Source organism: Ursus americanus, chromosome 19 (genome assembly GCF_024610735.1).
Source record: "Ursus americanus isolate L20-20 chromosome 19, mUrsAme1.1.p, whole genome shotgun sequence".
Lineage (NCBI taxonomy): Eukaryota > Metazoa > Chordata > Mammalia > Carnivora > Ursidae > Ursus > Ursus americanus.
The window spans coordinates 58,538,913-58,601,130 of NC_142145.1; the positions used below are offsets into that span (position 1 = coordinate 58,538,913).

General features: G+C 41.3%; 2 protein-coding genes and 3 pseudogenes across 2 annotated transcripts; 4 read left to right on the forward strand and 1 right to left on the reverse strand.

Moving 5' to 3' along the window:
* The first annotated feature begins 1,248 nt into the window (after positions 1-1,248).
* On the forward strand, positions 1,249-2,175 carry LOC123789941 (olfactory receptor 4E2). Its single transcript, XM_045793899.2, has one exon. It carries the CDS (start codon positions 1,249-1,251, stop codon positions 2,173-2,175), a length of 927 nt encoding a protein of 308 aa, XP_045649855.2.
* Positions 2,176-5,452: 3,277 nt separating this feature from the next.
* Positions 5,453-8,543, reverse strand: LOC123789934 (olfactory receptor 4E1-like). Its single transcript, XM_087869985.1, has 2 exons — positions 8,489-8,543; positions 5,453-6,249 (listed from the first exon to the last, which is right to left on the reverse strand). Exons 1-2 carry the CDS (start codon positions 8,541-8,543, stop codon positions 5,453-5,455), a joined length of 852 nt encoding a protein of 283 aa, XP_087726111.1.
* Positions 8,544-10,283: 1,740 nt separating this feature from the next.
* On the forward strand, positions 10,284-11,222 carry LOC123789935 (olfactory receptor 4K13-like; annotated as a pseudogene).
* A 17,949-nt stretch (positions 11,223-29,171) lies between these two features.
* On the forward strand, positions 29,172-30,096 carry LOC123789936 (olfactory receptor 4K14-like; annotated as a pseudogene).
* A 21,268-nt stretch (positions 30,097-51,364) lies between these two features.
* Positions 51,365-55,859, forward strand: LOC123789937 (rho guanine nucleotide exchange factor 11 pseudogene; annotated as a pseudogene).
* The last annotated feature ends 6,359 nt before the right edge of the window (positions 55,860-62,218 follow it).

A 62,218-nucleotide genomic window follows, 5' to 3' on the forward strand; every position in this document is an offset into this window, starting at 1 on the left:
TGTATTTCAGTTTGCACAGAACAGAAAACTGACACTCAGGGATGCTAAGTAATTTCTCCAAAGTCACCCAATCTTGGAGTTAAAATCTCAACCCACCTCTCCTAATTTATTTTATTTTATTTATTTGTTTAAAATATTTTTTATTTATTTATGAGATATATAGAGAGAGAACGTGAGCACAAGCAGGGGGAAGGACCAGAGGGAGGGTCAGAGGGAGAGGGAGAAGTAGAGTCCTCACTGAGCAGGAAGGCCCGATGCAGGGCTCCATTCCAGGACCCTGGGAACATGACCTGAGCCAAAGGCAGAAGCTTAAATGACTGGGCCACCCAGGTGTCCCTGTGGTTACTTTTTTTTTTTTTTAAGATTTTATTTATTTATTTGACAGAGACAGCCAGCAAGAAAGGGAACACAAGCAGGGGGAGTGGGAGAGGAAGAAGCAGGCTCCTAGCAGAGGAGCCTGATGTGGGACTTGATCCCAGAGCGCCGGGATCACGCCCTGAGCCAAAGGCAGGCGCTTAACGACTGTGCCACCCAGGCGCCCCCTGTAGTTGCTGCTTTTTAAGAAAATTTCAATTTAGTGGAAACAGAAAGAAAAGTCTTATTTTCTTTTATAGTTCAGTACCATAATATAGGTATGAAGAGAAGAGATAGGATTTGAATGTATCAGCAAAGTTTTCTTAAAGGTGGGGGTAACATGACAGAAACATAGTAAGCAACTTGCCTGGAGAGAAGAATACATAGGGGAAAAAGGAGGACTCCAGACTGGAAAAATAAACAGGTATTAGTCCGTTGCAGGCTTTGGATGTACATTTAATTTGACAGGAAGAGTGAAATGGTGAAAGACTTTAGTTGGGAGTCATATTTTGGAAGATTAATTTGGTGTTATCTGTGGGCTAGACCAAAATGAAAAGAGCCAGCTAACTAGTGGCTAAGAGTTTTGGCAACTTAACTTATTCTTGTCAGATTCATGTATCTCATCCACAAGCCAGGAATAATAATGCCTATGCTATGGTGCAGTTGTGGTTAATAGGAATGTGTATATAAAATGCTGGGAACAGCTCCTGGTACATAATGGGTGTATTGTAACAGTCGCTATTAGGTTGGTTTTCTATTTTATATGCCCTGATAATAAATAAGCAATTCATAATGGAATATAGAATCACTTCAATGAGTTCTAGTCCTGTAATATTAAAGCTAAATTACTTTCATGGTTCCCCCCCACAACAAGGTCCTTTGGAAATTCATTGGATGGATGCTCTAAATCAAACAAGAGTGATTGAATTTGCCTTCTTGGGACTCACTGAGAACTGGGTGCTGGAGATACTATTTTTTGTAGCATTCTCCATCACATATGTACTGACCCTTTTGGGGAACACTCTCATCATAGTTACTATAGTTTTTACCCCACGTCTCCATACCCCCATGTACTTCTTCCTGAGCAATCTGTCTTTTATTGACATCTGCCACTCATCTGTCACTGTGCCCAAGATGCTAGAGGGCTTGCTTTTGGAGAGAAAGACGATTTCCTTTGATAATTGCATCGCACAGCTGTTCTTTCTACATCTGTTTGCTTGTGCTGAGATCTTTCTGCTGACCATCATGGCTTATGATCGTTATGTAGCCATCTGTGCTCCATTGCACTATCCCAATGTGATGAACATCAGGGTCTGTGTACAGCTCGTGTTTGCTCTCTGGTTGGGGGCTGCTGTCCACTCTCTGGTGCAGACCGTCCTGACCATTCGTCTACCTTACTGCGGCCCCAACATTATTGATAGCTACTTCTGCGACGTGCCCCCTGTCATCAAGCTGGCGTGCACAGATACGTACCTCACGGGAATGCTCATTGTGTCTAACAGTGGAACCATCTCCCTCACCTGTTTCCTGGCTTTGGTCACCTCTTACACGGTCATCCTGGTTTCTCTTCGAAAACAGTCAGCTGAGGGGCGCCGGAAAGCCCTGTCTACCTGCTCAGCCCACTTCATGGTGGTTGGCTTCTTCTTCGGACCATGTATCTTCCTCTACACTCGGGCAGACACCAGCTTCTCCATGGACAAGGTGGTGTCCGTCTTCTACACGGTGGTCACCCCTTTGCTAAATCCCCTCATTTACACCTTGAGGAATGAGGAGGTAAAAAGTGCCATCAAGCATCTCAGACAGAAACAGGTTTTTTCATGAAGTCAGGCACACGATGGATTTGGAGTCACAAGTATAATTATGGCCATATCTTTAACGAGACAGTGGAAGAAAAAAAACAGAATCAGTAGATCAAATGGCACAGAGCAGAGCTTCTTTTTAAAGGGAAGGACTTATTAACTTTTACTTACAGAGAGGAAACGATCATGGTGGAACCTAAAGGAAAAAGATCTGGGGCTTCCTTGGTGGCTCACTCGGTTAAGTGTCTGCCTTCGGTTCAGGTCAGGATCCCGGAGTCCTAGGATGGAGCCTGGAGTGCAGCTCCCTGCTCAGAGGGGACTCTGCTTCTCCCTCTGCCCCTCACCCCGCTCGTGCTCTCTCACTCTCTCAAATAAATAAATAAAATCTGAAAAAAAAAAAAGAATCTGGAAAACTTTAAAGAAGGCTTCTGGTTTCACTAGTAAAAGATCACAATTTGGGGCATGGACTGAGTTTCAGGAACAGGTACACTTGTGAGAGAACTTATTTTCTTGATTTGTGGTTTCTGTGGGTTATTGCCTCTGGGAAGCGATATCACACTTAGGTTCTATAAATTAAAGTGGTTTTAATTTTGCCTTTCAATGTAGATTCAAGGTGTTTATTTAAGCCATCAATGATTTATAGTGAATTAAACTGTTACTTTGAACGTGATTCCTCATTCCTGCATCTATTTTGTATTTTTCATAATACTTTGATAAGATCAAGGTGGAAATGTATAAAGAACTTACTGTAAAATAAGGTTTATTGGTATAGAATTTAGTTTCATAAAATGCATGCATTTTAATTGGACAGTTTGAGAAATTTTGACAAAGGTATATATACACCCACGTAACCATGTCTCCAGTCAAGATATAGGGCATTTCCATCACCCAGAGAGTTTCTTCAGTCCCTTCCCAGCCAATCCCTCTATCTCCACCCAAGCATGCAAGCGTCTGATTTTTGTCGCTATGAATTAGACGTGTCTTTCCTAGAGCTTCATATCCATTGAATCATACAGTACGAACTTTTCTGTGCCTGAATTCTTTAGCTCTGCATGCTGCTTCTGAGATTAACCTATGTCTTTTGTGCGTATTAGCAGTTTGTTTCTTCTTATTGTTGAATAATATCTCATGGTATGGGTATGCCACAGTTGTTTATTCAGTCATTTACTGGTGGACATTTGGGTGTTTTCAGTTTTTGGCAGTTGTGAGTAAAGTAGATATAAATGTTTATTTACAGGTTATTTTGGCCACAGGTCTTCATTTCTCCTGGGTAAATACCTAGGAGTAGAATTCTTGGATCATATAGTAAGTGCATGTTCAGCTCATAAGAAACCAGAAGGCTGTTTTTCCAAGTGGTTGTATGACTTTTTGAAGTTGTTTATCTTTAAATAAACTCTACCCCTGCTGTGGGGCTCGAACTCCTGACCCTGAGATGAAGAGTCTCACGCTCCACTGACTGAGCCAGCCAGGTGCCCCCAAAGTGGTTGTATGATTTTAGGTTCTCATCAGAAGTCGAGGAGTTTAACATCCAATAACTGTTATTGTCAATATTTAATTTTAGGCCTGAAATTCCTGTGGTTTACTCTGCATTTTCCTAATTACTGATGATGCTGAGAATCTTTTCATCTGCTTATTATCCTTTCCTATATCTTGTGTTGTGATGTGTCTGTCCAAATATTTTACTCATTTATTATGATTAGTTTTTTCTTCTTGTCACTATGTTGTAAGAGTAAACAAAGTATTCTTTGTATATTCTGGATACAAGATCTTTGTTGGATATATGTCTTGGTAATATTTTTCTCATGCTGTGGCTTGCAGTTTTATTTTCTGAATGATATATTTTGAAGAGCAGAAGTTTACATTTGGGTTACGTCTTATTTATCATTCTTTAACTTTTAAGATTAATGTTATTGTGTCCTAAGAAATCTTCACCAGCCCTGAAGTCTCGAAGATTTTCTCCTGTTTTCTTTTAGAAATTTTACATTTCAGCTTTAAATTTTAGGTTTGTGATCCATCTTAAGTTTCCTTTGATACATGGTGTGAGATGAGGGTTGAGATTAATATTTCCCATCTACCTAGATGATCCAGTACTATTTAAAAAGACTTTCTTCCCCCTTGCCTTATCTTGGCACCTTTTTGAAAGTTGGTTGACCCTTGAGAGGGCGTGAAAGTATTATTTTGACCTCTTCACCATCATCTCTCACCATTCTCTGCCTTAGGGTCTAAGCTGTAACCACACTACTCTTTCTTTGCTTGGATCAAGCCAGGGTCTTTCCCAACACCTGCCATTACTCTGCCTAGAATGTTCATCACCTGTCTTTTTTCATGCAGGCCTCCTCTTCATCTTTCCGATCTTAGCTTCTATGTCATTTGTCAAAGAGACCCTCTTTGCTTCCCCACTCTGAAGACAGTCTTTTCTAAAACTCTCTATCAACATTCAGTGTGTATGTTTTTTTTTTAACAGGATTTGTTATGATCTGTAATTAAATGTATTTGTTTATATTTTTGTTTCCTATTTTCACTAGACTCTAAACTACATAAAGGAGGGACTACTGTGTGTGTGTGTGTGTGTGTATCTGTGTGTGTGTGTGTGTGTGTGTGTGTGTGTGTGTGTGTGTGTGTGTGTGTGATTGTAAGCCTGGTCCTTAGCACATAATAGGTGCTTGGTAAAAATTTGTCCAATGAATGAATAGTAAGATATCCCCATTTCATTGCTCTGATGGCAGATTTTTCCTGGCCACTTGAGGATATCAGTACCTTCAGTGACTCAAAGTCTTCTTTCTACATGACTGAAGTCATAAGCAAACTCACTTGGTCTGAGTCACCGGTGTTTGCTGAGCCATTTAGGCAAGCATCTGAGTGAATGATGTAGTCAAGTGCTTCCCAGAAATCTAAAGGTCCGTTTCAACATTAGTTACCACCCTAAGACAACAGCCCAGAGAGGCGACATGGTGTAGTGAAAATAGCATGAGTTTGTGCTGATGCACTTGGCTTAATACCTGCCTCCAGCATTTCCTAGCTGGGTGACCTTGGGCATGCTGTTGGCTCTCTCTGAGCTTTCGTTCCATCATTGTAAACAAGCATAAAACCTACCTCTCAAGTGGCTGTGGGCATGGAGTAAATATAGAGTGCCTAGATCAATTTCCAGCATATGGAAGATCCTGAAAATCACAGCTACTGGTATGATTGTCAGATATTGGACCGAAGAGAATTCATAAGTGGCAAAGCCCGATAAATGTTAGGTGACTTATTCTTTGCAAGGCATTTCTTGGATGTGGAGCACCAGGCCTCTTAAGAGCCTAGACGTTGTCATTTTTCCCTCTCTCCTCCAACCTCCCCATGAACTTGTTCAAGGCATTCTTCGTGTCTTCATTCCTGAGAGTATAGTTGATGGGGTTCTGCAGAGGGGTCACTGCAGTGAAGAACACAGACACCACCTTGTCCTCCGGGAGGCTGGTGGATGGATGGAAATAGATGAAGATGCAGTGTCCCAGGAAGAGTGTGACGATGGCAAGGTGTGCTGCACAGGTGGATAAGGCCTTCCGCCTGCCTTCGGAGATCTGCTGCCTCAGGCTCACCAGGATGACCGCATAGGACACCACGAGGACCACGAAACAGACCACTGAGATCAGCCCGCTGTTGGAGACGATGAGGATTTCAATGATGTGGGTGTCCGTGCAGGCCAGTTTGATCACCTGAGGCACATCCCAGAAGAAGCTGTCAATCTCATCAGGACCACAGTGGGGCAGCTTGATGGTGAGGGAGGTCAGAGATATGGAATGGATGGTGCCCCCCGTCCAGAGGGCCACAGCCAGCAGCACACATACTTTCCAGTTCATCACTGTCATGTACTGCAGGGGTTTGCAAACGGCCACGTACCGATCGTAGGCCATGACAGTGAGGAGAAAGATCTCAGTGCAGGCAAAGAGGTGCAGGAAAAACATCTGGGTGATGCAGGCCTCAAAGGAGATGAGCTTCTCTTCTGACCATGTATCTCTGAGCATCTTGGGGACAGTGACCATGGAGTGGCAGACATCAATAAAAGATAGGTTACTGAGGAAGAAATACATAGGGGTATGGAGCATGTGAAAAATCCCTCATCTCAGGGTTTCTGGAAGCCAGAGCCCCAGAAAAAGGGCACACAGCAAGAGAACATCTTTCACTATCGAATGTCTCCGGCCAAGTGAGCCCGATACGGGACTGCACTAGAATGTGGGTGCCTGGTGACCGGGGTTCCAAGTTCTGTTGGGGTCGGTTATCAGGGAAGTGACTTCACTTCCTGGGATCCCCTCCCTGAGTCCACACCTGGACTAGCACCTACACAAACAGTGCTCTGGGCTGCCAACTGCTCGTTCCCTTTCTGCATGCCATGCCACATGCGTACCCAGTGACACCAACACAACCCTCTCCACAGGCCCCAGGGAAGGTCTGGGTGCAGCCAGGGCCCCAGCTTAGAAACACCCCGGGCTCTGATGCAACTCTCCATCTACCCTGTTTTGGACCCCGGAGAAGCTGTTGTTCCTGTCAGGGATGGTCTGTGTCTTGCCTGTACGATAGGGATTATTCCAGCATGTACTTCCTGCAGAAGTCCACAGGCATAGGTGGGATGCCGTCTAAGAAATTGGGGGAGTGGTGTCGCACGTAAGGAATACCTGCCACCACATTTTCTTCCTTCCTCACCTTCTCTGAGTCTGTAGCTCCTCCGATCCCTCCCACAGTCCCTAATGGTGTGTGTGTGTCTGTGTGTGTATGTGTTTATGGTTTAGATTTTAAAACTTATATCTGAAAATGTGCTTTAAAGGAAAATTATATCGTGCCTAGGTGGCTCAGATGTTAAGCGACTGCCTTCGGCTCGGGTCATGATCCTGGGGTCCTGAGATGGAGTCCCACATCTGGCACCCCGTGCTCTGCCTCTGCCTGCCACTCACCCAGATTGTGCTCTCTCTGTCACAGAAATAAATAAAATCTTAAAAATAATAAAGGATAATTGTAGATTGTCCAAGTTATACTATCAAAATAGAAAAAAAAGTTGAAAAATTCTTTGATTTTCAATAAACCTACCTATTCCACAGTTATATATCGCTAGTACATTATTTCAAAAAGTTTTTCTTTTGAAATATCTGCCAGTTTTCACTCACTTCATCAGCATCTCTATTGTTGGCCTTCATAACATGTATTATGGAGAATAGAAGAGTAATTTGTCTATTTTCAAGGAGCCTAAAATGATCTGGGGAAAGAAGAATCACAGCACTAGACATGAGAGACCTCGGATTAGAACAGTTTTGTTCTCGGGGCGCCTGGGTGGCACAGCGGTTAAGCGTCTGCCTTCGGCTCAGGGCGTGATCCCGGCGTTATGGGATCGAGCCCCACATCAGGCTCCTCCGCTATGAGCCTGCTTCTTCCTCTCCCACTCCCCCTGCTTGTGTTCTCTCTCTCGTTGGCTGTCTCTATCTCTGTTGAATAAATAAATAAAAAAAAAAAACTTAAAAAAAAAAGAACAGTTTTGTTCTAGTAGTCCTTCAATTTCAGACTATTAATACCTAATGCACACGGTATACCTGGAGAATATGTAAATGGTAGAGCACATGAAATGGGCCTTAAGTACATTGGAAATCGTTACGGGTTTTGTACTAGGGAAAGTTTTATTATATAGAAGGGAGGTCTCAAGGTGTCCTGAAAAATACGATTATATGGACAGAGGAATTTGTCTGCCTAAAACAGGTGTGTAATTGTTTTTTTAAAGAAGACAATGATGGGATGAAAACAGAATTCTTATGAGTAATGTTCATTTCCTAAAAATAAACTGTATTTGTGGGGGAATTACATTATGCATCATCAAGAAAATGGAATTCGGTATAGCTATAAAAGGTAGGATTTTCATGTGCTCATAGGAATATATTTTTAACGTATTGACAAACCCAAGGAAAATAACTATGCATATGAATGCTATTCTCTCAATAAATAGTATTGAACATTATTGTCTTAATAAAAAGAATATAAATGAAAATATATACTTATACCCACACCACACACACGCACGCACACACACACACACACACACACACACACACAGAGAACACACATGCTGTGCTCATGTGTGTATTACTTTTCTCAAAGGCTATCCAGGAAACAGTGTTAAGAGTTATCCTTCTGCTATGTGTGGCATGTCTTCTTTTACATTCATGGAAGCTACCTTGATGCTTTTTAAAAGTAAATTAGGGGAAAATGCATACTCCTAACAATTTTATTAGAATGGTTGTTCTGTTTCTGTTTAAAAGTGCTTCAACATCCAGTTTGACACTTTTTTAAAAATGTGCTTAAAGTTCCTAACTTACATTGACTTTGCTTTAATATTGACTTGAATCCAGATCCTGAATATTCATTATACATTTCATTCATTCATTCACGCCTTCAATTGATTCTTGAGTAGTTGTGGAGTATTCCAGATGCTAGAATGTGTATAAACTACTTCACGTATATTTGAAGTCTGTACTGTTGTCTTCGTATGCAGTTTCAAAAATGAGGTTTCAAAAAGTATTAGTATGGATCATTAAAGAATTAGCCATAAAACTGAAAGGAGATAGAACGTTTCTAGACACAGAAAGGAATAACTTTACGTACTAAATAAGACTTAACACTTTGCATCAATCTAAGGTTCTCAGAGTAGAAAATCGGCTAGAGGATATGTGTACATGGGGAAAAATACATCTTCTGTTGGATCAATGTACCCATGGGATTGTCTCAGAGAAACAGAGTGTACAGCATCATGATGCCTCTTCCTTCTGTCTCTGATGATTGGGAACGTCAATTGCAGGAAATTGATGGGAGTATAGGATAAGGAGATGCAAGGCTATTCCTGGGATTCACATGAGGCACGTTCCCCTGAAAGTATTTTCTCCTCTCCGGTAAGTAATAATAGCACAAAAGGAAGGCTATACTTTATTTACTGAAGGAGCTTTATAAGAATCTAGATAATTGAGAAACCATTAATGATGAAAATAATTTTTTAGAGCAAAACCAGTAAAACCATTGTTGTTATAAGCACGGGCTGATGGGGAAGTTATAGCATAAATTTAGACGACTGTACTGAAAGAACTGTATAACCCACATAAATCAGTTACTTCAAGCCACATCAGTTTGTCATTTTGAAGCTTGTGATAACGATACACAAGTGCAGAAGCCAACCAGCAATCCTCTTTATAGCAATAAACAAGTGAATGAATGAATGAATACAAACTGAAAATGAAATAAATTCAGTTCCATTTGGCCGTGGACTTTCTGCATCCATGGTATTTCCTGCTTAAAATCCTAGAAGACACAGTTGATGTGAACGATGTTAAATGTTGAGTGAATAATTTATACATGGCTAATATGTATAATAATATATGGCATATATATAATTACATGGTTTAACTCTTACAAAATGTGTAATGACCATCACTGATACTAGCATGGGCTTTGAGGGTTTCGTGCAAGAATGGAACAGGGAGGAGAAGGGGTACATTTCTCAGGACTTAAAAGCTGACAAATAAGACGTTATTTCAGGTTTTAATTAATAGGTCTTTACCAGAATCTTTCAAAATATGGGTCGTTAGAATCCTTGCTGTATTTTCTACATTTATCATTTCCAGGATAAGAAACTCAGTAGTATCCTATGAATGTAGAACCCACCATGGTCATTTTCATATTTATGAACGTCTTTATAGCATAAAGAGGTATTCAATATCGTGTTGTCTGATTGTTTTTAGCTTATTTTACTGAGGAGGAAACTTAACCCTGGAAAGGAGATAGTTGTCCTATGTTGCCCCCAGTGAGTAGCTCGGCTAGGTGTTGTATTGAGGTCTTCGGGTTCCAAGTTCACAATACGATGGTGAATTCATGTGCTGTTTTTATTTTTGTTTTTTAGAAATGTATATTCTGAATTCTCCTTGCTATTGGTACACATCTCTGGGTCATTTCAGAAATCACTGACTAACAAAATCACCCCCCAAAACTGGGGAGTGCTTTAAGTTCAGGTACCCAGTCTAAGTATCAAAATTAGACACCAACATGAACCACCCTTTCTGTAACCACGTCTTTTCTGCCCACAAGTCTCACTCATTTTGATTATGATGGGATAAAGTTGACAACATGGAAAGGGCAAGCCATTCGGTGGTGTCTGAGTTCATTTTGCTGGGACTTTCCAAATCTCAGAATCTTCAGGTTCTCTTCTTCCTAGGATTCTCTGTAGTCTATGCCGGGATTGTGTTAGGAAACCTCCTCATCTTGGTCCCTGTGACCTTCTACTCACACCTTCACACACCAATGTATGTTCTGCTTATCGATCTCTCCTGTATTGATATGAGCCTGGCTTCTTTTACTGCCCCTAAGATGATTGTGGGTTTCCTCCGAAAACAGAAGACCATCTCTTGGTGGGGATGTTATTCTCAGATGTTCTTCATGCACCTCCTAGGTGGGAGTGAGATGATGTTGCTTGTAGCCATGGCAATAGACAGGTATGTTTCCGTATGCAAACCCCTCCATTACACGACCGTCAGGAGCCCACGAGTGCTCGTTCGGCTGCTGTTATCCTCCTATGCGGTTGGATTTGTGCACTCGTCTAGTCAGACGGCTTTCATGTTGAATTTGCCCTTCTGTGGTCCCAGTGTGGTGGACAGCTTTTTCTGTGACCTTCCCCTTGTGATCAAACTCGCCTGCAAGGACACCTACCTGCTACAGCTGCTGGTCGTTGCTGACAGTGGCCTCCTGTCCCTGGTCTGCTTCCTCCTCTTGCTTGTCTCCTACACGGTCATCATATACTCAGTCAGGCACCGTACGTACTGCCAGTGGTTCGGCCAAGGCCTTCTCCACTCCGTCAGCACACATCACTGTTGTGACTCTGTCCTTTGTCTCATGTGTCTTTATCTATGTATGGCCCTTCAGCCAATACTCTGTAGATAAAACTCTGTGTTTTATACGATTTTCACACCTGTCTTAAATCCTATTATTTATACATTAAGAAATCAAGAAGTAAAAGCAGCCATGAAGAAGATAAGGACTCGACATATAAATTCAAAACACACTTTGTAGAAGATGCTTCTGAAGAAATCATCTCTTGTGTGGACATTTTAAGGAGCAAACTTTGAAGCTATTTCACGTTCTGTAAAAGGAACCAGTAGGTGTTAACTGTTAAAGAGCAAACCCCTTTTCTTGTCACTGTCAGTGGTTAAACACATGACATGTACAGTCTGGAAGACATGCATTTAAATCCTCTCTTCACTAGTCCTTCTCATGCAAATTTGAAAAAAAATGAATAAATTCTCTTTATCTCTTTAATTACCTACAAAACTTCTTTATGTGTCTATTTTTTATTTTGGCATGTTTTTAATCTTTGCAATTATTATTACTACTTCTATGATGCTTATAGTTATTACTGCTTTTATTATAGTGGTAGTTATTATTGGAAATCTATAAAATGCACACAGGTGACTCTTCACGTAGGCCGTTTAGCTGAGTGTCTGGTCAAACTGGTGCTAGAAGAGTACATTTAGCAGGTAATCTCTAGTTAATGTGTATTAACTTTTAGTGACTTAGTTGCCCCAGACACAGTGCCTGCAAGTGTGCTTCACATATTTTGTGAGCCTGCAATGAGCCAGAAGATACATCCTTGGTTTAGGGAATTTTACAGCTCACTGATGGAGAGAGTGCACTAAGTTTGCAATCATGTTGTGGCATGGACAGTCGTATATTACATGGTCACAAGTCCAATAGAACTTTATCAGTGATAACGCTAATATTTGTCTCTTCCTTTTTTCTGAGTCCACTGATAAATTGATTCAGAACCTATAGGGAGAAAGGGGTGACTGGTATTACTGAAGTCTACATTCAATTCTTAGTACCAGTATCAAACTATTTTTTTTTTCATTTTTAAAATTCAGTTTACACATAGAAAAAAAAATCACTCTCATTAGTGTACAACGCTGTGAGTCTTGACAAATGCATAGTCGTGTAACCATAACAATGGGAATATAGGCGAATTTCATCAACCCTCACATTCCCCTCTGCCGCTTTGTGGTCCACCCTTCTGCCTTGTGTTCTGGCGTTGATAATAGTGATCTAGGTTTTTTTTTTTTTTTTGTCCCTAGTTTACCATTTATACACTGTCATATAAGTTGAATCATATAGAAAGTAGCCTGTTGAGCATGGCTCTTTTCACTCAGCATAATGCCTTTGAGATTCATTCAGTAGCAAGTTGTTTTAATTATTACAAATCATGTTACATTTTATTTTATTTTTTTAAGATTATTTATTTATTTATTTGACAGAGATAGAGACAGCTAGCGAGAGAGGGAACACAAGCAGGGGGAGTGGGAGAGGAAGAAGCAGGCTCATAGCGGAGGAACCTGATGTGGGGCTCGAGCCCATAACACCAGGATCAAGCCCTGAGCCGAAGGCAGACACTTAACCGCTGTGCCACCCAGGCGCCCCCATATTACATTTTAATATCTATTATATAAGTACCCTCATTACTATTCTTCCCCAAATTGTCTTGAAACCAGTTCAGTTATTCATTGATATTAGCCAGAATTATTTTATCAAATGATATGAATACTAAGTAATTATAATTTCATCAATCGTAAACATTGATTTAGGGAGAGATATGAACAATTTGGTCTTTTTAATCCTAGAACGTTCATAGTCTGCACTTAATATAGGTCTTCTTTTGTGTCTTCCAGTAACGTCTTATAACTTTCTTCATTATATACTGAAATTACTTTAAACTTATGAATTGTTTTATTTAATTTTAAATTTTTCGAGTTCATTTTTAAATTTTTTTTTTTGCTACTTCTGGAATAAAGGTAGAGTTATTTGTATATTTCCTTGAAAGTAGCCACTGACCTGAACATTAAGTTATTGAAATTTTTAGTTGATTTTCTTGGGCTTAGTATACAATATTTCAAATATGATAATCTTATGTTCTCCTATAATTTTTCAACGTTTTATTTCATATTTTAGCTTATCACATGTCTAGAAATTAATACTGTCTCTGGATTTTTTCCAGGTTGCCAAAGAACAAATAGATATATATCATAAAAGTTCTGTTACATCTGTATTTCAGTAAGGAGAATTACTGATTTCAATATGCTTACACAATATGATGAGTATTTCACACATTTTTATAAGAATGACACATATTTGGGATGATAACTACCAATCACACTTGGCTTATTTGACATGGAAATTTTTCTAATTTTATTGGAGCTATATTGAACATTTCCAAAGGGTAGAGGTAACTCTTTTTTAGCTGTAGAAGCAATCTAAGAAAAGAAATCAAAAGTTGGGTGTTAAAACCGAGCAAGACCTGGAAGTTTACAAGAAGCTTGCCTGCCACCTAGTGGCCACAATCTCATGTGTTTCTCTTTCTAGCTTTAGCAAAAAACCAAGAACTGGGAAGGAGAATTTGTAAGAATGGTCTGGAGTCTTTGCAACCCCCAGTAGGTTATCTGTATGCAGCCTATCCCTTTCAGAGGGGCAATCTGGTTAACATCCCACCATTACCCAAAATAGCCATTTTCACAGACAAATTTTAATGTTATTTTAAGGGCCTCCCATCCTCTAGTACCCATCAGCTAAGTCCAGAATTCCAGGGGACATCACAACTCATTAAGTCACCTTTAGGAGTTAGAGTAGTCTGTAAAAGGCAAGGCAGACTAGCACCTAGAAATCATCTGTATGTCAGAAGCATTGTTGATGATTTTTAAATCTATTGGCCGCCATAGATTTAGAAAACTAAGTCTTTAACTTCCCTAAAAGTATGGATGATCCTTCCAAATTTCAAGAGGAACTAAAATGTATGTATTACTTGTCATCATTTTAATTTGCAAGGCTGAACCCTTTGCTCAGAATTGCTCTGCCAAATGATTTTACTTTGAGCATACACAGATAGGTTGGTGTGTCTAAAGGAAATTAGGACTTCTAAAGAGAGAGTGGCCAAAAGCAATCTTCTGTCTGTATCTAGAAGACAGTATTTGAAAAATTAATTAAGTAAATAATTAGGCTGTCTAGGGAAGTCTTTGAGTTTCTCAGTCTTATGAGCGAGGTGCTGTTTTCATCCCCATTTTCTGTATGAGGGAACGGAAGCAGAAGGCTTTGATAACATACTTACCAGCTAGAAGGGAAAGGAACAGATTCCAACTAGTCTGTTTTCAGAAACCATGAACATCTTTATAATTCTATGCTACCTCTAACAGTACTAACCAAATTCTGGAAACACATTTGTTAATTACCTCCTTTCCAAATTCAGAGATTGTTTAAAATATAACAGAGGGTTGGGAAGCTGACTCCACGGAAAATAATGCAAAGGCTGATTTATTGCTCTCATGCACTTGAGTCAAAGAAAAGTGATGTAGAAACTTTCAACTCTAAGAGTCACTCAAAGGAATTGGGTTTTAAAAATGACTACATGTAATAAAGAGGATAAAATTTACAAATAGTATTGATTGAAAAAAGATAAACACAAAATAGTAAATGGCTTATATTTCTGCCCATAGAAAGTCTAAATAGAAGTGTAGTATTTACCAAACTCAAACTTGTCCTTGCACCCAATGTGCAGTAAGCCAAATTCTGAGACACTGGTTTTTCAGGAAAGAAAGCTTTATTTTGAAAAGGCAGCCCAAGGAGAAGGCAGGGAATCATTCTCAAAGCTGTCTTGCCCTGTTTGGCCTAGTCATAGCTTACATACATGAGAGGAGGGTAATGGGTTTCTTGAAAACTTGGTGAGGTGTCCTTGAAACAGTCTGGAGGTAGACATTCTTCTGGACAATGTGACATTATTGGGAAACCTGTATGATCAGATATGTCAAGACAAATGATACTTTTCAGCCCCCATAAGTTTCTACAATCAATGGGTAAACAGGGAGTAGTGGTAAAAAAAAAAAAAGTCAAAACTAATGATTGATTGTGCAGGATGATAAGAGGCGCATAAACTGCAATTAAGTAGGGAACAAAACAGGCCATGGAGCCAGGTTAATAATGCAGCTCATGCAACTATAGTTCTGCTTATGCTTTCAAACAGGTCCAGGAACCAAGCGCCTGCCTCAAATCCCCATTCTTATTTTTTTTTTTAAGATTTTATTTATTGATTTGACAGAGAGAGACGGAACACAAGCAGGGGGAGTGGGAGAGGAAGAAGCAAGCTTCCAGAGGAAGAGCCTGACGCGGGGCTCAATCCCATAATGTCAGGATCACGCCCTGAGCCAAAGGCAGACGCCCAACGACTGAGCCACCCAGGTGCCCCAAAATCCCCATTCTTATTTTATAATTCCTCAATCATGGGGAATAGGGATAATGACTGCTCTAGCTGTTTCCTGCTAATAAGGGATGAAGAGCAATAGCCAGGGAAGTGGAAGCGGGAAACCTGCCCTCAAAAATATTCTGGAGTGTCTGAGCACAGGGCTTAGACCTTGCTTTTGATGTTACCGTTTCTCTAGGAGACTTTGCTGAGGCGGCAGCAGCTAGCAGAGCAGCATGCTCTGTTATTTTTGTTTGTTTGTTTGTTCTCTGTTTTCTGGACTCGGTCCCATTTATTAGAAACCTTTAAAGTATTTCCTACCAATGCCCAAGTAGCCATCCCTATAGCTACCTCTGCTTTTTGTAATTTCCTTTGACTCTGGGGCACATTGCTAACAAAAGTCGTATTTATCTCATTTAAGTTTTCCTGTGCTTCAGGATCAATGTCAGCGTATTGGTGATATGCTTGAAGGAATCATTCAAGAAAAGATGAGGGGTCTTTTTGAAACATCTAACTTGTCGAACCTTATTTAGAATCCTTTGTCTAGGTGCTCCTGTTTTTACTCCTACCAGGATAAATCCTTGGTACTTTGAAGTCTGGGGAGTCCTCCTGCATTTATATCTTGATTGGGGTCACATTTGGCACCTGCTCTGGTGGCTCTGATGCCTCCGGCCTGGCAGGATTGTTTGGAGCCAGTAGATGAAGCCCGGGTTTGTTCAAGTCAAAAGAATGGGAAAAATGGGAAACCTTAGTTGGGAGAGTCACAGACAGATATTCAAAGAAACCAGGAGAATTTAGGATATGGCCAGTGGTTTAGGTACACAACAAATATGCAAAGACAATCAGAATTAGAATTTAACATCCATGAAGGGCTGTTATTGAAATATAATTTTTTCTCTCTAAATTTACCTTCATTTTTATTGAAGGTAGCCAGATTAAGACTAATTTGTTTACAAAATAAATCCAGTTTTAACAAACTTGGTCTAATTGTTTACATAAGCCCAACAATAGTGATCAGCCACATAGGTTCTTTTAAATCTGCTTTGCTGGATCTATTCAGAAGGAATTTCAGATTGAACTTTTAATCGTCTTTTGAGGCCAGAAGCCAAGCCAAATACTTGCCATTAGATTTGTGTGCAATACCTGTAGACGTGGTTATTTTGTCTCTTTTCAAGGTCCCCCAAATATCCTGAGGTTCCTGCACCTACCAGCCCATAACATTCTCTACTCTCCTGGTAAGGCTCCTGGGAACTCCAGAAGCAAGACACCAGGCTCACATTTCCAAGGGGCTTCACTGGCATTATAAAGTCAACCTTAGTTCCTTAAAGCTGTCTGGTCATATCTGAGTTTATGCATGTCTTTCTCAAATACGGCATTCCAGCCAAAGCCTTCATAAAATAACCAACATTTCCAATGATGTTTTGTTCAAAGGAGAACAGATCTTATTGAACTTACAGGATTAACTATAATTCTCCAAAAAGAAAGAACACTGACTGTGAGTTTCTGATTTCTGGAGGGTTCAGGTGGGGAGAAAAAATCAATTTGTTCACAATGGTGTATTCTGTCAAATCTCTGTAAGTCATAGATCTCTTAGGAGAAAAGATTTCTTAAATCTGGAAGAGCAGACAGTAGAGAAAGAGCAGTGTTTCAAACAAGACTCATGAAAACTATAACTCCAAAAGACATGTCTATTTTCATTAATCAAGAAACTCAAGCTATAATTTAACATTGATTATCCCAGATTATATGAATCAGAGAAGCATTTGAATTAGTTTCTATCTCTGAGTGTTAGGATGTCTTATTCCTATAAGTGCTTGTCTTCAACTAAATAGGGCTCTTTTATAATTAACACGAGTAATACCATCCAGACGTAGATAATGCCACATTAGGAGACACGAACAAAGGACTTTACAGTAAAGACTTGTATTTATCCTTGACAAATAACCTGATGGAAATTGTGAGCTAGATTTTTTTTTTTTTTATGTAGGTTCCACACTGGGCATGGAGCCCAATGCAGAGCTTGACCGCACGACCCTGAAATCAAGACCTGACCTGATATCAAGAGTTGGATCCTTTACTGACTGAGCCACCCAGGCACCCTGTGGGCTAGATTTTGAGCAAAGGTGTTTTTCTAACTGTTTGTACTTTTAAAAGGCTTCTGTTCTCCTTCCTATTCTTTCTTCAGTCTTGGGAATGGGGAATGACTTTGATAAGTTGTTCCCAGAGAGGTTGAAGGACTTGAATTGTTTCTGGAACAGTATTGGTACTTTTGCAAAAAAACCACAAAAACAAACATAAACAAATAAACATAGTTCCAATTGTATTGTGGCCAAGCTACTTTACAAAAAAATATTATTCTTTTCTTTTTGTTCATAGAAGCGTAACTGAAAGAAGACCAGATTTGCATAGTGCAACCCAAAGTGCTACATTCTAGATCGAATTGGTTTTCCCATGATACAGATAAGACAGACAAGACAGACAGGACTAATTATATGAGTGTCATGGGAGAAAAACATAAGCAAATGATCCATCAACAAAAGAAATTCAGGATGGTTATAAGACTGTTTCATCTTGCAAAATGTGAGGGCACTTCATTAAAGGAGGATTCTTAGGAAAGAGTCCTAAGAGAGGAAATACAGTTGCTGATTGTGCACAAACTCACCCTTCAACAACAGATGTTCTCCCAGAGTTCATGGAAGATGTCGTTCCTTCAGTTGAGACTTGGCCTTGAGAAGAGGACAGTGCAGGTCTGGAGGGCAGCCAGGGGAATTTCCTTGGATTCAATGGTGATCCAAGCACCTGTGGAAAATTCCCACGAAGTCACCCCTGTGGCCAAGACTGGTCTGCCTCAGGCACAAGCCTCCTGGCTGGCTCGCCAAATTTTTAGGGAACTCAAACTTGTCCGTGCACCCAAGGCGCAGTAAGCCAATGTCTGAGACCCGGATTTTGAAGCAAAGACAGCCTTATTATCAGAAGGGCAGCCCAATGAGGAGGCAGGGGATCATTCCCAAGGCTGACTTGCTCCGTAGAGCCTAGGGAGAGCTTGTATACATGAAAGGAGGGTAATGGGTTTCTTGAAATCTTGAAGGGGATAGATAGGTGGTGGGGAGAGGTGTTCTTGAAACAACCTGGAGGTAAGCATTCTTCTGGACAATGAGGCACTATTTGAGATCTGGTATGATCAGATATGTTAAGGCAAATGTTACTGACCAGTCCCCATTATGATTCTATGGTCAGTGAGTAGACAGAGAATAGGGGTAAAAAAGGCAAAGTTAATGGTTGATGGTGCATGAGATTAAGAGGTGCATAAACCTTAATTAAGGAACAAAATAGAATGTGGATTAAGTTAACAATGTAATTAGTAAAATGATAGCTCTGCTGTGATTTCTAAACAGTCCAGAAACCAAGGGTCTGGCCTCACTGTGTATAGATAGAACAATGTCCCCCCAAATTCATGTCTACTTGGAACTTAAGAATGTGACCTTACTTGCAGGGCGCGTGGGTGGCTCAGTCGTTAAGCGTCTGCTTTCGGCTCAGGGCGTGATCCCGGCGTTCTGGGATCGAGTCCCACATCAGTCTCCTCCACTGGGAGCCTGCTTCTTCCTCTCCCACTCCCCCTGCTTGTGTTCCCTCTCTCGCTGGCTGTCTCTCTGTCTGTCAAATAAATAAATAAAATCTTAAAAAAAAAAAAAAAAGAACGTGACCTTACTTGCAAATAGGGTATTGGCAGATGTAATGAGGGTAAGGATCTTAAAAAGATCATGCTGGATTAGTGTTGATTTCACACTTCTGCCTAGAAAAATGTGAAAGAATGAATTTCTGTCATTTTAAACCACAATGCCTGTGGAAGTTTGTTATTGTAGCCCTAGAAAACTAATGCAAAGACAAAACTAACTTCTTGTATGAGAAAAAGGAAATGTAAAATACACATTTACACCATCAGATTAATAGGAAAACAATGTTGGATGATGGAAATTGGTAACAAGAACGTGGCAGTATAGAGCTCCTTGTGCATATTAGTGAGAGGGTAAACCAGGTTGCAGAGGAATTTGGCGTTGTTGAGTGAAATTAAATACGTGCATCCACAACTGCCACGCCATTTCTCTCCCCCACACGTGGGTGTTTAGAAAGTGGCACCTGTCCCTGTGAGGGTCAGTGGTGCAAAGGGTGGCCTGTGTGGACGGACCTGCCTCTGAGGCTCAAAACACCTCCATTGCTCCATGCCACCCAGACCCCACTCAAGTGCCAGAGCCATTTCAGCCACCAGCCAGCCCCTACAGAGATTGTAAGTTGTCTCCATGGGGATCTTGAGGGGGTAGCCTTCTGGAGCAGCCCTTCCTGGGAAGACTCCTGGTTCTGCCTGGAGAGATGCTGTGATGGCATGGGGAAGAGACCCAAGACAGAGGGGAGCACTAGGCTAGAAATCTGCTCTGCTACCTGTCTCCACTAATCTGGGGGAGGATGCCTCTCTGGCCATCGGCCCCGAGCGGTGAGTCCTGCAAGCCTTCACTTCCTCTAAGACCTCAGTCTCTGCTGACCATCCTATCAGCCCCTGTGTGCTCACAACTCTGCCAGAAAGTCCCCCCAAGCAGTTACAAAACTGATCATGGTCTGGGTGGGGACCTTGCCTGTGTCCCCAAAGCCTAGACTAGCATCTGGCACACTGAAGATGAGACACAGAGAGGTTGAGCAATTTCCACAGTTCACACAGGAAGTCAGGAGCTGGTCTAGGACTCTCAAGTTTAATCACAAGGCTGGTTCAGAACCCTATTCTTGGTGCCTTTTGGTGGAGGTCAGTGGGAAGACCATTTCGTTGGTCAAAGCAACATTTGGTGTACATTCCAACTCTGAGGTACTAGAGAAGTGAATTCTCTGAAATGGGAGCTCAGCACCCACTAAGGCACCCCACTTGCCCTTTCCCTTGGGTTTTGGGGTTCATTTTAATTAGTAAAAAATTTTGTTTTACTCTCCTGAATATGTGCCTTCGGGGAAAACTTGGCACAGATATACAATGCGGTAGAGCAAAAATATCCTGTCTAGAAATTGTTTGAAATCACCCAAAACTAAAACACCACTCAACATAATGCCTAGAAAATTTGTCACATAGTAGGAATTACGTGTTGGAAATAAATGAATTAATAAATAAGATAAATTGTCTCATTATGTGACAAATGAATGCAAATGTTACATTTGTCCTTAGCAAAAAGCAAAAAAGGAGTATTGGAACCATATAATGTTAATGAGAAAAAATTAATTAAATGCCATTATTTGAGTGATGTGTTATCTATTATTGAGTGATGTGTTATGAGTCACACAATGAAAGTTCATTTACATAAAAATATTTTACCGTCTCAAGTGCCCATCAATCTCACACTAATACAGTCTATAGTTAATGTTAAATATTTCATATGAAGTAGTAAAAAATAGTTGGGGATGTGTTATATGTCCTCAGTGGTGTTTTTGCTTAAACCTGACTGATCCTTTTTATGTACCCACTGTCCTGCCGTGTGCTACCGTCATTCCAAGTTTAACTTTTTATTGCTTTCGTTCATTTATTTTTTTGTCAACTGCCACTAGCAAAGTTACTCCTTGAGTCTTGCAGTGGTGTCTCATTTGTCTTCTTCTCACTAGATCATTGCACAGTCTCAGGACAGAGACATCTTAATCCATTAATGAGCTAGTAAATCATTAGATGAAGATTTAAAAGATTTAAAATGCAATCAATTATGTCTTCATTTTCAAATGGTGTGGCAGTGAAATGGTCAGTGATGACATTCAGAGGACAATAGCGGCATGGGATTAGAATGAGGGAGAAAGAGGAAATGGAATAGAGGTGTTGTAGCAAAAATTGTACTTTGGGAGCTAGTAGAGTTGCAGACTCCCAAGAGAAATCCCAGTTTATATATTGATATCAGATGTATTAACCTCTTTTATTTTTTTTTCTACCCGTACAACTTAGCATACTATTCCGACAGACATGGTTATGAAAGCTATTTCTTCTGCACATATATAGAATTCTGTTCTTTTTTTAAAGATTTTATTTATTTATTTGACAGAGATAGAGACAGCCAGCGAGAGAGGGAACACAAGCAGGGGGAGTGGGAGAGGAAGAAGCAGGCTCATAGTGGAGGAGCCCGATGTGGGGCTCGATCCCAGAACACCGGGATCACGCCCTGAGCCGAAGGCAGATGCTTAACGACTGTGCCACCCAGGCGCCCCTAGAATTCCGTTCTTAATAGTAACTTTAACATTATCTTCTCTTAATGCCAGTAGCAGGGATTCCATTTTAATAACTGTCATTTTAAATAACATTTAATGAGCACCTAGGTTATTCTAGTTATCGTGTTCAGTAATGAGGTGCGATGGGTAAGCTATGCTCCCTGATTTTGAAAACATAATTATTTAGGCATTTCTAGAGGAAGATAATATTACAATTTAACAGATGTCATTAATTTTTTTTTCTTTTTAATCTGTGGGATGTGGGATCGCATTTCTGATGTGAGCAGCTATATGAGCAGATGGCCTGCAGAGATCAGACCAGCAGAGCGTGCACCCATGCGGAGAACCAGGAAACCTCAGGGAACAGTGGAGTTAGACAAAGCAAGTGGGTTGATGGAAGGCAGCAGTAGCAGCCATATGAGTAAGCATTGGTGCTCTTCAATGACGGAAACAGTGGCAGATTTGGCCTAAGAATATTATTTTTTGTATAGGCTGGAGTAGAGGGTTTTGAAGGCGTGGAGATCAGTCCTAAAGGGTTTTGAGAAGGAAGTTCATGATAGGAAAAGCAGTAATAGTGGTCAAAGAGTCGTATTAAGAATGTTTCTCTGGGACAGTTAACGTAAAAAGAGTAGAGTAGAAGGGAATGTGGACACTTGAAACACATGGAAACCTATTTGAGATAACCACATGGGACTCTAGGAGAAGGACTGTGGGTGAGTGTTCCAGTTTGATGTGTATCAGACAGCTTCCCAAAACGTTCTGGTTCAGTAGCCATTTCATTCTGCTTGCAGTTTTGTGGGTCTGTGACTGGGGAAGCAGTCAGGTGAGCAGTTCATGTCTGAGCCACATAGGGTCAGCTTATTTTAGAGGTGAACTCACTTTGGACTTGGAGAACTCATTTTCAAGATGGCTTCTTCAGTCATTTGTCTGGCATCTCTGACTGTAAATCCTCACAGGGAGAGACGTGGTCACAGTGCAGAAGAATATGTAGAATGGAAGATTTTGATGCTAACCATCTTTGGAAAATAGGATCTGCTACGGGAAGATAGGCTTGATTGTGGCCTAATATCTTGCTTACACTGTATTATATGTGTGAAGGCTATTGAAGCAGAAGAATAATAGGGAATGTCGTTAATAAGGAGATGGAAATAATAAAACGTAGGAATTATGGGGGAAAAAAGTACAATAACGGAAATAAAACATTCTTGGGGGGGCTCAACTGCAGTTTTGTTTGTCAGAAGAAAATATCAGTGCACTTGAGGACAGCTGATTGAGATTATCCGGTCTGAGGAACAGAAAGAAAAACTGAATCCTGAATCCAAATAATTAACAGGGATTTAGAGACCTGTGGGGCACCATAAAAAGTACCATAGGAAGTACTAATATATATATATATATATATATATATATATATATATATATATATATATATATATATATATAATACTAATATATATCGGAGAATGGGCACTAATATATAATATACTAGTATATACTAATATATATATGTTATATATGTTATATATATACTATATATATATTAATATACTAATATATATGTTATATATGTTATATATATACTATATATATACTAATATACTAATATATATATATGTTATATATATATATAACATTTATAACATATTCAGATTTACCCTCTCAGTTGTCCTCCCAATCTGTCTACAAATACAGTTTTTATGATCCTATATAATGGCAACTTTATCCTTGCCCTTTCTTAGGCTACAATACTTGGAATCATGCTTGACTCCTCTATTATAATTGCAACCTATAATAATCTTCAGGAAATCCTGTTATCTCTAATTTCAAAGTATATCTGGAGTCTGACTACTTCTGTCTTCCAGGGTACGTTTGGGGAATGAGCCATCGTCACAGCTGGCCTGAATTAGTGAACTTGCTGCTTACCTGGCCTCCTAGACTCCATCCTTGCCTTTTCCAACAGGAGCAGTTAGAGCCGTCCTAACGCCTGACCTCTACTCAAAGCTCACACTCACCACCTCACTCAGAAGGGAAGGCTGTGTGCTGGTAGTGTCTACAGGGCCCTACAGGATTTATGCACTGCCCACAATCGCTTATCATCCCAACCACTTTCCACCTTATTCCACTTTGGTCACAGGAGTTGTGTGAACATTGTCAGGCAGCAGCCACCTAAGTGCCTCCGCACTGGCTGTTCTCTCCGTGTTTGGCTTTCCCCAGATGTACACATGGACGCTCCCATGTCCTCCTCTAAGTCTTTGGTCAAAAGTCACCTTCTCAACGAGACCTATTCTTAACATCCTATTTCAAATGAAAACTCTGGCATTCCCACTATCTCTTACCCTGCTTGATTTTTTCCTTAGACTTATCGTAAATTACCATTTTGTTTGTGTTCAGTGTCTGCATTTCCTGTGAGAATGTAAGTACTCTGAGGAAGACAATTATGGTCAATTTCATTCACCAGTGCATCGGAGAATGGGCACTACACGTATAGCTTGGTTTCCTTTTTTTTTTTTAAAGACTTTCTTAATATATTGAAATATGTATTGAAAATATTATTTTTCTTGATATGCTATCACACTGATCTTTAATTCATTTTATGTATTGTTATATTTTTAATATATTAATCCAACTCTATAATAGACATCTTATATCATGGGAATACTAGGTGAAGGTCTATTGGCATTTTTCAGGGTGCCTGATTTATATTTCCCAAGTGTCTATCCAAAAGTTGTACTGACTTACATTCTTCTTAACAGTGAGGGAGGTGGCCTTACACAGTTTAAGGATATGCATTGCGGTGACCACACGCCTGGGTTAGAATATCAACTCTGCTACTGACAGTGTGTGTGTCCAAACACATTAGGCTCAGTCTCCTTATTTATAAGCTGGAATGATGGTGTTTCTCTCATTAGACTGTTGTGAAGATTAATTGAAAGAATCAACCCGACATAGTGCTGGCATAGAGAAAGTCCTCAAGAGATGTCAGGTGTTACTTAAATTTGTATTGCTACGTTTATTATGAAATTATCCATTTTCATCAGAGCTGACCATGAGCTTGATGTATTTATTCCAAATCTGATATATGGACAAAGGTACGCCTTGTTACGTTTTGTTTATTGAGATCAACTTTTTAATGTTTATTGGCCTATTAGTCCTCTTCCTTTTAAAAACTAATTTTCTTTAATTCTTCCCTCTTCTTTCTCTTCAGGTTTCCCTCACTTACTGATTTATACATACTTTTTCTGTGTTAAGGATGTTAGGGCTTTTTCATCAGGGCTAAAAAAACCACACTGGAACTTTGTGTGGATTAGGAAAAAATGTATTTCCAAGGGGCAAACCCAGGCCTGGTTAGGACATGTTTGTTGGATGGGTGGGGCGCAGGCTGGATGTCAGCCCCCACGGACCCTTTGGCTACTAGGTGTTGAGCACTGAAAGTCTGCACAAGACTATGTGTTGACTTTGTGGGTCACAAGATTGGAACTAGAGTTTACAAGTTTGTGGTTGGGTTTACATTTTATTGTGATGCTTCCTAAAATACAGTTTTCAGAAACTTTTATATCTTTTTGTATATTGTTATTTTGCTTTCTGAATTCTTCTGTTACTGCTTTATATTTAGGGTCTCAGTCAAGGTTTTCAGGAAATAGAAGAGGAAAGGGACAAAGAGAGACAGAGACAGAAAAGAAAGAGAGATTTATTACAAGAAGTGACTCACGTTATTTTTCAGAGCCTGCAAGTCCAAACTCTACTGTGTGGACTAGAAAGCTGGAGTCCCAGGAGACCTGGTGGTACAGATGAAATCCAAAGACAGTGTACTGGGAGCGTTCCTTCTTGCTTGGGAAGGCCAGTTTTTTGGTTCATTTCAGGCCTTCAGCTGATTGGATAAGGCCCACCCGCCTTATGTAGGAAAATCTGTTTTACTCAGAGGTCACCAGTTTCAATGTTAATTTCATCCAGAAACACTCCCCCAGTTTGACACATAAACTTAGTCATCATGTTTAGGAAATCTTTCCCTACCTCCATTCAAACATTCACTTCATTATTCTTGGCTTAACATAGTATTTTTGTACCTAAATAATGACTACATATCAAAAACAAATAACATTGATGCACAAAGTTTACCTCTACAATTTTTCTTTATCATTTATTATTTGTGTGGTTTAGGTGGAGAAACAAACTTGGAAAGGTTTTGTGATTCCGTTCAAGTGAAATACAACTATCTGAAGCCAAGATATAGGATGATACTTTATACTGTGCCCAGATACTGATTTGGCAGTGAAATGTCTTATAAATGAGGTTGTGCTTATACACCTAATATGGAATTGATGTCATGTGAATAGTTGTAGATGTGATTATCATTCAACAGAACATTCAAGATATTTGCAATCGAGACGCAGTCTTCAGCAAAAGAGCCTGAATTAACTTCAAATGATTTGGGGAGTTAAGTGGATAACAATTATAAATAGTGTGAAAAGTAACCCAGACACCAGAAGATTTCATTATTCATGACCAAATGAATCTTGGAGAAAGCAAAGATTTTGGCACATACAAATCTGAGGCTCCAAAGTATTGTGCTTGATCAAAGTTACATAAAATGATGTGCAAGATTGGCAGATTGTCAGTATTTTTTAAAATGTAACTTGTTGAGGTGCATAGATGGCTCAGCCGGTTAAGGGTCTTGCTTTGGTCAGGGCATGATCGCAGAGTTCTGGGATTGAGCCCAGCATCGGGTTTCCTTCATAGTGGGGAACCTGCTTCTTCCTCTACCTCTGCCTGCTGCTCGCCCCTGCTTGGACTCTCTCTCTCTTTGTCTAATAAATAAATAAAATCTTTAAAACAAATGTAACTTGTTAATTTTATTATCTAAAGGAAAAGCACATTTCATAGTCTATTAACTAGATAAGAATACATATTATCCTACTTAACCTATTAAAATAATTGCACTGTGTTCATAGAATTTGACATCTTTAAAATCTTTCTTCCTTTGTCACTTGGGGAAATGAACATGACTTATTAGCACAAATTTCCACTTGAAGATAGTAGTTTATTCCCCAAGCTCCATTCCAGTAATTGACTATCAATATCCCATCTTTAAGGGATTCTTCATTTGATGGGAGAGAGGATATAGATATTTATGTCTAAAGTCCAAAGAAGACTCAAATATGAATTTCTCTAGCTTCTTAAAGTGATGCTTTTTTGGAATTATTTTCCAGGAAGAGCCGAAAGAGCTTATCAAATCCTCTATAGAATAAAAACTATGTATATTTTCAAAATTTCCGTTCAAGCACAGTAGATTTGAAATGCAAGTTGAAGGATCAGCAGCACCTGCAGTGAGCATCTAATTCCAGCTTAGTAAACAGCCTTTGATAGACATTTAGTGAATATGTGTCTGAATATACAAGTCAACCAGAGACTAATTCATTCCATTCTTTTTACATCAGAATCATTGGAGGAAATAACATTATCTTGTCAGTTAAAATAAAATTTTGTCATTGTCGTATTTGTTTCCTAAGTAGCATTTGTAGGTGAACAAAATCAACCTCATTTATTTCTGATTATAAATTTAACATTAACAACCTCTAAAATGCCTTTGTGAATGATAAAGTGTTCTCTGAAATCAGAGCCCTACTTAAGTTCATTTATTCCACTTCTTTTTGCATCCATTTTTTAAAAACTTGGTTGACATATAATATACATAGCATAAAGTTCACTCATTGCCAGTATACAATTCAGTGGTTTTTAGTACATTTACAGAATTGCGCAACCATCACCGATATCTAATTTTAGACCATCTTTAATTCAATAGCAAACATTTTTTTGTTTTTGTTTCCCGAGTTTTCCATTTGATTGTTTCGACTTTCCACTCTCTTAATCTCTAGAAAACACTAAATGAAACGCAGTTATGTTTTAGGTTTACATGTGAAAATTCTCATGGCCACAGAGCAAAAGTATACCGACAGAAGAAAGGCCATTGTGGTCTGTAGTATGTATGCTAGCTGGTGTCAGGGTCATCTAACAAAACTTGTGAAGCGATCCTGAATTGTGATTATTTCCATCTTGTCCACAGGGTTTTGGTTTTTGTTTTTTAAAGATTTTATTTATTTATTCGACAGATATAGAGACAGCTAGTGAGAGAGGGAACACAAGCAGGAGGAGTGGGAGAGGAAGAAGCAGACTCATAGCAGAGGAGCCTGACGTGGGGCTCGATCCCACAATGCTGGGATCACGCCCTGAGCCGAAGGCAGACGCTTAACCGCTGTGCCACCCAGGCGCCCCCCACAGGGGTTTTTAACATCAGATACATAATCCCATTCTAAAGAGGGGTAGCACCTATTCCTAAAAAGTCTTGCAATTAAATCTTTTAATATAATCCGTTTAGAAAACTTCAAGAGAAACCAAAGAATCTGAGTCCCTGTTATCCCTACAAAAATCTGGTGGAGACTGGTGCTATTCGAGTGGACTAAAACAGATATAATAACCATGAATTCCTCTAGATTTTTGAATTCTATCACTCTATCATGTTCACATCATTAGAATATTTCCAATCTGGAATATGTAACTTTAGCTCCCTGTAAGAAGCCTTACCAAACGATTATTTCATGTTATAGTCTTCAATTTTGTAAAGGGCCAACATAATAAAAGTTCGTGCAAAGGACAGTTCTGCATCTTTTGTGAAATCACTCATGAAGAATTCTGTTCAATGTCTTTATAAAAATATCTTATTCTTAGTGAGAAGACGAGTACCACCTCATTTCTCATGATAAACTGATAGTGAGACCAATCCATCCCATCCCAGTTCTTCTGTAAGTTCAGAGCTATGTTTTTAAACAAATGCTGAACTTATCAGTACTCATGTATACTGTGAAAGCTACCCACCCCTCAAATAATTGCCTAAGTTTTATGCTCTGGCCATTGTTGAAAGATCTTGAAAAATATTTCTTTCATTGAAGCCATTCTTAAATCCTGTCATAAGTTGTCAGTTTATACACAATAAATCTACAAATGAATTGGATCATTGCGTTTTTAATCCCAAAACCCAACTGATTAAGAGAGATGAAAAGAGCAGTAAAATAAAATGTGGGATTTGGAGAACTGTATGAACCCTAGGTTAATCAATTTATTTCCCTTTATACTGATTGCTTTATTAACTGAATTAAGTGAGAATGGGAAACTCTCAGTGTTACATAGACCTGGTCTGAATGAGTGAGCTTGTGAGTGAGCAAATGAATATGGAAGGAGGAGGTAGTTCCACTACTACCAGGAGAAGTTCCTGAAGGAGTCTGGATAGTCAAGATTTCAAAGCAGGCATTATGGAGATGGCTGCACCAGCAGCCTTAACGTGGGAGAACAGCAAACTCTGTTGTTGGGCTTGGCTTTAATCATCCTTGTAGTGTATTTTATATTATGTCCTACAAATTAAAATTATATTCAGATAAAGTTTAGGTGATCACTTTCATGTGTCTGGTAGTTGACAGGCCCTTTCATGTCCACCTCTTTTCTTTATATAGATTCAGAACACAGTCTGAAATGAGATAATGGAGCTGCAGAATTATTCCTTGGTGTCAGAATTTGTGTTGTATGAACTCTGCACTTCACAACATCTCCAGCACTTTTTCTTTATATTTTTCTCTGGGATCTATGTGGCCGCTGTGCTGGGTAACCTCATCGTTGTGGTCACTGTAATTTCTGACCCCCACTTGCACTCCTCTCCTATGTACTTCCTACTGGGAAATCTATCTTTCTTAGACATATGGCTCACCTCATTTGCCACCCCCGAGATGATCAGGGACTTTCTTAGTGATCGAAAACTCATCTCCTTTGGAGGATGCATGGCTCAAATCTTCTTCTTGCACTTTATTGGTGGGGCTGAGATGGTACTTCTGGTTTCCATGGCCTATGACAAATACGTGGCTATATGCAAACCTTTGCATCACATGACCATGATGAGCCGGCCGACTTGCATGGGGCTGGTGTTGGTTTCATGGGTCACTGGATTTGTGCACTCCATCAGTCAAGTAGCCTTTACTGTGAATTTACCTTACTGTGGCCCCAATGAGGTGGACAGCTTCTTCGGTGACCTTCCTCTCATGATCAAGCTTGCCTGATGGACACTTATGTCTTAGGCTTATGATCTCAGACAGTGGGGTGCTCTGCATGAGCTGTTTTCTGCTCCTCTTGGTCTCTTGTACTGCTATCCTCATCACTATCCGACAGCGTGCTGCTGGTGGGGTAGCCAAAGCACTCTCTACTTGCCCTGCACACATCATGGTAGTCACGCTCTTCTTTGGGCCCTGCATTTTCATTTACGTGTGGCCTTTCAATCGCTTCTCAGTGGACAAGCTCCTGTCTGTGTTTTATACCATTTTTATTCCACTCTTGAACTTATCTACCACATTGAGAAATAAGGAGATGAAAACAGCTATGAATAAATTATGTAAGCAACATGTGACTTCTCACTAAATTCCAGCTCTCTACAAACCTACATGTTCTTACTCATTCAGGGGGATACCCTTTCTTTAATAGGATTTCTGCTTAATGATTTCATTCTGATGTTTTATTGATATAATTTGTATTGTGTTATATTACAGAGAAATAGTTGTGGATTATGACAAAAATCATATATGTTTTTATTCCATATAATTTCATAATTTAAATAAAATTTTATCGGGGCACCTGGGTGGCACAGCGGTTAAGCGTCTGCCTTCGGCTCAGCGCGTGATCCCGGCGTGATGGGATCGAGCCCCACATCAGGCTCCTCCAGTATGAGCCTGCTTCTTCCTCTCCCACTCCCCCTGCTTGTGTTCCCTCTCTCGCTGGCTGTCTCTATCTCTGTTGAATAAATAAATAAAATCTTAAAAAAAAATAAATAAATAAATAAATAAATAAAATTTTATCAAATAACTTTATTGTATCACTACCTTATAATGTAAGATTTATATTACACTGTAATTATTATTATAATTTTATCATATTTTATAGTATAAATGTAATTTAAGTATAACTGCATTGTAATATAATATTAGTGTAATTGTATAATAATTACTATGTAATATAACTTTATGTAAACAGACATATATGTGCATATACTTTCAACCATACACATGCACTTTGGAATGGACTTGGCAATTTTCTAAATGTCTTTGTTAAACCAGATTTCTCTTCCTAGTTTATTTTGTCTACAATATTTATAGAAAATGAATTTTAATTTCCTAATCATAGTTCAATACAGCAAGAGCTGTCAGTTCCTAAGCATTCAAGACATGAGACATTCAGTGGAAGGAAGCTAGTGTGAGCATAAAATGCCCTATGAATCTTTCTCCTAGTTTTGAAAATCTGAGGGGAGAAAAAAGACACTATTTCAAGATACTATTGATTTTAAAAAGTGTACTTTTTCTTGGGAATGTGTATTATGCTTAAACTTTTTATTGAAAAAATGAATGTATGCCAGTTAAATTCAATTATAGAAGTTAATTTCCACATGGGGAAAATAAGTATTTTATGGCTCAATATTTCATGGTGTAAATAAGCTACTGTGTTACTATTTAAAATATACTGGAGTAGGAAATTAATAAATTTTAACCCACAGACTTAAAAAAACACTACATCTACGTTGTATCTTACTAAGTGGATTCTGTCCCTTGGGGAGTCATTGATTAGGAAGTGTATTTGAGTACTACAGAATCAGATCTTATCCCAAGATCTTATCTTATTAAATGTCTTTGAATCCTAAAAACACAATCATAAACACGAGTTAAGTTTTGTATCAACTAAACGAATGGTCAAAGAATTGAATTTTCTTGTACGTTGATTCTGAAACATCAAACAAAAGGAGAGAACTGGGCAATGATTGGATTACTTCAGTAGCTGGATGAAACTTCCAATAATTTTGGACAATGTTTTCAATAAGGAGAAGCATATTCCTGGGTACTTCTGGCTTCACTTATGACTGTAATCTCATATATTTTAATAAACACTAAAAGAACACAGATTCAAAACTGCCTTGGGATAAATTTCTCAGGAGTCCTCTTACTTGCTACTGCAATAATACTGTGTTTGATTTTATAGACTTTGGACTTGTCAAATTTTATTACCAATTGCACCCATATATGCGAACATTAAAGAGCTTAAAAGGTCCGCTCTATTTTCACTGCAGCATTATTTACAATAGCCAATATATGGATGTAACCTGTGTCCAAGTGTAGATGAATGGATATATAAAATGACTGGACTTAGAGGGTATCATAAGTGAAGTAAGTCAGAGAAAGACAAATCCCATATGATTTTACTTCTATGTGGAGCCTAAAAAAACAAAAGAAACAAACTAAAGAGAAAAAGACATACAGATATAGAGAACAAACTGGTGTTTGTCAGATGGGAGCAGGGTGGAGATGGGCAAAGTAGGTGAAGGGTATTAAGAGATACAAACTTCCAGTATAAAATAAATAATTCTCAGGGATGTGATGCACAGCATAGGGGATATAGTCAATAATATAGTAATAACTTTGTAAGTTGACAGTATCTAGACTTCCTGAGGGGATCATTTCATAAAGCATAAAAACATTGAATCACTCTAATGTGATACCTGAAACTAATAGAATATTGTGTGTCAATTATACTTCAATTAAAAAAAAAGAGTGGATACCAAAATAGCTTTTAGGACGAAGATACCTTACTCTTCTCTTAAATTGTTGAAGAGAGCAAAAGAAGGCTTAAAATATGAAGGTTAAAAGTTGTATTTATAAGCATGCTAGAATACATTGAAATAAAAAAGGAGGAAAATATATTGCCTTTATAACAGGTTAAATCCTGTTATAAATGAGCATCATTTCTATGGGAGTCTATTTCACGTTTTCCTCTTAATGCCTTTATTTTAAAATTTTGCGGGGACTTTTGAGTTTCCCTCTGAACAAATGGGAAAAAAGTGTTGGGTATCCCGATCCCTCTCCCCCGCCCTCCAGCCCAATAAGGCCCAGCTGAGAGGGCATTTCTGATGCCTCTGAAATCTTGAAATAAACCTCAGAAGGAACAGCATCAAGAGTCAATGTTGAGCTAAGGCAGGGAGTGTGTCCCAGAAACCTGTCTGCTGAGCATCACTGTGCACTGCCCCAGGCGTGCTGAACATGCGAGGGCTCCAGGCTGTGGTGGATCCTGGGCAGGAGAAGCTCAGGCGCAGCAGGGAGTTCGGGCGGGCGCCACAGGGGCTGCCGGGAGGGCCGCCAACAAACGATGTGGTGCGGCGCTGGCTTGATTTCCTGCAGCCCTCTGTGCTTGCCATCTCCTGCTCCACTGGGCTGGGGCAGCTGGTGGTGTCCAGAGGGCCTCGGGAAGGGTGTGCCACTGGTGGAGCACACGTTGGAGCAAGCCTGCTGCCTGTGTGAGACCTCAGGTGGGCGTGGACTCCTTGAAGGGCGGCGAGGCCTTCCCGAGGAACGTGGGTGTGCTTGCCGGCGGGGACTCCCGCAAGGCATGGCCTGCTTCCTGTTAAGGACTCCGGAGATGTCACCAGCCACTCATTGGGGACACTGGATCAACATCAGGTAGGTGGGCCGTCAGTGGCGGGGGTAGAGGCGGCGCCGGGTCATGGAGAAGATCGGGATCGCGTCTTAGTTCGGGGTCTGGTTGTGGAAGATCGTGGTCCCCGGGTTCTCCTCGTGCAGTGTCCCCTCTTTGTGTGCTGTTCCTGCAAGGCATGCCCTTGATGCCCCCCCATAATGGCTGGTCTTGAGTGTTCTCTGGATAGGGTTCTGGTATAGCCCCCCCTTCAACCGGCCATGTAGTTGGGGCCTGTATTGTGGGGATCTTTTCACAGTAGATATGTGTAGGGAATGAGTACTTTGTATTCCCAAACTTTGTCCTAACCTTGGGCAACCGTGTGTCAGTGACATGGCAGTGATTTTGGAGTTGTGTGGGTCAGACGGCAGTTGTGGTCAGTCTGGTCCCAAAAATGACTGGGGAAATAAGTTGTGGTTATTCAGTGTGGGGGTGACTAGTACTGTTTATAGGTCGTCCTAATTAAAAAGCCAAAATTCAGGGCTTCCAGAGAGTTCCTGAGAACAAGATTCAGAGAAGGGGCCAGTCTTTTAGTGTCTTCTATTTCAATTGAGACTGCATTCTTTTGGTAGAAGCATCCTAGCATCGTCATTTCAGATTCTGCAGTGCTTCCATAGTGCCTATAACATGGGGGAAAATATAGAAAAGAGAGAATCGAAAAGGAAATCTATGTGCCTTAGGATTAATTTCTTTAGTTTTTATTGGTGTAATACTGATTTTTGACTTTGTAGACTTTAGACATAGCCATTTTAATCAAGATATGTCTAATACCCTTTATACATTTGTTTATTCAATTCATAATCAAGCACCTGCCGTATTTCGGATTACATGAACAGAGCTAGTAGTGGACAGAGTGTTTAAGAACACACATTGTCTGTGTAGTGGAATAAAAGCAAGAAAAGGGTTATAAAATACGCTGTCAGATGAGAGCGATGATTGAGATAAACATGGTATCTGAGAGCGTAGGAGATGGAAACTTAATCCAGTCCTCAAGGTTAGGGAAGGCTGACCTTATTACTTCAATTTTTCTCTGATTTCTGAGGATTCTATATTTGTCCTGTTATTACACACACACACACACAGCATTTTTAGCTCAGAACCAGTCCTGTAGTAAATGCTGAAGTAGATGCTAGATCCGGTAAGTGTTTCTGGCTTTTTAGAAGTATCCATGGCTCTTGTCTCATCCCCAGTCTCTGCTCAGCTCTCTGTCTTGCTTTGGCCAGCTCCATGAAATGGATGTGGACCTCTTGCACCATCACTTTAGATGCAGAAATCCCTGGATTGTAGTTGTCTGGAGTGGATAAACATGCCTGTTTGAGTTGTTAGTGAAACTTGGGTGAGCAACGTCACCGGTTTTTCCCAGCCATGGGCTTTTGTAGGGAATTTGTCATTGTCAGTGCCCAGGGGGCTATAGATTGTATTTTAGGTTTTTATTTAAATTCCAGTTAGTTGGGGCGCCTGGATGGCTCAGTGCATTAATCATCTGCCTTCAGCTAAGGTCATGATCGCAGGGTCCTGGGATGGAGCCCCAGGTCAGCGGGGAGTCTGCTTCTTCCTCTCCTTCTGCCAGTCCCTCAGCTTGTGTGCTTGCCCTCTCTCTCTCCCCCCCTTAAATAAATAAATTTAAAAATTTAAAAATTCCAGTTAGTTAACATACAGTGTAATATTAGTTTCAGGTGTACAATATAGTGATTTGACACTTCCATGCAACAACCAGTGCTCATCACAAGTGCACTCCTTAATTTCCATCATCTATTTAACCCATCCTCCCCAACCACCTCCCCTCTGGTAAATCTCTTCTCTATAGCTAAGAGTCGGCTTCTCAGTCTGTCCCCCCACTTTCTGTTTTTAAATTCCCTTTGCTCTTTTGTTTTGTTTCTTAAATTCCACCGTAGATTTTTTTTTTTAAAGTAGGCTTCACAATCAGCATATAGCCCAATGCAGGGCTCGAGCTGAAATCAGGAGTCTGACAGTTAACCAACTGAGCCACCCAGGCTTCCCTTGCACCATAGGTTTTTAATAGAGAAACTTCTTTGAGTTTTGAGGAAGTGTTTATGAAACTTACCTTCCTATTTTGAAATAAGGTAAACAAAATAGAGCATACAGTGTTTTTCAAAGTATAATTTGAAGACTGCCTACATGAAAATCACCTGGGATGCTTTTCAGACTGCAAAGATCCTGAATCCATCCCTGCTTTGCTGAACTAGAATTCTGGGAATGCATCCCAGAAATGTGCTTTTACAGTAAGCTGCTTCAGGTAATTCTAATTCACAGTCATGACTGAGAACCCCTGGCTAATTGTTGACATTATCCATCTGCAGGAATAGTTGCTCTTAAGGCTTGGTTACAAGGATTTGCTTAGGTGAGAAGTCTGTCTTAATTATCCAGGATGCATTCTGAGAAATACATTGTGAGGATATATTAAATCAAAAACTGTGACCTCATAAAATGTGTTGTTTATGGACAGAGAGTCAGTCACTGGGATGTTGCTGTGAAGTTGAAGGCCTCTTAAATATTCTTCTTTACCTGCAGTCATTAAGAGATCAGCTGCTTCCTCTTTTAATTCTCTGTGAGGTATCAATATATTTTTTAACATCAATATCTAAATATCTTTTAAATGAAATTATTTTGTGTAAAGAATCTTTTAATGTAACTTCTAAATGCTGAATTCTCAAAGGGGAGCCCCCAAATTTAAGGATTTCTGTTTGAAGTAAAATTCCATTCCTATCCATGGGGAGACTTTTTTTTTTTTTTTTTTAATCTCTTCCTCCTTGATCTTCCTCCAAACCGATCTCAGATGCAGTTTGAAGAAGAAAAGTTTAGGGAGACTTTCATAGAAGGAAATATATGTCCATCCATTGGGCTTCCTGGTTTTGCCTCCTTCCTCCATTAGGAGGGCCCAGAGGATCTTGACTAAGGAAGTGACACTTTGGATTCTCTGCTTCTGTTTAAGAAACACTTCCTCCCCAGGTTTGAATATTTGATAAAGAAAATCTACCTTCAAAGTTCCTGGGCCCTGCTCCTGGGCTCCCAGGGAAGCTGTACTTTAACATTTACCAAGATCAAATGGCTTAACCAGACTTCAGAGCATAGACTCAGTTTCTGCCCCAGCGTACATTGTACATCTGCTTCATTGGCAGATAAACTAAAAGAAACACTTCAAACTAAAGGTCAGAATAAAAATCTCCCTAAGTTCTGATCCCATACCACCAAGGCCTTGCACATATGAAAAGCATAAGATAAAGTTTATAATTTTCTGGAGTGTCTTCCTCATGGTGATTTGTAACACATTTTTGTTAAGAGTTATTTATTTCTTTTTAGATAGAGTCTGGGTGTATGCATGCACAGGAGCCTACAAGCTTTGGAGGGGGAAGGGTGGGGCAGACAGGGGGAAAGAGAATCACAAGCTGACTCCTCTCTGAGCTTGGAGCCCAACATGGGGCTAGATCTCATGACCCTGAGATTATGACCTGAGCCAAAATCAAGAGTCAGACCCTCACTGGTCATTATATTTGGAATCCTGGGCTCATTTCCCATATCATGGAAAAAGCTTTTAAAAAATTCACACGAAGGGGGAATGAACCGTGAGAGACTATGGACTCTGGGAAACAAACTGAGGGCTTCAGAGGGGAGGGGGGTGGGGGAATGGGATAGGCTGGTGATGGGTATTAAGGAGGGCACGTATTGCATGGTGCACTGGGTGTTATACGCAAGTAATGAATCATGGAACTTTACATCAAAAACTAGGGATGTACTGTATATTGATTAACATAATATAATAAAAAATATTATTAAAAAAATTCACATGAAGGGGCACATGGATGGCTCAGTTGGTTAAACAGCTGACTCTTGATTGTTGCTCAGGTCATGATCTCAGGGTATCTGGGATCAAGCCCTGCATCAGGCTCCACACTCAGCAGGGAGTCGGCTTGAGATCTCCCTCACCCTCTCCTTCTGTCCCTTCCAACCCCCCCCCACTCCTCATTCTCTCTCATAAGTCTTTAAAAAATAATGAAAAAAAATAAAAATTCACATGAAGTAGGGTGTTTCCAGTAGGTCTTTGTTGATATCCCCTCTAAGATTAAGGTTATTATTTCCTGCTATTTTCATTCTCCTAGGGAGTTTCATCATAAGTGGGTGGTGAATTTCATCCAACTTTCTAAATTCGTTGAATTAAATAAACAACTGTTTTTATCTTTTACTTCTTCTTTTGTTTTTGGTGCTATTCCATGCATCATAGTTTTAGTGCTTTGCTTTTAATAACATTTTCAATTTTTGTATTGCTGGTGTATAAAAATACAATAGACTTTTAAAACGTTGTATTTTTAAATACGGATTTGCAGATATTGTAAATATGGTGCAGAAAGGTCCTTTGTGGTTTTTATCTAATTTCTCTGAAGGCTTATGTTGTACATGCCTGTCATATAGGATCAAATCTAGGAAACTGACACTGGAACAATATATATGCTTGATTCTATGTCATTTTGTCACTTGTTAGCTTCATGTAACCACCAACGCAGTTAAGATACAGCATTATTCCATCACCACAGTTCTCTCCCCTGTGCCCATTCTCCCCATCATCTTTAAACCCTGACAACAACTAATCTGTTTTCCATCTGTATAATTTTGTCATTTGTAAAATGTTATGTAAATGAAATCAAGCAACATGGTGTCTTTTGAGATTGAGTTTTTCTCATTTAGGATAATGCTCTTGTGATCCACTCAAGTTGTTGCAGTGTCAGTGGTCCATCTGAGTAATATTCCATGGTTTGGCTATTGTACAGTTTGTTTAATCACATACTTACTGAGGGACATTTTGGTTGTTTCAAGGTTTTGATCAATACAAATAAAGGTGCCAAACATTTGTGTCCAGTTTGTTGATATAAATTCTCTTCTGTGAGAGAAATGTCCGGGAGTGCTATTGCTAGGATATATGGCAACTGTGTACACAGTCCATTAAGAAACTGTCAAATTATTTTCCAGAGGGCTTGGACCATTTTACATTTCCATTGAAAGGTATGAGAGATCCAGCTCATCCACATCTTCACCAGTATTTAGTAGTCTCACTGTTTTTTAAATTTCAGCTATTTTACCAGGCATGTAGTAATATCCCGTCATGGTCTTAGTGTGAATTTCCCTGAAGACCAGTGATGCTGAACATCTTTTCAAGTATGTGCGATCATGTATATACCTCAGTGAGGTATTTCTATTCCGTTTCTTTTTTTTTTCCTCAAGATTTTATTTATTTATTTGACAGAGAGAGACAGCCAGCGAGATAGGGAACACAAGCAGGGGGAGTGGGAGAGGAAGAAGCAGGCTCCCAGAGGAGGAGCCTGATGTGGGCCTCGATCCCAGAACGCCAGGATCATGCCCTGAGCCAAAGGCAGACACTTAATGACTGAGCCACCCAGGCGCCCCTCTATTCCATTTCTAACTAGATTTTTTTCCCCCTTGTGGAGCTGCGAGAATTCTTTACCTATTCCAGAGATAGGTAATTTTTCAGATACGTGGCTTGGAATTTCTTTGAGAATACCGGGCTATTTAAATTATCTGTTTCAGATTGGGTGAGTTAGGCTAGTTTGTGCTTTTTGGGAACAAGGACCATTTTGTCTAAGTTGTCAAATTTGTATGTGTAGAATTATTGGCAGTATTCCCTTATTTTATTGATATCTGCAAGTTATGTTGTGATATGTCATTTTATTCCTGACATTGGTGATTTATGTCTTATCTCTTTCTTTTTTCCCCTCAGTCTTGCTAGGGATTTATGTATTTTATTGATCTAAAAAAGAGCCAACTTTTTAGATCGTGATTTTCTCTGTTTTCCTGCTTTCAATCTTGATTCCTCCTCTTCTCTTTATTATGTACTTTTGCTTGCTTTGGATTTATTTTGGTCTTATTTTTCCAGGTTCTCAATGTAGGAACTTATATAATTGATTTGAGACTTTTCTTTTTTTCTAATATAAGCCCTTCATGGTATAAATTTCCCTTTCAGTGTTCATTTACTTTGTCTCGTGAATTTTGATATGTTGTATTTTCATCTTCATTCAGTCCATTTTACATTTTTTCACTCCAATATATTTTTTATTGTACTTGAAATTCCTGCGGTGACTCATGGATTATTTAAAAGTGTCTTGTCTAGTTTCCAGCTATTTGGAAATACCCAGTTATCTTTCTATTTTTTCTTTCCAGTTTGAGTGAACCGTAGCTAGAGAACAACCTTTGTACAATTTTAATTGTTTTAAATTTTTTGAGGTTATTTTATGGCCCCAGATACAGTCCGTTTTGGTAATTGTTTTGTATTTGAAAAGACTGTGTATTCCCCTGGAGTTGGGTGGTGTATTCTAATAAATGTCAATTAGGTTCTGTCAGTTGGTGGTATAGTCAGATTCTTCTATATGCTATATACTGAATTTCTGTCTATTTGTTCTATCAGTTGTTGAGAAAAGGGGTGTTGAAGTTTCTAAATATAATTGTGAATTTGTCTATTTTATCTCTCAGCCCTATCAGTTTTTTCTTCACATATTTTGCAGTTCTCTTGTTTGGTGTATCTACACATAGGATTGCTATTCTTATTGGACTGTCCCCTTTTTCACTGTGTAATATCCTTCTCTGTATCTGGTAATTTTCTTTGCTCTGATATTAATATTATTATTATATATATTATTATTCTAGTTTCTTCGGTTGTTTGCATGGTATATCTAATTAATTTTCAACTACTGTATCATTATGTTTGAATTAAGTTTCTTATCAATGGCATTACAGGGCCATTTTTCCTTACCAACTTGTCTCCTTAAATTGGTGAATTTAAATTCTTTAATGAAATGTTGATATGTTAAGTCTGAGTCTTCCCGTATATTTTTTATTGTATGCTTGTTTCATCATTTTTCCTTTCTCTCTCTTCTTTTTCCTGCTGTCCGGGGCCTACTTGAATATTTAGAATTTTATTTTGCTCTCTCTGTAGAGTCATCAATATATCTTTTTTTCCAGCTTTATTGAGATATAATTGACATACAGTGTTGTGTAAGTTTTAGGTATAAAATGCATTGATTTCATGGAGATATTTTCCCAAATGATTGCCACTCTAGTGTTAGTTTGTTAGTTAACACCTTCATCCCATCACAGAATTAACATTTTTTTGTGGTTAGAATCCTTAATATCTACACTCTCAGCAATCTTAAAATATATAATACATTATTATTAAATATAATCTCAGGCTGTACATTAGGTCCCCTAAACTAACTTGTCTTATAACTGAAAGTTATACCCTTTGACAAATTTTTCTGAGTTCTCCCAAACCCAAGCCCCTGGTAAATAACATTCTGTTTTCACCTGCTGTAAGGTTACATTTTTAGGTGCCACATATAAGTGATATCATACAGTATTTGTATTTCTATGACTTATTTCACTTAGTGTAGTGCCCTCAAGGTCCATCCGTATTGTCACAAATGGCAAGATTTCCTGTATTCTCATGGCTGAATGGAGTATTCCAGTGTGTGTGTGTGTGTGTGTGTGTGTGTGTGTGTGTGTGTGTCTATATCTGTATCTGACATTTTCATTTTCATTATTGAGTTACCTGTTGACAGATATTTAGGCTGTTTCCGTATCTTGGTGATTGTGAACAATGCTCCATTGAACCCATTGGGAGTGAGTATCTCTTTGACATCGTTTTTTCTTTCTTTCTTTCTTTCTTTCTTTCTTTCTTTCTTTCTTTCTTTCTTTCTTTCTTTCTCTCTCTCTCTCTCTCTCTCTCTTTCTTTCTTTCTTTCTTTCTTTCTTTCTTTTTATATATACAAAGAAGTGGGATTGCTTGATCCTATGGTAGTTCCATTTTTAATTTTTTTTTTTTGTAGTCTTTTCCTTAGTGGCTGCACCAGTTTGTATTCCCACCAACTGTGCGCAAGGACTCAAGGATTCCCTTTTTTCCACATCCTCATCAATACTTATCTCTTGTCTTTTTGATGACCTTCATTATTCTAACCTGTGTGAGGAGATAGCTCATCGTGATTTTAATTTACACTTCCCTGATGATTAGTGATATGAGGTACCGTTTCATGTACCTGCTGGCCAGTTGAATGTCGCCTCTGGAAAAATTCTATTCAGTTTCTCTGCCTATTTCTAAGTTAGATTGTTTATGGATTAATTGATTGATTGCTATTGAGTTGTATGAATTCCGTATATGGTTTGGATATTAACTTTTTTTTAAAGACTTTATTTGAGAGGCAGAGAGAGAGAGTGAGCGAGCTTGCACATGAGCAGGGGGAAGGGCAGAGGGAGAGGGAGAAGCAAACTCCCCACTGAGCAGGGAGCCCGATGTAGGGCTCCAACCCAGGACCCAGAGATCATGACCTGAGCACATGGCAGATGCTTAACCAACTGAGCCACCCAGGTGCCCCTTGGATATTAACTTCTTAACAGATATATGATTTGCACATATTTTGTCCTATCCTATAGGTTGCCTTTTCATTTTGTTGTTTCTTTTGTTGTGTAGAAGCTGTTTGATGATGTCCCACATTTTGATTTTTACTGTTGTAGCTTATGCTTTTGGTATCATATCCAAAACTTGTTGCTAAGATCAATGTCAAGGGATTTTTCCCTGTGCTTTCTTCTAGGAATTTTATGAATTCGGGTATTATGTTTAAGTCTTTAACCCATTTCAAGTTAATTTTTTGTGAGTGCTATAAAACAGGCATCCAATTTCATTCTTCTGTGTGTGGTTATCCAGTTTTCCAGCACCATTTATTGAAGGGACTAATCTCTCCCAATTGAGTATTGTGTTCACTCTCTTGTCAAATACTAGTTACCTGTATATGTGAGGGTTTATTTCTTAGCTTTCTTTTTTTTTAATAAAAAACTTTTATTAGGTTATGTTAGTCACCATACAGTACATTCCAAGTTTTTGATGTAAAGTTCCATGATTCATTACTTGCATATAACACCCAGTGCATCATGCAATACATGCCTTTCTTAATACCCATCACCAGCCTATCCCGATCCCCCAACCCCTCCCCTCTAAAGCCCTCAGTTTGTTTCCCAGAACCATGAGAGACTATTTCTTAGCTTTCAGTTCTATCCCATTGGTCTATATATCTGTTTTTATGACAATAACCATCCCATTTTGATTACTATAGCTTTGAGTCAGAAAGTACAATTCCTCCAGTGTTGTTTTTCTTTTTCAGAATTTCTTTGGGTATTCAGTTTTCTGTGGTTTCATACAAATTTTGTGATTGTTTCTTCAATTCCTTGAAAAATTACTCTGTGATATTGATAGGAATTACATCAAGTATATAGAAGTCTTTGGATAGTATGAGCATTTTAACAATATTAATTCTTCCATTCTGTGAACACAAGATGTCATCCCATTTGTGTCTTTTTCAGTTTCCATCATCAGAGTTTCGTGGCTTTCAGTGAACAGGTCTTTTACCTCCTTTGATCAAATTTATTCGTAAGTGATCTGTTGGTTTTTACGCTATTGTGAATGGGATTGTTTCCTTTATTTCTTTTTTAGATGTTTGGCTGTAGTGTATAGAAATGCCACTGATTTATATGTGTTGATTTTGTATCCTGCAATATTTCTGAATTTGTTGATTTTTTTCCTAGCACTTTTTTGGTTGAGTCTTTTGGATTTTCTTTGTATAAGATGATACCATTTGCAAACAGACAGTTTTACTTTCTCTTTCCTGTTTTGGATGCCTTTGTTTTCTTTTTCTTGCCTGATTGCTCCAGCTTGGTGTTCCAGTTCTATGTTGAATATAGAACATAGAACATATGTTGATGTTGTTCCTTATCTGAGATGGTAAGCTTTCAACGTTTTACTTTGATTGTGATGTTAACGGTGGGACTGTCCTAGGTAGTCTTAATTATGTTGAGATTGGTTTCTTCTGTACTAATTTGTTGTTTTTGTTGTTTTAGTCATGAAAAGGTATTTTATTTTTTCAAATGCTTTTCTGCATCTATGGAGATGTTATATGATTTTTATCTATCATTTTGTATAGAAGGTGTATCATATTTGTTGATTTGCATATTTTGAAACATTCCATCCCAGGGAAAATCCATGAAAAGGTATTTTATTTTTTCAAATGCTTTTCTGCATCTATGGAGATGTTATATGATTTTTATCTATCATTTTGTATAGAAGGTGTATCACATTTGTTGATTTGCATATTTTGAAACATTCCATCCCAGGGAAAATTCCTGTTTGCTCATGGTATATGATCCTTTTAATGTGGAGTTGAGTTGGGTTTGCTGATGCTTTGTTCATAATTTTTACATATCCTAGGGACGTTGGCCTGTACTCTATTTTTCTTACAGTGTACTTATTTAGCTGTGGTACCAAAATAATTCTGGCCTGGTAAAATACGGTGGAAGTGTTCCCTCCTGTTGATTTTTTCCCCCCTTTGGAACATGTTAAGAAGAATTGGTATCACTTATCTTTCAGTGTTTAGTAGAATATGCCAGTGACAGCAGTTGGTGCTGGATAGTATTTAGTTTTTTTTTTTCCCCCTTCCAATTCTTACTCCATTTTATTAATTTTTCTTGCCTCGTTACACCATCTGATCCTCGAAAACAGTGTTGCATTAAAGTGGTAATACCCGGCATTCTTCTGCATTTCCCTTTGTCAAGGTGACTATAATATTTATTATTTATTTTATATATTTTAAGTATTTGTGTAAATACTCTTTATCAGATCATTTCCTAGTACAAGATTCTATGTTGTTGGTAGTTTACAAGTTTTTTAATGAATTGGTGTTGAATTCTGTCAGATGTTTTCCTACATCTATCAGTATATAAACATGGTTAATTATATAAATTAATTTTTGAGTATCAAACCAGCCTTTCATACCTGGAATAATACAAGTTAGATTCATTCTGCTAATATTTTACTAAGGATTATTACTTTCATGTTCATAGGTGAAATTAATTTTATTATAATCTCATTGTCATGTTTTGGAATTAAAGATAAGCTGGTGGCATAAAAAGACAACACTTGTTTTCCATTTTTCACAGAGTTTCCTCCTTATGCATTTGCAGAATTCACTATGTGAATTTTTTTGCGGGAATGATTTTAAGAATAGATTCAACAGTTTTAATAGATCTCACCTTACCACCTTGAATAGTTGTGGTGTTCAGGAAATTTTATTCAAATAATTGTACTTATTGGTATAATTGAATTGGCCAATGCAGTAAGTGGAGATTCAAGAGGTAGTGTGAGATTCACCACATGTCTTTTCCCTACCCTAGAGATAATAGAATCCTGAGTAGAGGTGGAGCAGAGATCGACTGCTGATCTGCACCCATATCTGTAGTTTGGTGTGAATGAAGAATAAATACTTGTTGGGTTAAGAGAATGAAATTTTAGGGATCATTTGTGATTTCATTATGAACTGAAGAATACTGTCAACATGGGTTAGAATTATTTTTATGATGGAAGTATACTTAACATACAGTGTTGTGTTGGTTTTAGGTTTACAATATAACAATTCTATAATTGTATGCATTACTCAGTGCTCATCAGGATAAATGTACTCTTAATCCCCTTTATCTATTTCACCATTCCCCACCCACCTTCCCTCCGGTAACCACCTATTTTCTGTATTTAAGAGCCTGGTTTTTTGTCTGTGTTTATTTTCTTGGTTTTGTTTTTTAAATCCCACATATGAGTGAAATGTGGTATTGGTCTTTGTCTGACTCACTTCACATAGCATTATACCCTCTAGATCCATTCATGTTGCAAATGACAAGATCTCATTCTCTTTTATGGTTGAGTAATATGTACATGCAGACACACACACACAAACACATCTTCATTATCCATTCATCTATGGATAGACATGCTTAGGTTGCTTCTGTATCTTGGCTATTGTAAATAATGCTACAGTAGGTATATGGGTGCATATATATTTTCAAATTTGTGTTTTTGTTTTCTTTGCATAACCTGAAAAGGCCCTCAATCACCAAAGCAATTTTGAGAGAGAAGAGTGAAGCTGGACATATCACAATCCCAGATTTCGGGATATACCACAAAGGTGTAGTAATCAAAACAGTATAGGACTTGCACAAAAAGAGATATATAAATCAATGGAATAGAACAAAGAATCCAGAAATAAACCCACACTTCATGGTCAATTAATTTAGGAAAAGGCAAGACTATACAATGGGGTCAATTAATCTAGGAAAAAGGCAAGACTATACAATGGGGAAAAGACCATCTTTTCAACAAATGGTACTGGGAAAACTAAACAGCTCCATAATAGCTCCATGCAAAAAAATGAAATTGGACTGCTTTCTCACACCATACACAAAAATAAACTCTGAGTGGATTAAAGTCCTAAATGTGAGACCTGAAACCATAAAAATCCCAGAAGAGAACATAGGCAGTAATTTCTTTGACACTGGCTATAGCAACATTTTTCTAGATATGTCTCCAAAGGCAGGGGAAACAAAAGCAAAATTAAACTATTAGGACTACATCAGAACAAAAAGGTTTTTGTACAGTGAAGGAAACCACGAACAAAACAAAAGGCCAGCTATTCAGTGGGAGAAAACATTTCTGAATGATGTATCTGATAAGGAGTTAATATCCAGAATATGTAAAGAACTTACACAATTCAACACCAGAAAACAAACAAACAAATACTCCCATTAAAAATGGGGAGAGGGCCATTTTTGGGGAAATGCAGGTCAAAACCAGGATGAGATACCACCTCATACCTGTCAGAATGGTTAAAATCAAAAGACAAGAAATAACAGGTGTTGATGAAGGTGTGGACAAAAAGGAACCCTCAGGCACTGTTGGTGGGAATGCAGATTGTGCAGTGACTGGAGAGAACAGTGTGGAGGTTCCTCAAAAAATTAAAAATAGAATTACCATGTTATCCACTACTGGGTAAGAATTTTTGTTTCAAATCTGAGGTGTCATATTTTATTTGAATAAGAGCATTAGATACCAGATTTTAGATTCAAATTATCAGTCATTGGTAGGTTTCTCATAGAATTTAATGTTATGTTGAAATGAAAGCAGCCTTTGAAAAGGATAAGAAAAGAAGCAATTTAAAATTGCTAGTATTGTGAACAATTTGAGTATTTGTTTAAATACACAGAAGCAATCTTTTTTTTGTTTAATATGCCTGTTTTCTTGAATTTCTAGAAAGTTTTATATTTATACTTAGATGCATATTTTCATTTATCCTATAGAATTTAGTTTGTCTGTTTCTTTATATTTTCTCAGAACACTGATTTTATCTTAATTTTTATCTTCTCCCTCTACTACAAAATATTGAATAGTTTAAATTCCCAAGCATCACTTTTTCCATGCATCATTGATTTGTAGGAAATTTCTAGCAGCACCTGAGAGCCTCTCTATATTAATCTCTAGTGGAAACTAAACTGGATCATGTCATTAATACTGCCTTAATTTTGCTGAATTTTGACCCTCAAATACCTCCTCTCTTCGTAATGCTGTTATTAAAGTACTAAGAATTCAAATATAGACTTTTCCGATTCTATAGTATCAATAGATGAAATCACATGCTTTATAGTTGTTTGTGTTGTGAATTTGATTACTTAATTAACTGCTTAATTTTGAGATTGCTGACTTCTCTGACAATAACAGTGGTATATGCATAGGTGTTGTGATGTGTCTATTTTTTTTCTTTTTGTTAAATATTGCCTTTGTGACAAGTCTCAAAGTATTTCCTAGTTCTCAATGAAAAATTTACAAGTTATCTTTCCAAGTAAGGGAAAAGAAAACAGCTCTGAAATATCTCTTCCTTAATCCTTACCACATTGATGAAAGAACATATAAAAACCTCCTTCAGGGGCGCCTGGATGGCGCAGTCGTTAAGCGTCTGCCTTCGGCTCAGGGCGTGATCCCAGCGTTCTGGGATCGAGCCCCACATCAGGCTCCTCCACTAGGAGCCTGCTTCTTCCTCTCCCACTCCCCCTGCTTGTGTTCCCTCTCTCGCTGGCTATCTCTGTCAAATAAATAAATAAAATCTTAAAAAAAAAAAAACAAAAAAAAACCTCCTTCATTTATCAAACATGTTTCTACTGAGTCTCTGTTTTATTTTAGGCATTTGAAAAAGCTTTGGGAATGTAAGAATAATAAAGACAAAACTTCAGTGTTCAATGAATTTACCTAACATTTTTGGCTTTTGTGTCTGTCACACAATTAGTTGCTGAAATTCTTCTATAATTCACTTACTTGAAAAATCAGTAAAAATAGGGGAACCTGGGTGGTGCAGCCGGTTAAACCTCTGACCGTTGGTTTCTGCTCAGACGATGATCTAAGGGTCCTGAGATGGAGCCCCGCAGTGGGTTCCGTGCCCAGTGTGGAGTCCTCTTGAGATTATCTATCCTACTCCCTCTGCCCCCCCACTTTTGCTCACTCTTGTACTCTCTCTCTCTCAAAATAAATAAATGTTTTAAAAAATTAAAAATTAAAGGCTGTAAAAATAAAAATGCTTTTTTTTCCCGTTCATATTTTGTGTCTAGTTAGTTCTTAACTTAAATGTCAATTCAATTTTCCTATTTTTGATTATAAAATTTTAATAAGGAGGACATAAGCCTATGAATTAGTCTTAATATAATTCTGAGGATAACAAATGCCAAAGAGGGTTTTTTTTTTATGATAATGGTGATATAAGTGTGCCCCAGATGGATAAAGATGAAAATATGGCTCATTTCTTTACACTTTCTAGCATCTTCCCTAAACTTTTTATGGTAGATCATACTGTTGTCATTAAGGGAAATCAGCGAGCTTAAATTTTCACAATATATATCTTTCTGTCATTAAAAAATCTAATGAATAAATAATAGTGAAGTCCTGTTATTAGTCAAGTACCAAACTAAACATATTCCCATCTCTTGCCATTTTTAGCCATCACCAGGGCACTGAGAGGTAGGCATCATTCTATGTATACTACAGCTAAGGAAACTAGGGCTGCAATAATTTAAATGACTTGTAGAAGATTCGCTTGATTTGTAATTCAAAAAAAGTTAGTTGAACCCACATTATTAGGTAATTGTTCTCTGAATTGCACCACTATATGGTAGTGGTATGATAATGTGATGAAGCAAACTGATATATCCCATTAGTTGTTGTTAGGCAGTTACATAAATTGGATTCACTCTAATTCATCTAACTGATAACCCTCTAAATATTTTTTGAGAGTAAGAAACATATACATTCCTTTTTAAAAATTTTTTTTACTATTTTTTTTTCTAACACTTTAGATTATATGTTCAACATTATGGAGTTGAGTTAGGAAGTTTTGTTATCTTCCCCTAATAGGGTATTGAGTTTTTGTTCTGGGATATGGTTTATTTTTTTGTGGATCAGCTTAATCTTTTAAGGCTTCTTTTTAACACTTAGACGATATGGTTTAGAATAGCTTTTACTTTGGGGTTAGATTAGTCCTACTTTAAGATAGGGTCTTTCTGGGATCTCCTATGAGAGCTCTGAGTGTTCATTGACATCTCTCCACTCCGATGGGGTAAAATTCTAACATTCCAAACCCTCTCCACGCTCAGGCAGTTGTTTTCCCCAATAGTCTTCCTGTTCTTGGCCCTGCAGAATACCTGCACACGTGCGTGCATGCATGTGGGGGGGGTGCTGAAGACCCCGGGTTCATCTCTGCAGATTTTTATAGCTCCTTCTCTGCCGCAGTTCCCTCTGGAACGCTGCCTTACAGATTGGATTCAGTGTAGTAGCTCCAAACTCCATTCTTTATCTGCTGTGTTCACTGAGACTTGCAAGTGCTGTTGGAGGTTCCTTTTCATGCTCCATGGTCTGGAAGGTGCTACTGGCTGAATTTAGCTTCTCCCAGTGATCACAGTCTTGCACTGCCTGTAGTATAATGTCTGAAAATAGTTATTTTGACCTATTTTTCTTTTTTCTTTTTTTTTAATTTTTATGTATTTTTTTGATGTAAAGTTAGATGATTCATTAGTTGCGTATAATACCCAGTGCACCATGCGATACGTGCCCTTTTTTTTAATTTTTGTTCCAAATTTTATTACAAATATTTTCATACATACAATAAAGTAGAAATACTTTAAAGTGAATACCCATATACTGCTGCCTAGATTCTACCATTAGCATTTGCTAGATTTGCTTACCACATACCTATCAATCCACCCCTATTTATCCTTCTTTCAATCCATTTTATTTTTTTTATTTTTTTAATGTTTTTTTAAATTATATTATGTTAGTCACCATACAGTACATCCCTGGTTTCTTTTTTTTCTTTAATGATTTTTTATTATATTATGTTAGTCACCATACAGTACATCCCTGGTTTCTGATGTAAAGTTCGATGATTCATTAGTTACGTATAACTCCCAGTGCACCATGCAATAGGTGCCCTCCTTACTACCCATCACCAGTCTATCCCATTCCCCCACTCCCCTCCCCTCTGAAGCCCTCAGCTTGTTTCTCAGAGTCCACAGTCTCTCATGTTTCATTCCCCCTTCTGATTACCCCCCTTTCTTTATCCCTTTCTTCCCTTACCAAACTTCCTAGTTCTTATGTTCCATAGATGAGAGAAATCATATGATAATTGTCTTTCTCTGCTTGACTTATTTCACTTAGCATTATCTCCTCCAGTGCCGTCTATGTTGCAGCAAATGTTGAGAACTTGTTCTTTCTGATAGCTGAGTAATATTCCATTGTATATATGGACCACAGCTTCTTAATCCAGTCATCTGTTGAAGGGCATCTCAGTTCCTTCCACGATTTAGCTATTGTGGACAATGCTGCTATGAACATTGGGGTGCATATGGCCCTTCTCTTCACTACGTCTGTATCTTTGGGGTAAATACCCAGTAGTGCAATGGCTGGGTCATAGGGTAGCTCAATTTTTAACTTTTTAAGGGACCTCCACACTGTTTTCCAGAGTGGCTGAACCAACTTGCATTCCCACCAACAATGTAGGAGGGATCCCCTTTCTCCACATCCTCTCCAGCAATTGTTGTTTCCTGCCTTGTTAATTTTTGCCATTCTAACTGGCCTAAGGTGGTATCTTAGTGTGGTTCCTATTTGAATTTCCCTGATGGCTAATGATTTTGAACATTTTTTCATGTGTCTGTTAGCCATTTGTATGTCATCATTGGAAAACTGTTCATATCTTCTGCCCATTTTATGATTTGTTTGTTTCTCGTGTATTGAGTTTGAGTTATTTGTAGCGCGCTGCTGGAGCGGGGCTGGAGGGAGCATCGCAGGCATGGCGGCTGGCCAGGCCTGCACCCGAGGAGCCCCGCGCCGAGGGGAAGGGCGGCGGAGCCGCCTTCCGCGCGCTGGGCCAGAGCGGAGGCGGCGGTGGGCGAGCGGGCCCGGCGGGGTGGAGGGTAGCCTGGGCCGGGCCCCCGCAGGCCAGCGCGGAGGAGGCCGCGGGTCGGGCGGCGCCGGACCTGAGCGGCGTCCGCGGTTGATGGCGGCCAGGGCGGTGGGCGCGGGGTGCAGGGAGGTCAGGGTCTGGCGGGCGTGAGGCAGGGGCGCCGCGCTCCTGCTCGGTGCCTTCAGCTCCTTGAAGGGTTTCCAGACCTTTCACGTAAAAGCCATTTTTGTTGCTGTGTTTTAAGGAGCTCCATAACCGCGGTCGCAGGGCCTCGCCGGACTTGAAGGGCTGCCGCGGTGCACGTCCTGTTGTATGCTTTCATTTATTTCCCCGCCTACCCTGGCGTCAGCGTCGCGGTCGTGCTGAGCGCGGGGGAACCCGGCATGGCCCTGCTGGCCACTGGGCGCCTGCCTGCGGGAGGACAGCTGTGGGAACGGCGTCTTGAGCATTGGCTTCATCTGTATCTTGCAGTGAAGACTGATATTTTGAAGGCACATTCTTTCTGTGATTCATGTCTTAGCCCATAGCGCTAACCTTGAAGAGATTTGTGGTTGGGTTTTTGGTTTCTAAGAAGGTCATAGTTTTTCTTCTTTTTCTTTCGGTTTTTTTCTCCGACGGGGGAGGGGCCAGCGGCTGAGAATGGACACAATGCTCGCTGGTACAAGTAGAGCAGAGCCTCAGTTCCTAGGGTCCTGAGAGCCCGCAGAGAGCATTCGAGCATCCGAGCATCCGACCTTGAGGTTGGGAGGCCCTCCTCCCACCTTTCTTAAAAATTGCTGCTGACTCAGCCCTGATCAAGACATCAAAACTGCAGGATCCTTGTTCTGTGGAGACACTGAGAAACCATGACTGTGAGGTTACCCCAGAGCATAGACAGGTTAAGTGGCCTGTCTTTGGGAGATCCGGCGCCTGAACATAGGTCCCCTTCCCACCTCCGCCAGCCCTCCGACACCTCCGAGACAGCAGGTTCTTGTTCAGCGCTGTGTCATCATCCAGAAGGACCAGCGTGGCTTCGGCTTCATGGTCAGCGGGGACCGTATTGTTCTGGTGCAGGCTGTGTGGCCCGGAGGGGCAGCCATGAGAGCTGGTGTCAAAGAGGGCGACCGGATCATCAAAGTCAACGGCACCATGGTGACCAACAGCTCACACCTGGAGGTGGTAAAGCTTATCAAATCTGGAGCCTATGTCGCACTGACCCTCCTGGGCTCTTCCCCCTTGTCTGTCGGTGTCTCTGGGCTGCAGCAGGACCCCGCCTCCGCCGGAGCCCCCCAAGTCACCCCTGTGGTCCCACCGCCACCTCCGCCCCCACCTCTGCCCCCCACCCGCAGCGCATCATGGGGAGGGGGGGCCAAACCACTGCAGGATCCCGAATTCCAAAAACATGCCACTCAGATCCTTTGCAATATGCTGAGGCAGGAGGAAAAGGAGTTACAGTGTATCTGTGAGGTATACAGCCGGAATCCTGCCAGCCTGCTGGAGGAGCAGATCGAAGGTGCCCGGAGGCGTGTCACTCAGCTCCAGCTGAAGATCCAGCAGGAGACGGGTGGCTTCGTGGACATACCCCCCCCATATGGTGACACCAGCCAGAGAGCATCAGAAGGCCAGCTCTCTCTGGACTGCCAAGAGGGGGACAGCGGCTTGGATGCTGGAATGGAGCACTTGCCCTCCCTCAGTGAGGCGCTGATGAATTGGAATTTGGCACTGTCAGACCTGGGCTGGACAGTCCCCGAACCTCACCTGTGATCATGGCCAGGCTGGCCCAGCACCACCAGCGGCAGGGCTCGGATGCACCAGGGCCCGGCACGAGCGAGCAGGGCACAGACCAGAGCCCGAATCCTTTAATTTTTGGCGCAGAGGAAGATTATGACCCGGGTTATTTCAACAACGAGAGCGACATCATCTTCCAGGACCTTGAGAAGCTGAAGGCACGGCCCGCTCACCTGGGCGTTTTCCTGCGGTACATCTTCTCTCAGGCTGACCCCAGTCCGCTGCTTTTTTACCTGTGTGCAGAAGTTTACCAGCAGACAAACCCCAAGGATTCCCAAAGCTTAGGAAAAGACATCTGGAATATTTTCTTAGAGAAAAATGCGCCGCTGAGAGTGAAAGTCCCGGAGGTGTTACAGGCTGAAATTGACTTGCGTCTGCGCCACAGTGAGGATGTCCGCACCGCGCTCCGGGAAGTGCAGGAGGCAGCCATGCCCGAGATCCAGGAGCAGATCCAGGACTACAGAACAAAGCACATCCTGGGGCTGGGTAGTCTGTACAGTGAGAATGACCTGCTGGACCTGGATGGGGACCCTGTCCGAGAACGCCAAGTGGCCGAGAAGCAGCTAGCCGCCCTGGCAGGCATTCTGTCCAAGTACGAGGAGGACAGGAGTGCCCCCATGGATTTCGCTCTCAATACCTATATGGGCTACGCTGGGCTCCGTCTCCAAGAGGCACAGCCTTCCGGCACAGCTGAAAAGGCCCAGGCAGCTCCTGACAAGGACAAGTGGCTTCCCTTCTTCCCAAAGACCAAGAAGAGCAGCAATTCCAAAAAGGACAAGGATGCCTTGGAGGACGAGAGGCGAAACCCTATCCTCAAGTACATCGGGAAGCCCAAAAGCTCTTCGCAGAGCACATTTCATATTCCCTTGTCCCCTGTGGAAGTCAAACCAGGCAACGTGAGGAACATCATTCAGCACTTTGAGAACAACCAGCCGTATGACGCCCTGGAGCCTGGGACTCAGCGGCTCTCCACAGGAAGCTTCCCCGAGGACCTGCTGGAGAGCGACAGCTCACGCTCAGAGATCCTCCTGGGCCGCTCTAAGAGCCTGAAGGGCTGGGAGGAGCTGAAGTGGTCCCAGAAGGCAGAGAATGTGCCCCGCTCTCGCAGTGATGTGGACATGGATGTGGCCACGGAGGCTGCCCGCCTCCACCAGTCAGCCTCGTCCTCTGCCTCCAGCCTCTCCACAAGGTCTCTGGAGAACCCAACTCCTCCCTTTACCCCCAAAATGGGCCGCAGGAGCATCAAGTCCCCCAGCCTGGGGTTCTGCACAGACGCCCTCCTCCCCCACCTCCTAGAGGAAGATTTGGGCCAGCTCTTGGACTTGGAGCCAGAGCCGGACGCCCAGAACTGGCAGCACACAGTGGGCAAGGATGTGGTGGCCGGGCTAAGCCAGAGGGAGATTGACCGGCGGGAGGTCATCAATGAGCTGTTTGTGATGGAAGCCTCCCATCTGCGCATGCTCCGGGTCCTGGACCTGATCTTCTACCAGTGGATGAAGAAGGAGAACCTGATGCCCCGGGAGGAGCTGGCCCGGCTCTTCCCCAACCTGCCCGAGCTCATCGAGATCCATAATTCCTGGTGCGAGGCCATAAGGAAGCTCCGAGAGGAGGGCCCCATTATCAGAGACATTGGTGACCTCATGCTGGCTTGGTTTGACGGCCCTGGCCGGGAGGAGCTCCAGCAGGTGGCTGCCCAGTTCTGCTCCTATCAGTCCATCGCCCTGGGGCTCATCAAGACCAAGCAGTGCAAGGAGAGCTGCTTCCAGCTCTTCATGCAGGAGGCCGAGAGTCACCCCCGGTGCCGGTGGCTGCAGTTTAGGGATCTCATCATGTCCGAGATGCAACTGCTCACCAAGTACCCGTTGCTGCTGGAGAGCGTCCTCAAGCACACGGAGGGTGGCACCGCTGAGCACGAGAAGCTCTGCCAGGCATGGGACCAGTGCCGGGAAATCCTTAAGTATGTGAGCGAGGCGGTGAAGCAGACGGAGAACCGGCACCGACTGGAGGGCTGCCAGAAACACCTGGACACCACGTCCCTGGAGAGGGCCAGCAACCCCCTGGCAGCAGAGTTCAAGAGCCTGGATCTTACAGCCAGAAGGATGGTCCACGAGGGGCCCCTGACCTGGAGGATCAGCAAGGATAAGAGCTTGGACCAGCACGTGCTGCTGCTGGAGGATCTCCTGGTGCTGCTGCAGAAGCAAGACGAGAAGCTGCTGCTCAAGTGTCACAGCAAGACCTCCCCAGGCTCCACAGACAGCAAGCAGACCTTCAGCCCTGTCCTCAAGCTCAACACCATGCTCATCCGCTCCGTGGCCACAGACAAACGAGCCTTCTTCATCATCTGCACCTCGGAGCTGGGCCCCCCCCCAGATCTACGAGCTGGTGGCACTGACGTCGTCAGACAAAAACACGTGGATGGAGCTCTTGGACGAGGCCATTTGGAACGCCACCCGGCGCCCGGGAGCTGCCCCAGTGCTCGCCCATCCCCTGCCCCTGGGCGCCCGGGAGCCAGCGCAGCAGAGCCCCACCCCCAGCAGGGTCCAGCTGGATGGCTCAGAAGTGTTCCACAGTGAACCAGAGCCCGGGGAGCTGCCAGGAGCAGGCACTGGGCCCCAGCAGAGGGTTGAGGGGAAGCACGCGGGCCTCCTAGACGATCCTGAGCAGGAAGGCAGCATCGAAGGGGAGCTGGGTGCCCTGCCTCACCCCTCCGCATCCCTGGATGGAGAGAACAGGGGAGGCCGGACGAGAGACCCCATCCTCCTGCCTATCCCTGGTCCTCTGTTCATGGAAGGGCTTGCCGACTCAGCCCTGGAAGACGCGGAGAGCCTGCGGCACCTGATTCTGTGTGGCCTGCTGCCCGGTCACTGCCCCAAAGCGCAGCCTGCCAGGGAGCCCGACGACGGCCTGACGCCTGTGCCTTCTCTCAGGAGCAGCAGCTGGCACCCCAGGGCACGCCCCCCCCCTCGGGGGGTGAAGGGCCAGAGCAGGAGGACGTGGCTCTCTGTTCTCTGGAACAGCTGCCCCCATGGGCCAGGAATTCCGGGATCTGGGAGTCTCCCGAGCTGGACAGGAACCCAGAAGAAGAGGCTTTAAGCACCGAGGGGGCAGGAAGTTACAAAGTCGTGAGAAAAGGGAACTGCTTCTATGTCAGCATGCTGGCCAGACCCCCAGATTCCAGCACCGAGCCCTCCCAGCCCGAGAGCCTCCCTGCCTGGCGGCTTCGGGGACCCAGTGGAGGCACCCTCGCCCAGCCTGGCCTTCAGGGATGTGGGCAGCATCTTCTGCACCATCGAGCAGCTCACAGTCAAGCTCAACAGGCTCAAGGACATGGAGCTGGCCCACAGAGAGCTGCTCAGGTCCCTTGCGGGAGAGGCGTCGGGCGGCACCACATCCGTGGGCAGTTTCCACACGGAGGTGGCTAGATTGACAGACGGCTCCCTGTCACCTCCGGCCAGGGAAGGCCTGGCCTGCGACTCCAGGGATGGCCAGCAGCCAGGGCCGTGCTCGGAGGATGGCTCCGATGCCCCCCCAGAAGACAGCGTGGTGCCTGCGGCCTCTTCCCCAGGACTGTAACCGCCCACTCGTGCTCTGGGGACCGGCCCGAGGCAGGGGCACAGGGCAGTGGGAACCCAGACCTCCTTCCCACGGTGGAGGCCGTGGAAAACGGGTCTAGCTGAGACCCCCGGGGGCGCCCCGCATGTCACTTGGTCTGCTCAGGTCCCAGTCAAGTGTCAGTAGTCTCCCCCTCCCTCCAGCCACCCCCCAAGGCCTCTCCTGAGCATGCTGACTGCATCTGAAAGGCCCCCCCAGACACGCAGGTGAAAGGAGGAGTCTCTGTGTAAATGCACTTCCTCCCTCCCCTCTTCGCAGGACCCCGGGGCTGAGGTGGGCACCCTGCTTCACCCCTCGTAGTCACTTCGGTTTCCTATAAATACGTACGTGCTGTATGTGCATCTTGCTTTGTAAATAGCTTTGACCTGTTTTGTTTCTGTTCCTCGGGGGCGGAGGCAGGCCCAGAGGGACAGCTCCCATCTCCTAGTTAACAGGCCAGCTCCGGGGTCAGGGCCTGAGGGGGGAGCCAGACCTGAGCACCCGGGTCCCTGTGTGGGAGGGTGTCCCAGCCCATGTTGCTTGAGAGCCAGGTCTCTGTGGCCCAAGCAGAGAGCTTCTCCCCGCTCCTAGGACTTGTCCTCTTCCAGGAGTTCCTGACCCCACCTCTGTCCACCCTTCCCCACCCTCTCCCTAGAGAAAAACCAGTGTATCCGGTACGGCCCTAAAGACCAGGCCCAGGAGGTGGGGCAGGGGGTGTGAATGCTGGAGTCCCCGCATTAACCCAGGACCATCGCCAGGGGCCATGGCAGGATCGGTCGCTCACCCCATGCCAGCCCCTACCCTGCAGACCGATAGAATAGACACACTGTGCTAGGTGTATATATACATATATATATATATAAATATAAATATAAATATATATATATATAATATATAATATATAAAATATAGAGATGGAAATGACTGTTTTCCTGTTAAAATAATGTATACTCTTATTTTCTTTCTCTCATGGTTAAGATTTTTTTTTAAGAAAAGTTAAATATTCTTCCAAAAAAAAAAAAGTTCTTTGTAGATCTTGGATACCAGTGTTTTATCTGTAGTATCATTTGCAAATATATTCTCCCATTCCGTGGGCTGCCTCTTAGTTCTTTTGACTGTTTCCTTGGCTGTGCAGAAGCTTTTTATCTTGATGAAGTCCCACAAGTTCATTTTATCTTTTGTTTCTCTTGCCTTTGGAGATGTGTCATGAAAAAGGTTGCTGTGGCTGATATCATAGAGGTTGCTGCCTATGTTCTCCTCTAGAATTTTGATGGATTCCTGTCTCACATTGAGGTCTTTCATCCATTTAGAGTTTATCTTTGTGTATGGTGTGAGAGAGTGGTCAAGTTTCATTCTTTTGCATTTAGCTGTCCAACTTTCCCAGCACCATTTATTGAAGAGACTGTCTTTTTTCCACTGGATGTTTTCTTGCTTTATCAAAGATTAGTTGCCCAAAGAGCCGAGGGTCCATTTCTGGGTTCTCTATTCTGTTCCATTGGTCTATGTGTCTGTTTTTGTGCCAGTACCATGCTGTCTTTGTGATCACAGCTTTGTAGTACAGCTTGAAATCCGGCATTGTGATGCCCCAGCTTTGTTTTTCCTTTTCAACAGTTCCTTGGTGATTCGGGGCCTTTTCCGGTTCCATACAAATTTAAGGGCTATTTGTTCCAGTTCTTTGAAAAATGTCATTGGTATTTTGATCGGGATAGCATTGAAGTGTAGATTGCTCTGGGTAGCATGGACATTTTAAGTATGTTTATTCTTCCGATCCATGAGCATGGAATATTTTTCCATCTTTTTGTGTCTTCTTCAGTGTCTTTCAAGACTGATTTGTAGTTTCTAGAATATAGGTTCTTTACGTCTCTGGTTAATTCCAAGGTAACGTATAATTTTTGGTGCTATTGTAAATCAGATGGATTCCCTAATTTCTCTTTCTTCAGTCTCATTATTCATGTATAGAAATGCAACTGATTTCTGCGCATTGATTTTGTATCCCACCACATTACTGAATTGCTGTATAACTTCTAATAGTTTGGGAGTGGATTCTTTTGGGTTTTCCATATAGAGTATCATGTCATCTGCCAAGAGAGACAGTTTGACTTCTTCTTTGCTGATTTGGATACCTTTTATCCCTTTTTGTTGTCTGATTGCTGTTGCAAGCACTTCTAGTACTATGTCGAATAATAGTGGTGAGAGTGGGCATCCTTGTCGTGTTCCTGATCTTAAGGGAAACGCTTCTAGCTTTTCCCCATTGAGAATAATATTTGCTGTAGGCTTTTCATAGATGGCTTTTATGAGCTTGAGAAATGTACCCTCTATTCCTACACTCTGAAGGGTTTTAATCAGAAAAGGATGCTGTATTTTGTCAAATGCTTTTTCTGCATCTATTGAGAGAATCATATGATTTCTGAATTTTTCCTTCTGGATAAAATCTAAGACACTGATAGATTTGCGAATGTTGAACCACCCTTGCATCCCAGGGATGAATCCCACTTGGTCATGATGGATAATCCTTTTAATGTACTGTTGGATTCTATTAGCCAGGATCTTGTTGAGGATTTTGGCGTCCATATTCATTAGGGAAATCGGTCTGTAATTCTCCTTTTTGATGGGATCTTTGCCTGGTTTGGGGATCAAGGTAATATTGGCCTCATAGAATGAGTTTGGTAGCTTTCCTTCTGTTTATATTTTTTGAAATAGCTTTGGGAGAATAGGTATTATTTCTTCTCTGAATGTTTGGTAGAATTCCCCAGGAAAACCGTCCGGGCCTGGAGTTTTGTTTTTTGGAAGACTGTTTATCACTGACTCAATCGGCCTGTTTAAAAAATCAATTTCTTCCTGTTTCAATCTTGGTAGTTTACAGGTTTTCAGGAAGGCCTCCATCTCTTCCAGTTGCTTAATTTATTGGCATAAAGCTGTTGATAAAAGTTTCTAATAATGCTTCCAATTTCATTGGTGTTGGTTTTGACCTCTCCCTTTTCATTCATAATTTTATTAATTTGGGTCCTTTCTCTATTCTTTTGGATAAGTCTTGCCAGTGGTTTGTCAATTTTATTTATTCTTTCAAAGACCCAGCTTCTAGTTCTGTTGATCTGCTCTACTGTACTCCTGGTTTCTAATTCATTGATTTCTGCTCTAATCTTGGTCAACTGCTTTCTCGTGCATGGAGTAGGCCTGTCCCTCTGTTGCTGTTCCAGCTCTTGAGGTGAGAATATAAAAACTGCATTTTAGATTTTTCTATTCTTTTGAGTGAGGCTTGGATGGCTATGTGTTTTCCCCTTAGGACTGCCTTTGCAGTATCCCATAGGTTTTGGACCATTGTGTTTTCATTCTCATTGGTCTCCATAAATTGCTTAAGTTGATTTTTGATTTCCTGGTTTATTGAATCATTCCTGAGCAGGATGGTTGTTAGTCTCCAAGTGTTTGAGTTTCTTCCACATTTTTCCTTGTGGTTGAGTTCCAATTTCAAAGCGTTGTGGTCTGAGAATATGCAGGGAATAATTTCAGTCTTTTGGTATAGGTTGAGACCTGTTTTGTGACCCAGAACATGGTCTATTCTTAGAATGTTCCGTGGGCATTAGAATAGAATGAGTATTCTTTGGTTCTGGGGTGTAGTGTTCTATATATGTCTATGAGGTCCAACTCGTCGAGTATGGCATTCAAAGCCCTTGTTTCTTTGTTGATTTTCTGCTTAGGTGCTCTGTCTATTTCTGATAGTGGAGTGTTGAGGTCCCCTACTATTAACGTATTTTTATCTATATGTCTCCTTATTCTGGTTAAGAGTTGGCTTGTGTATCTTGCTGCTCCCCTGGTGGGGGCATAGATATTTATAATTGTCATATCCACTTGTTGGATACATCCTTTAAGAGTAATATAGTGTCCCTCTGTATCTCTAACTATAGTCTTTAGTTTAAAATCCAATCTGTCTGATATAAGAATTGCTACCTGAGCTTTCTTTTGAGGTCCATTGGCATGAAAGATGGTATGCCATCCCTTTACTTTCAGTCTGAATGTATCTTTAGGTTCAAAATGAGTCTCTTGTAGACAGCAAATGGATGGGTCATGTCTTTTTATCCAATGTGCAACCCTGTGGTGTCTTATGGGAGCATTTAGGCCATTTACATTGAGACTGATTATTGAGAGATATGATTTTAATGATGCCATGTTACCAGTAAAGCCTTTGTTTCCATAGATTGTGACTTTCTGTTCTGTATCACTCTTGGGGCCTTTTTACCTTTATAGAACCCCCCTTAATATCTCCTGTAGGGTGGTTTCATGGTTACGAAATTGGTTAATGACTGGCGATTCTGGAAGGTCTTTATTTCTCCATCAATTCTGAATGACAGCCTTACTGGATAAAGGATTCTTGGCTGCATGTTTTTCTCTGAAAGAGCTTTAAAAATGCCCCCCCCCACACCCTTTCTCTCATTCCAGCTCTGTGTAGACAGGTCTGACATAATTCTGATAACTTTGCCTTGGTACGTGAGAAATTTCTTTGCCCTGGCCGCTTTCAATACTGTATCCTTGGATCTAATATTTGCGAATTGCACTATGACATGACGTGGCATAGGTTTGTCGTGGTTGAGCTTGGGAGGGGTCCTCTCTGCCTCTTGGACATGAATGTTTGTTTCCCTTGCTAGATTAGGGAAGTTTTCAGCTACAATTTGTTCAAATATCTCTTCTAGACCTCTGTTTTTCTCCACCCCCTCGGGGATGCCAATGATTCTAACATTGGATCGTTTCACTGAGTCAGTAATCTCCCGTAACCTACATTCGTGGGTGTGGATTTTTTTAAGACCAGCTTCTATTTTTGTTTTCTCCTCTATTAACCCATCCTCCAATTCACTAACACTTTCCTCTGCTTCGGTGACCCTGGCCGTCAGAGCCTCTAGTTTGGGCTGCATTTGGCTCATAGAATTTTTAATTTCTGTCAGATTCGCTCTCATTTCTGTCCTTAGGGATTCTATATTCTCAGTAACCTTTTCATTAATACTTTCTTCAATTCTACTCATTATTTTGAGCATCGTTACTCTGAATTCCATTTCTGATAATTTGGTTACATCCATATCCATTATTTCTGTGGCAGAGGTCACAGACTCACTGTCTTTTGTTTGCTGGGGGGGGCTTCTCCTTCTTGTCATTCTGATGAGGAGAGGTTGCGGGGTTGTCCAGAGCCCAAATTATTGACTGGGTCCCAGGCCATGCCCCTTGTTTTGTAGGGATCTTAGGGATGTGGGCTTCTTCTTTAAAGATTTTATTTATTTATTTATCTGAGAGAGAGAGACAGATAGTCAGCAAGAATGGGAACAGAAGCAGGGGAGTGGGAGAGGAAGAAGCAGGCTCCCAGCGGAGAAGCCCAATGAGGGACTCTTTTCCGGAACGCTGGGATCACACCCTAAGCCAGAGACAGGCGCTTAATGACTGCGCCACCCAGACACCCCGGGTTGTGGGCTTCTTGATTTTTCAACCTGCCTTCTGTGTTCTGGGGGAGGGGCCTGCCACACCGATACTCAGGCAACCCTGTTTGGGTAGAGTCTCCGTGTCCCCTGCGAGGGAGGATGGGGATGGGCACTCTCTGAGCCGGTATTTCCAGGCTTTTGTTCTCTGGCAGCTTTCCCTAGTGGTCTGCTGTGCCTCTTCTGAGAGTCAGAGCAACAGTGGCTGAATCTCAGCCTCTGTCTCAGAACACAGGGATTGCGGCCCGTTCTCCACTGATGTTCTGGCCACTTTAACTTCGTTAGTGTTGGTGCTGCTCAACCCTGCAGCATCCCGGGATGTGCGCCCCACACCCGGCATCCCTGCCCTCACTTCCAGGGCCTGCGCGTCTCTGTCCTATGTGTTTCTAACGCCGCCAGCCCCCAGCCGCCCCCGTGCGCTCCCAGATCTCCGGGTCACAGTCTATTTCTGGTGAGCACACCGGGATTCCGGAGTTCTGTGAGAAGCCTGGTGGCACGTGCACCCAGTTCAGGGTCTCAGTCTGCTGTTTTGCGGGTGCCGACCGCGAGTCTGCCCGTTTCCTGTGCAGGTGGCCCCCCAGCCGCCAGCCACCCCGCACGCGCTCCAGGAGCTCCTGGTCTCAGTCTGAATCCAGTGAGCACACCGGAGCTCTGTTTCAGTCTGGTGGCTCACGTTCCCCGGTTCACGGTCTCAGTCTGCTATTTCGTGGGTGCTGTTCCGCGAGTCCGCCCACTCCCCCGTGCAGGTGGCTACCGCTTCCCGGCGCCCATACGCGGCGGCTCCCTCCCCCTTCCGTTTATCTTCCGATATCTGTACGGGGTTTCACGGCTCCCCGCTTCGTACCTCAATACTCAGCACTGGAGATGTTCATTTGTAGAGATCCA

Excerpts from the sequence above, each read along its gene's own strand:
- LOC123789934 (XM_087869985.1), bottom strand. The coding sequence starts at position 8,543 with ATGTATAATGAATATTCAGGATCTGGATTCAAGTCAATATTAAAGCAA. Across the intron at positions 6,250-8,488 it reads AATATTAAAGCAAAGTCAAT|GGATTTTTCACATGCTCCAT; the intron begins GTAAGTTAGGAA and ends CCCTGAGATGAG.
- LOC123789941 (XM_045793899.2), top strand. The coding sequence starts at position 1,249 with ATGGATGCTCTAAATCAAACAAGAGTGATTGAATTTGCCTTCTTGGGA.